Source organism: Lissotriton vulgaris, chromosome 1_1, assembly GCF_964263255.1.
Source record: "Lissotriton vulgaris chromosome 1_1, aLisVul1.2, whole genome shotgun sequence".
NCBI classification, from domain to species: domain Eukaryota; kingdom Metazoa; phylum Chordata; class Amphibia; order Caudata; family Salamandridae; genus Lissotriton; species Lissotriton vulgaris.
Window position 1 is genome coordinate 95,147,757 of NC_141685.1, and position 72,089 is coordinate 95,219,845.

General features: G+C 46.3%; 1 long non-coding RNA gene across 1 annotated transcript; it reads left to right on the forward strand.

Moving 5' to 3' along the window:
• Nucleotides 1–31,629: 31,629 nt before the first annotated feature.
• Nucleotides 31,630–38,197, forward strand: LOC147737538 (uncharacterized). Its single transcript, XR_015299461.1, has 4 exons — nt 31,630–31,761; nt 32,001–32,102; nt 32,187–32,259; nt 38,049–38,197. It is a non-coding gene; the product is annotated as an uncharacterized LOC147737538 (long non-coding RNA).
• The last annotated feature ends 33,892 nt before the right edge of the window (nt 38,198–72,089 follow it).

Consider the following 72,089-nt stretch of genomic DNA (forward strand, 5'->3'; position numbering starts at 1 on the left):
CAAAAACGGAATTCAAGTCAATCTTCTCATCACACAGACTTTTCAGGTGAAAAAAATGTCAACGTTTGCTGAGGCCTTCAAAAGAGTGACCCAACTCCACCAATGAGGGTCAATGGGCATTGTTGATACAAAATAATCATTGATCGATGCAGACAACAACAACAAACATGAATCCCGTACAGCAGGCTTGAGACCCTCCCAGCATCAGACATTCTTTGTATCTCATGGCCTCACTTGGGGTTTCATACGGGGTCTGTGCACCCTGCTGTGGATCATGACTTCACCTGGGGTTTCATATGGGGCCTGTTCTCCCTGCTGTGCTCCGGCATCCTCCGCCGGCCCAGCTGAGACTGAGGCCAGGACTGAACCATGAGCGTGGGGTTAACTGCGCATGCGCTGAGGACAGACACGGCCTCCCGCCACGGAGCACGAGGCGCCTCGCGCCACAGCACATGCTGAGATTTATGTGCAATAGTCCTCGGGTTGGCTCCTCTATGTGGAGGGGGGTAACTGTCTTTCCTCTGCGCAGGCGCACTGAAACTGAGATATCTGTCCAGGGCAGTTCACAGGGCACAGGCTGCATTCCGTGCAAGGTCCTATCTCGGCGATAGGAAGTAGTGTTTTCGCCCCGCACGTGTGCAGCTGTGATGCGCGGTGCTGCGCGTGCGCAGCCTGAGATGCCATGTTTGTTTGCACGTGTAGATGGGGTCATGCCCTGAATCAGTTGCGCTTAACCCGGAATAACAACAACCACCGAAGAGAGACTGAAGTCAGAGGTATCCGAGGAGCAAAGGTTTGATTCAAACCAGAAAACGCTCGGAGACACATGTCAAGTCAAGTCAAGTCAAAGAATTTATATAGCGCACTACATACCCAGAGGGTCTCAAGGCGCTTAGGAAGGGGAGGAGGATTATTTGTCAAATATCCACGTTTTAAGTTGCTTTCTGAATGCTAGGTGGTTCTGGGTAAGGCGAAGGTAAGTAGGGAGTGAGTTCCATGTTTTAGCAGCCAGGTATGAGAAGGATCTGCCTCCCATGGTGGTCTTGTTGATGCGAGGTACAGTGGCGAGGGCTTGGCTGGAAGAACGTAGTTGGCGGGAGGGGTGTAGAAGGACAGTCGTGAGTTGAGGCATTCTGGTCCGATGTCGTAGAGTGATTTGTGTGCGTGGGTTAGCAGTCGGAAAGTGATTCTCTTATTGACGGGTAGCCAGTGGAGGTCTTTCAGGTGACCAGAGATGTGTTCGTTGCGCGGGATGTCTAATATGATCCTGGCTGAGGCGTTTTGGATTCGTTGGAGTTTCTTCTGGAGTTTAGCGGTAGTACCTGCGTAGAGGGTGTTTCTGTAGTCCAGTCGGCTCGTTACCAGAGCATGGGTGACTGTTTTCCTGGTTTCGGTGGGGATCCAGCGAAATGTTTTTTTGAGCATGCGAAGAATGTTGAAGCAGGATGAGGATACGGCGCTGACTTGTCTGTTCATTGAGAGTGAAGAATCCAGGATGACGCCTAGGTTCCGTGCGTGGTCTGTCGGGATGGGTGCTTTTCCAAGGGCTTCCGGCCACCAAGAGTCGTCCCATGCAGAGGGGGATGTACCTAATATGAGGACTTCTGTTTTATCTGAGTTCAGTTTCAGACGGCTGTGTTTCATCCATTCGGCAACTTCTTTCATTCCTTCGTGTAGGTTAGTTTTGGCGGTGCTGGGGTCATTGGTGAGAGAAAGGATTAGTTGAGTGTCATCCGCGTAAGAGATGATGTTGAGGTTGTGTTGGCGGGCGATGGTCGCGAGGGGGCTCATGTATACGTTGAAGAGGGTGGGGCTGAGTGAGGATCCTTGTGGTATGCCACAGATGACTTCAGTGGCCTCGGACTTGAATGGTGGAAGGCGGACTCTCTGGGTTCTTCCGGTGAGGAACGAGGTGATCCATTCAAGTGCTTTTCCTTGTATTCCGATGTTACTGAGGCGTTGTAAAAGGGTGCTGTGGCAGACTGTGTCGAAGGCTGCAGAGAGGTCGAGGAGGATGAGGGCGACTGTGTCTCCATTGTCCAGTAGAGTTCGAATGTCGTCTGTTGCTGCGATGAGGGCGGTCTCAGTGCTGTGTTTAGCTCGGAAGCCAGATTGTGAGGAGTCGAGGGATTTGTTGGCTTCGAGGAAAGCGGTGAGCTGGTTGTTGACAGCTTTCTCGATTACTTTGGCCGGGAATGGAAGGAGCGAGATGGGGCGGTAATTTTTGAGTTCGGTGGGGTCCGCTGTGGGTTTTTTCAGAAGGGCGGTGAGTTCAGCGTGTTTCCAGCTCTCCGGGAAGGTTGCGGAGTTGAAGGAGCAGTTGATGACGTCTCGGAGGTGCGGTGCTATGACGGAGTCTGCTTTGTTGAAGATGTGGTGAGGACATGGGTCTGTGGGGGATCCTGAGTGGATGGAGTTCATCAGGCGGATGGTGTCCTCAGTGGAGATTGGGTTCCAGTCGTTAAGGGTGTTCACGGGGGGAGAATGTTCAGCATATGGTTGGGCGGGTTGGTCTCCGGGTTGGTTGTCGAAGCTGTTGTGGATGTCTGCAATCTTGTTGTGGAAGAATGAGGCTAGGGAGTCGCAGAGGGCTTGAGAGGGGGTGATGTCGTTGGAGTTGGCCGAGGGATTGGAAAATTCCTTGACGATGTTGAAAAGTTCCTTGCTGTTGTGGGCGTTGTTGTCAAGTCGATCCTTGAATGCTGTTTTCTTGGCCTTTCGGATTAGTTGGTGGTGTGTGCGGGTGGCGTTTTTGAAGGCGTCCTTGGTGCTAGTGGTTGGGTCTTTTTTCCAGGCCTTTTCAAGGGAGCGGCAGAGTTTCTTGGACTTCTTAAGATCATCGTTGAACCATGAGGCCTTCTTGTTGCCAGGTTTGCTTTGACGTTTTTTCAGTGGTGCTAAGGTGTCGGCGGTGTTGGATAACCATAGGGTGAAGTTAGCGGCGGCTTGGTCTGGGTTAGAAGAGTGGGCTGGGGTGTTTAGAAGGAGCGATGAGGAGATCTGGTCGATGGTGATTTTGTTCCAGTTTCTTTGCAGAGTTGGTTGGAGGTGGTTGATGGGTTTTGGCTTGTTGTAGGTGAAGTGAACGCAGCTGTGGTCAGTCCAGAGGAGATCCGTAGTGTGGCTGAAGGAGACATGATTGCTGGAGGTGAAGATGGGGTCGAGTGTGTGACCTGCGATGTGGGTGGGGGAAGTGACCAGTTGTTTAAGTCCGAGGTTGGCGAGGTTGTCCAAGAGGGTGGTGGTGTTGCGGTCGTTGATCTTTTCAAGGTGAAAGTTGAGGTCTCCCAGAAGGATGTAGTCTTTGGAGGGGAGCGCGTAGACAGAGGCCGCAAGGAGCATCTGGGCAGGAGGGTTATTAATAATAGGATTGCAGCATTTGTGGCCGTGAGCTCAGCCTGGTGACAGAAAGGATGCTCTGCAGCCACAGTGTGCGTCACAAGTTTACAAGTCAATGGGTTTAAAGCAGAGATTCAGGGCATGCATTCATTTCATTTGATGTAAGCACCGTGAAGAAATGGTGCTTTGTGTTTATTAGCAGGTAAACATGCCTACTTTCTACAGAGGAATAGTATTTGTATCGGTTCACATGCTTCTTTCATAGTGTCATACGCAGGGCTTTAAGTGGGACGGGTCTCTATCTAGCAGTACCAGCCTTCACTCTTTATGTCAATTCAAAGAGACTCCTTATAGTTCTTTCACAGTCTCATCATTTCAGAAATGATGCTGTGTGTTTATTAGCAGGTAAACATGCCTACTTTCTACAGAGGAATAGTATTTGTATCTGTTCACATGCTTCTTTCATACTGTCATACTCAGGGCTTTAAGTGGGACGGGTCTCTATCTAGCAGGACCACCCTTCACTATTTATGTCAATTCAAAGAGACTCCTTATAGTTCTTTCACAGTCTCATCATTTCAGAAATGATGCTTTGTGTTTATTAGCAGGTAAACATGCGTACTTTCTACAGAAGAATAGTATTTGTATCTGTTCACATGCTTCTTTCATATTGTCATACTCAGGGCTTTAAGTGGGACGGGTCTCTATCTAGCAGGACCACCCTTCACTATTTATGTCAATTCAAAGAGACTCCTTATAGTTCTTTCACAGTCTCATCATTTCAGAAATGATGCTTTGTGTTTATTAGCAGGTAAACATGCGTACTTTCTACAGAAGAATAGTATTTGTATCTGTTCACACGCTTCTTTCATATTGTCCTATGCGGGGCTTTAAGTGGGACGGGTCTCTATCTAGCAGTGCCACCCTTCACTATGTATGTAAATTCAAAGAGTCGCCTTACAGTTCTTTCACAGTCTCATCATTTCAGAAGTGAAGCATTTTCAATATTCTAAACAACGAAGCCATAGTCGTTGCTTTTTTATCTGATGCAACTAGGGTGACTCACTAGCATGGGTGCATATTCACGACACTGAGAGTAAACATTCAGGGCAATGGGCTGCATGTACAGTGGTTTCCAGACTCTGAACTGTTTCATACATTTGCGACTTAAGAAAAGAAAGTGCATTCAAATCGATCCGTACAGTCCTCGCAGCGCCATAGTGCACTCTCAATGATCTGGGAAAGTGAAGCATGCCAGAAATGAATTACGTCACACAAGACATACAGCAGACACTTAGCAGTTTCCCATTCTTCTGTTCGTGGTCTCTTCTTTGTAACTTACACCACTGATAACTAGTATTCTTCCCTGCATAGAACTGCACACGTTACCTTTAATTATTTACCTTTCTCAAACAAGTCATAACGCTTTTTCAAAGTTCATTTAAATTATATTGCAGAACTGCTCACCCAAAACTTTAAAAAAAAATTACTAATCAGATAGGAGAAACCTAATGCATTTACCAATGCTTGTTTACATGGTACTATAGTTAATTAGATATTCAACATACATTAACAAGCATTGGCATAGCCAATAGGTCTCGCCTTTGGGACCTTGATGTTGTTGCACCAAGGATATTTTGCTGCATAACTAAATTGTTATAAGGTCCCAAAAGCGAGATCTATTGGCTATGTCAAGGCTTGTTTTGCATTTGTCACCTCGAGTGGGCCAGGTATGCCCAGACGTGGGTCCCACACTATCCATGCCACTGGAGTCAAGCTATCCTGGCTGATGAGGGCTGAAAGGCCGAAACCGGTCCTAGAATGCTTGTTTCCAGTTCAGGGAGGGCCTGGCCTGTCAGTTCGGGCTGGACTGTTCCCATTGGGTGCAGGGTCAAGATTGATTAGCACATGGCTGGGTACAAACTGGAATGGTCCAATTAAAAATATCAGTGTGTTTTTAGGTCTCGCTGAGTCAGCGCGCATGCATTGCTCGGAGAGACTTTAGTAAGTGAGTTTTGAAAATGCTACAGAGTGGCTACAGCCTTGCGTTCACGCGAGCGTGCACACGCTGCAGCCGCCATCTGTCTCCTCAGTCACGGGTCATTAAGTAGGTTGTTCCTTTCTTTCATGGCTCAGTAAGCCTTACAGCATGCTCCTCCACCCCCTCCCACGCAGCCCTCGTCCTCTGTTCAGACCCCCTTCGCTGCCTAGCCTTTCGTCACAACCAACACATAAACACACAACACACACACCCACATACCCACACACACAGCCACACAAACACACAACCACACACACCCACAACAACACCCACAACCACACAACCACAACCACAAACACACAACCACACACAACCATACACACACTCAAACACATAACCACACACACAACCACACACACACACAACCATACCCACACACAACCACACACACAACCTTACGTAACGACAACCACACACACAACCACACTCACACACACAACCACACACACACACAACCACACCCATAACCACACCCACAACCACACACACAACCACACACAACCACATGAACAACCACACACACACACAACCACATCCACACACAACCACACCCACAACCTTACACAATCACAACCATGCACACACACACAACTACAGACACACAACCACAGCCACACCCAACCACACTCACACCCACACACACAACCACACACACAACCACAACCACACCCACTCACACAACCACAAATACACACACACAACCACATACAACCACATCCACACACAACCACACTCAACCACACACACCCAACCACACCCACACACAACCACACACAACCACAAATACACACACAACCACACACACACACAAAACAACATACACAACCACACACAACCACACCCAACCACAGTGGTGCTGTAGTGTGGTGCTGGAGAGTGGTGCTGTAGAGTGGTGCTGCACAGTGGTGCTGCAGGGGGTGCTGCAGAGTGGTGGTTTATATTGGTGTTGTAAAGGGGTACTGTAGAGTGGTGCTGCAGAGTGGTGCTGCAGAGTGGTGGTTTATATTGGTGTTGTAAAGGGGTACTGTAGAGTGGTGCTGCAGAGTGGTGCTGCAGTGTGGTGGTTTATATTGGTGTTGTAAAGGGGTACTGTAGAGTGGTGCTGCAGAGTGGTGCTGCAGAGTGGTGGTTTATATTGGTGTTGTAAAGGGGTACTGTAGAGTGGTGCTGCAGAGTGGTGCTGCAGAGTGGTGGTTTATATTGGTGTTGTAAAGGGGTACTGTAGAGTGGTGCTGCAGAGTGGTGCTGCAGTGTGGTGCTGTACAGTGGTGCTGCAGAGCAGTGGTTTAGATTTTTGCTGTAGTGTGGTGCTGCAGAGTGGTGCTGCAGAATGGTGCTGCAGAGTGGTGGTTTACATTGGTGCTGTAAAGGGGCACTGTAAAGTGGTGCTGTAGAGTGGTGCTGTAGGATGGTGCTGTACAGTGGTGCTGCAGAGTGGTGCTGTACAGTGGTGCTGCAGAGTGCTGCTGTACAGTGGCTGAGGAGCTTGAAGGTGATCCTCTTGTTGACCAGGAGCCAGTGCAGGTTTCTCAGGTGGGCGGTGATGTGGCTGTTGCGAGGGAGTCCGAGGATGAGGCGTGCAGAGGCGTTTTGTCGGCATTGGAGTCTCTTCTGGAGTGTGGCCGTGGTTCCTGCGTAGTGGGCGTTGCCATAGTCCAGCTTGCTGCTGACGATTGCTTGGGTGACCGTCCTTCTGGTTTTGGTGGGGATCCATCTGTAGATCTTTCAGAGCATACCGAGGGTGTTGAAGCAGGAAGAGGAAACAGCATTAACTTGCTGGGCCATAGAGAGTGTGGAGTCCACAATGAACTCCAGGTTGCAGGTGATGTTGGTGGGTATCAGGGCAACTCCCAGCATAGCCGGCCACCAGGAGTCGTCCCATGCGGAGCGGGTGGATCTGAGGATGAGGACCTCCTGTCTTGTCCGAGTTCAGTTTCAGCCGGCTAGTCTTCATCAAGTCTGCAACAGCCTTCATTCCCTTTTGGAGGTTGGATTTAGTGGTGGCCAGGTCCTTGGTGAGGGAGAGGATCTGCTGGGTATCGTCGGTGTACGAGATGATGTTGAGGTGGTGTGCTCGGATGATGTTGGCGAGCGGTGCCATGTAGATATTGAAAAGGGTAGGGCTGAGGGATGATCCTTGGGGTACGCCGCAGGTGATCGTGGTGGCTTTGGATCTGAAAGGGGGAGGCGGACTCTCTGGGTTCTGCCGGTGAGTATAAGCACATTGAACAAAATAAATAGTTCCACCACCTTTCTAAAAGAATGTACATATGCCAGCAAATAAAAACTGTATCAGGCATTTTCCTACGATGCTTTACTGTGTGTGTGTGTGTGTGTGTGTTTGTCTCTGTCTCCTATTCCCTGGAGGGAGAGTTTGTAGCTCCCCATTGTAGAAGAGTCGGTCGAGAAGGAGCTCACTGCATTGAATAATTTCTTGGTATACACTTTTTATTAGTATTGCAGGAAATCACAATGATTGATTGTCTCTTTTGTATTCTTCTTTCCCACAGGGTCTTCCACTTCAGTCCCTTAGGTGAGCCTCGGCCGCCGTCATCCCTTGGACAGAAGGAAAAGGCTCAGGTAAGTGTTTTTGCTTTATGGTTTAGTCAAGCGAGGATGTGAGGAATAAATAATAGCTCTGCATAAATGTGAAGGGAGGGGCTAGAGGTTGGAATAACCAAAAGAAAAAGAGTAGCTGATGATTTCTGCTTTTGTCTTTCTTTTCCGTCTCACTTATTTCCTTTACCCTGGGTCCCTTTCACCCCTCTGCCTCTCCGCCCGTCCCTCTCTGACTCAGCCCCTTTCCAAAAGCCCCGTAGACGCCCATGCACCTGGAAGAGCAAAGTCCCTCCGGGGCCGTGGCGTGGTGACAAGTTCAAATTTCGAGATGGCATTGACTGATCGGAAGTCTATACAAAAACGGGGACACTTACTGTTTGTGAAGAGGCCACCGACTGCACAGCGCACTTTCTGCTACGACCTGTGAGGCTCCCTGTTGACGACTCGCCGCACCCGCTTCGCGGGCGCCGCTTCGCGGGCGCCGCTTCGCAGGGGAGCCCCAGTCTCAGCTGCTGTCTGCGTGCACAAGTGAGGACCTCGGCGGAAAGGCGGTAAGGGGCGTGAGGCACCAGCGGGGCTGCGAGTGTGCAGGGACTTCATCTCCCAGAAGTCCCTGCGAGACCACGGAAGAGCTTCCGGTCCGCTCTCCCTGCTGGCCCGCCCCCCGTCCATCCAGACTCATCAAAAGTGCACCGGCAATCCCTGTCCAGTGGGACACTTACTGTTTGTGAAGAGGCCACCGACTGCACAGCGCACTTTCTGCTACGACCTGTGAGGCTCCCTGTTGACGACTCGCCGCACCCGCTTCGCGGGCGCCGCTTCGCAGGGGAGCCCCAGTCTCAGCTGCTGTCTGCGTGCACAAGTGAGGACCTCGGCGGTAAGGGGCGTGAGGCACCAGCGGGGCTGCGAGTGTGCAGGGACTTCATCTCCCAGAAGTCCCTGCGAGACCACGGAAGAGCTTCCGGTCCGCTCTCCCTGCTGGCCCGCCCCCCGCCCATCCAGACTCATCAAAAGTGCACCGGCAATCCCTGTCCAGTGGGACACTTACTGTTTGTGAAGAGGCCACCGACTGCACAGCGCACTTTCTGCTACGACCTGTGAGGCTCCCTGTTGACGACTCGCCGCACCCGCTTCGTGAGCGCCGCTTCGCAGGGGAGCCCCAGTCTCAGCTGCTGTCTGCGTGCACAAGTGAGGACCTCGGCGGAAAGGCGGTAAGGGGCGTGAGGCACCAGCGGGGCTGCAAGTGTGCAGGGACTTCATCTCCCAGAAGTCCCTGCGAGACCACGGAAGAGCTTCCGGTCCGCTCTCCCTGCTGGCCCGCCCCCCGCCCATCCAGACTCATCAAAAGTGCACCGGCAATCCCTGTCCAGTGGGACACTTACTGTTTGTGAAGAGGCCACCGACTGCACAGCGCACTTTCTGCTACGACCTGTGAGGCTCCCTGTTGACGACTCGCCGCTTCGCAGGGGAGCTCCAGTCTCAGCTGCTGTCTGCGTGCACAAGTGAGGACCTCGGCGGAAAGGCGGTAAGGGGCGTGAGGCACCAGCGGGGCTGCGAGTGTGCAGGGACTTCATCTCCCAGAAGTCCCTGCGAGACCACGGAAGAGCTTCCGGTCCGCTCTCCCTGCTGGCCCGCCCCCCGCCCAAACCGCCAACTACTTAATAGCGTTTCACTCCCGCAGCGCGGGACGCAGCCCGGGCGAAGACTGGGCAAAGACAGGGCCGTTCGAGGCCGTTAGAGTACGGAAGAGTCCGGTCCGGCCCCCCCCTCTAACAGCTACACCCCGGCCTCCCCAACACAGGTATTCACAATCATTCCGATCCCCCTGACAATCCATCAAAGTAGTAATCCTTTATCTAGCTGATCATTCACTGCAATATGAATACTAGATCCACAAGACAGAAAAAAACAAAAAAGATTGGTATAGGCGATCAACTACTAGGTCCCATGGACGATTTTCTGTCCAAAGCTAATACTTTTATAGACCAGAGTATTAGTCTAATTGAGGGTAGAGTCTCCACCGACCTGGCGATCGCACGTCGTTCATCAATGGGACTAATTGCAAAAGCCAAAACTCCAGAAATACAGTCAACCTCAACCCTAACGGCGGCGACTACGAATAGACTTAGTCTACCCAACAACGTTGATCTGTCAGCATCCCAAATATCCGTAACCCTCTCAGAATCTGACCTGGAGAATACCCCTGATATATTTCCCGATCCAACACCTGAAGAAACCAGACAAATGAGAGGAACACGGGAGGGGGCGGTAAAAAAAAGGACTGCAAAGAGTAATTCAAATCACACCACAACCTCTTTAACGTCTAAGCCATCGACAACAGTCATTACCGCAAATGAGTTGATGATTCCCAACCACCCCGCTCCCCCACCCAACAACGTGGTAACAATCCACCATGTACCGCGTGACCTCTGTGATACTTTAATGCCTGATTCAACATCCACATCAAACATTGGCAGACAAAGAGAATCAGCAAGATTAATCACAGAGGTAGCCTTCCTTCTAAATTCTCATATTCGCCCTCTAGAAACAAGACTCAGTAATATAGAGAGGCAGTTAGTAAAAATCATTGGTTTCTTACAACCCGCACCTCCCCAATCCCATACCAAGCCTCCGTCAAACCCAGAGCCTTGCCTTCCTACCTCTAAGAAAACCGTCACTGTACCCCCCCCAAAGTCTAAAAAACAAATCACATTAAACCTTCCGGCAAATAATCCCATTCCACAAAATGTAGCTCCCACGCCCCTGGTTATTCCCTCACAAGCTAGTTCCCAACCAACATCAACCGCAAACCCTATTCCCCCGAAAACTCCTGCTCCAAAAACACCTACAACAACAAGTACCAAGCCACCTCAAATAAAAAATACCCCGAGGGGGACAACTGATCAATCACCCACCTTTAACCTACCACCTGAGGCCACTCCCTACGTGGTGGTTATGACGGGGGTTCCCGAACTCACAGGTGACGGAACCGAACCAAACTGGTCGTTAAAGAATAAGGTCCAGTTTTGGCTGAATACAAACCGTCCCGTCCCGCCACCTTGGAAAAGTAAAATAGCCTCAGTTTCTCGGACCCGTGGGTGGGATATAGAAAAAAAACAATACGAGGAGACTGTATAGTCATCACATTTGAGGATCCCACCATAGCTGAATATATATGCTCCTGGGAATGTAACAACTTTCCCGGGGGTATTGTAACAAGACCCTTGTCTTACTTCTACCCGAAAAGGTATAATAACAGTAGCCACCAACGTAAGTTTGATAACATCTGGAAGAAGCCAATTCCCCAACCTTGGGAGCTAGAATCAGCTGCCACTAATACCATAATGCGACCCACCGAACCTACCAACTTTCGGTATCCACCTAATCGGAGTTACCATCAAAGAGAAGTCCCCTGGCAGACCGTGGGTCCCCAAAACAGTTTTCGAAGTTGGGAGCATTGGGAGAGACCACCCTACCAAGCGCTTGGTCCTAACTACGAACCCACTAGTAATGGACAACACTGGTTAGGTTTTCCGACCACGAACAGGTTTAGCGGCCTGGAAATGGTCGATTGACAAACAGCTAAACCCCCAGAACCCTTGCTAAATACGGCAGCATCCTCATATCTAAATTCTACGCCCATCCCATCCATACCACATAAGCATAAGGATGCACATGACTGCGGACCCACTCAATTTCCCATGGTTTTCTGGAACGTTGCCGGCCTCCGTAATAAGATCGAGGACGGATCGGCAGCGGTTTTTCTGAAGGGCTTTCAATTTATCTTTCTCCAGGAAACATGGTCAATGGCAGCACTCCACCTGCTGGGATACAGAACTTTCACTTCTCCTGCCCTTCCTAGCACTTCAGGCAGACCAAAGGGGGGTCTGGCAACTTACATGGCAAATACTATTGTAGATTTAAAGATCATTAAGACAGACCTCCTTCCGAATTTTCAGATTCTTACTTTCTCTGCAGGGAAAAAAATCCGTGTTACAGCAGTAAACACATACAATAACCTGGATCTAGAAAATTTTGTGAATGTTCTCGACCAAATTCAAAACAAAATAACGGAACACATTCACTACAAACAGAAAGGGGATACCTCTCTCATAATTTGGGGCGGTGATTTCAATCTTCACCCCTGCACCATTATCGATAACTGTGGAATAGTAGATGACTCTGACAGTCCTTTAATGCACTTTATCCATTCAGATGCAGGATCCGCCATGAACAAAGTAATTGCAGACTTGGACCTGCAAATTATGAATCCCACACTACAATCAACTGATATGCTAGAGCCTACCTACAGAGGAAGGGGCTACGAAACAACAGTGGATTATATACTAGTTACAGAAGCCCTAAAACCGCAACTCGGACCATTTAAAATCTTAGAAAATTGCCTCAGCGATCACTCAGCGCTAAGTCTAAACCTCCAAATACATCTCTCGAACTCTCCGATGGTAACCATAGCCAACACCTTATCTCAGAATAGGCTCGAGCTGAACAAGACCAATGGCTTTACTATCAAATGGGAGAAAGTGGATCCCAATATTCTAACGAGAAAACTAGTTACTCTTGCGTACAAAAACATTTTGGTCTGTTTAGATCCTCAAGCAGAGGCTAATCAAATACTGGAAAACTTCAAGGCCATCATAGAACTTGTCAAAAGCCTATTAACCAGAACTCTCAAACAAAACAATAGAAAGACCACAGGCTGGTTTAGTCGAGACTGCACGAAAGCACAGTCTAATCTGAGGAAAGCTCTTAGGGAACCCAACAGAGATGCAAGAAAGATCCAAAAACTTAGAAGAGAATACTCTACTATTAGAAAGACGAGGAAAAAAGACCTAAAAACATCCTTGTGGAAGGCCTTACACGAGAGTGCACTCTCGAAGAACTCCCAGGCTTTCTGGAAACTAGTCAAATCGCCTTTTCTATCTAGCACAACTGGACCAAAAATAGACGTGGCCATAGACGAGGCTACATGGATGAGCCATTTTTCGAAAATCTTTCAAACTGTATCTAATAGAGGTTTGCATCAGCCTAGCTGCAACCCAGTCACTTTCCCAATACACCTGGAAGTTGACCTTCAAGATTTCGAAAAAGCGTTATCCTTAAGTAGACCAGGAAAAGCCCCTGGCCCTGACGGGGTTCCCGTCGATTTATTTAAATTTCTTCCCGACTTGTGGATTCCAATAATCACGAGGGTCTGTTTCGCAACCATGGAACTCGGACTGCTGGACTCATGGTCATCGTCAATAATGGTCCCCATTTTTAAGAAGGGGGATAGGCAAGATGTCAAGTGCTACCGCCCAATCTCCCTTCTTGACTCTCTGGGCAAAGTAGTGGGCAGAGTCCTCCTTGGTAAGCTGCAACAGTGGGTGGCTGACGAAAACATCCTCTCAGACCTACAGTTCGGCTTCAGGGAGGGCTTTGGAACCATCGAGCAAGCTTTAAACCTCTCTTTGCTCATTTCTAAGTACACATTGGCAAAATCAGGTTCTATTTTTATGACATATGTGGATCTCTCCTCCGCATTTGACTGTGTCTCACATACCAAGCTCTGGTCATTGCTAAGCAAGATGGGAGTAGACCCTCCTCTCCTAGACTTCTTAAGAGAACTCTACAGCGGGGCCACAGCGAGAGTGAGGTTCGGGACAGGAGGAGAACTGACAGCACCATTCAGGGTAGAGCGGGGAGTGAGGCAAGGCTGCGTCCTCGCCCCCTTTCTTTTTTCTTTATACACCAACGGTCTGGAGGAGTGTATGTTGAAGGGGGGAAGAGACCTCCCGAAAGTAAAAGATCGCCCAATCCCCGCCCTGCTCTACGCGGACGATGCTGTCATTTTAGCCCGAACTCCAATTGAACTACAGAAATCTTTAACCAAATATGCAGACTTCATGGCAGCTCTGGATCTGCATATTAATGTTAAAAAAACCTTCACCATGGTAGTCGTGGCTCAAAAAAACCCGCAAAATCCATCTTTTTAAAAGACCAAAAAATTGAGAGAACCTCGCAATACCCCTACTTGGGTATCATGATTGATGATGCCCAAAATTGGAAGCCGGCGGTAGAAGCGAGGAGGCACCTTTTTAAAAGAGCGAACATGGCCCTAATAAAATTCTCCAGCAAACTTGGGAAAAAACCCCCAGTGGAACTGTTGCAAATATATGCGGCGAAGTGCCAATCCACAGCTTTATATGGTGCAGGAATCTGGGGTCATACAAACACCGTCCCAATCCAAAAAGAGGAAAACATCTTCACGAGATTCCTTCTCTCAACACCACGAGGCACTTCCATCTATGCCTCGCACATAGAATTGGGAATCCCATTTATCGAAGACTTGATAAAAATCCAACCTCTAATGCTTTGGAGAAGAGTCTGGTTATCTGATGAAAATAACCTGACAAAAAATATTATACAAGACATCATGGAGTTGGACCATGCTAAAAAAATTCCCTGGATTTCTTACATTAGAAATTTTCTACAAGATCTGGGATTTGAGAAATACTATTATAATCCAGAACTAATGAAAGAAATCTCTAAAAAAGATCTAAAACAGGTAGCATTGAGTCACTTGGATTCCCTGAGACTAACAACGCTGACTACAAAAAAATCTGTCATGCATGCAATTACCATTCAGCAGACCATGAAAATTCAGCCATATCTCACCCTAGGGATTTCCACCTACGAGATGATGCTTCTAACAAGGTTCAGGTTGAACTTATTTTTCAGACTGGTGACCTTCCCTGAAAAGAATAATTGGAGTACTGATATGGCATTGTGTCCCTGTGACGAACACTCTCAACAGTCCACTATCCATACAGTACTCTTCTGTAAGTTCTATCAACCGCACCGAAAAATTTGGCTCATTCCCCTATTAAAAAAATGGGGCCATAGACAATGCCGCCCAGCGATGTTATCTCTTCAATTTTTGGACTCAGAATGTACGGTATATCATGTATTGAATTTTTTAAAATGCATCATGAGACACAGAAACAATCTGTAAAACTGTAAACTTCCAGCTTTTGCCATGTTTTCCAAATTGCCTAAAAAGTTTTTGTCCGAGCTAAGAATTCAAATGTATAAATTCACTTTTTAAAAAATTTTTTTTAAAGTATTTTAAATTGTTATCTTTTATGGCTTTTCGAATTGTAAAAACCGAATAAAGATTATTATTATTATTATACAAAAACGGATGGAACCATCCGGTTTCAGAACTATGACAATGGGGGAGGACCAGTTACTGCTGGAAGGTTTTATGACTCCTAGTTGTAACATGCTCTCTATTGTGGCAGGAACCGCGTCCCGCCTAGCGCATGGTATTCTGTAGAGGCGTTGTTTTATTACTTAATTTGGTGGGGTAACAATGGCATGCTCGACGATTGTTGTTTTTACCAGGAGGTCGGAAAAGATGGAGGAGAAGGACTCTAATAGGGTCTGAAGAGACACTTTTTGTTCCTCTGTTAGATGTTCGTTTATGAGCAAATGAGTCAATGTTGAAGGAATGGGTTTTTAGTCTGACAAAACGTATAGGGTGTCTTTGGGCAGGGGTCCCAACCATTTCTTTAGTAGATTTATGTGGATATCTGGGTTTTGGTTGAGGAAAGGTGTAACCGGTAAGTAGTGAGGCCTATCCTTTCAACAACTACAACCTTTTTTGGCGTATAGAGGAAGGTAGGAGTAGGAGCACCTAGTCATGGACTTATAACTGCTGTCACCTCTTTCCTTAATTGCAAGACATCTGCTAGCTTCTTTGAGCTTTTTCTAGGTTGTCGTGAGCAAAATCTCGCCGTTTCTGTATGCGGTTTCTTAGGCTTTGGGTGTATTCTAGAAGATGTTGTGTGTCTTTGTGTTTCTCTTGTTCCCAGTCTTCTCTTGTAATTTCTAGCAAGGTTTGTGGCTGTCTCCCATAAAGAAGTACAAAGGGAGAACAACCCAAGCTTTTCTAAACCTGGCTTCAAATAACAAAGAGGGCGAGTGGCAACAACATGTCCCATTCTTTCCCTTCGGTGGTTAGCATTTTCTTCATGGTTAGCTTGAAGGTGGCATTATATCACTTGCACAGACCCTCTGTCTAAGGGTAATAAGCTGATGTTCTTATTTGGGTAATTTTCAAGGTTTTACAGACTTGTTTCATCAAACGAGAAACAAAGGGGGTACCCTGGTCTGTTAAAATCTCTGTGGGAAATCCTACCCTCGAAAACAGTTCTAGTAACTTTTCACTGATGTTTTTTTCGTGCTTGGTGTTCGTAGGGGAAATGCTTCTGGGTATCGAGTTGCGTAATAGACAATAATCAGTATGTAGATATATATTTTCGATTTTGGGAGAGGACCCAGTAAATCCATACTTATCCTCTAAAAGGCGTCATCGATGATTGGTAGAGGTTGTAAGGGAACGGCAGAGGGTTTTTGGGTCCTTCTTCTGACATATTTCACACTCCCTGCAGTATTTATCTACATTGGCGAATATCCCTGGCCAATAAAAAATATCTCAACACAGTCTGGGTTGTTTTTTCAGGCACACTGTGACCTGCTAGAATGTGTGACTGGGCAAAAAATAATATTTGATAGCGAAATCTCTTGAGAACCACTAACTGTGGGGGATTGTCTTGTTTTCCTATCCTGTATATAAAATTTTTTTGAGGATGAATGAGGGGAATGAGGACGGTATCACTGGGTTCTGAGCTTGTTGCCAGGCATTCTGGCGGGTGGGGTCTTTGAATTGAGCATACTGAAATGACTGGTCCGAAAGCCAAGGGGCTTGTGTGAGCAGCGTACAAGGGGGTGTAGAAGTCTCCCTCAGTGTGCTTTTGAGCAACAAGATGAATTCTGGATAGTCTGTGTCCAAACTGAGTTGTTCGGGTAGGTTGTCCAATACTCCTACCCTAACCAGTAGAGTACTGTTATTGGGTAACTTGATGGGGATTTCGGCTATTGGATAGGTTCTGATGTCTCCATGAACGCACGGCTGAGTGTCTTTTTCTCCGTGCCAGTGCTTAATTTGTGCCGCTGCTTTCAGGTTCTAAGCACAAGCACCTATTTCTCAGGGCCGGATCTATAGAATTGAGAGTCATGGGTATGCTCCAAAGCCTGAGGAGTGTTGCAGGTGCTGACTTTTTCATGGTGAAGCTTCGTTCATTGTTTGAGGCTCGATCGGAGTCGGTCAGCTGCAGAGCAAGTAATGAAGGGGTGAGGGAGGCTGTGGTTGGAGGCAGCTTCAAGGCTCTGCAGGGACAGGGCAGGCCTCAATACAGATGGAACAGGCACAAATCGACTTCCGGGGCACTCCTGGCAGCATGAGAGCTGGTTGCTTGTCCCTATCCAATCCCCCAGGTCTGGCCACAAAGGAATCCTCTGGAAGAGAGAATGAATAGTTGAGTTCGATGAGAGGACGTGGAGCAAGCAGAGGAAGTGGCAGAGGGAACCGTTGGGAATCCCCTAAAAACTTCTGGCAAGAGAGCACTGGGTAAAAGGTCAGTCCAGTTGGAGGTGAGAGATTTAAGACAAGTAATGTTAGTACCAGAAGTGGATACACTCTAAGAACAAAAAAATATCTGATGATCAGTCTTCCTTGTAAAATAGGGTCCATTTTAAATACAGTTTCAGTTTTTTCCAAGGTGACACATTGAAACTTCTTTGCTAACAAAAGTGCAGATTGCTGCTGGGGCTTATTTATGGTAGGAATATAAACAACTGTGATTAGCAGGAAGTCAAATGCCATATTTTGTGTACGCATTAGGAAAAAATGTTGCAAAGAGGCAGGGATGGAAAGAGTGCTGGGGAGCTAGGGGGGTGTGTTTTCTTGAGCAAAAGGGATAAAAAAGTCCTCTTGCCAGATCTTAACTAATAAAGAAGTAGTCTCTTCCAAGAGCCTGGTGTTCACCCAAAAGATCTGTTTCTGAATTTTATAAAAGGAAAAAGGCGCGCACAGACCAGTCCAAGCCCAGCGTTTCTAACTGCCACCCCCAGCTAGTCATTCCAGTCATTCTCCGAAGGATCGCGGTCATTTATATATATTCCCACTTTCCGATAAGACAACATTGTATGAAATAGATTCAACTATGCTATTGTATAATCTATTCTAGCACTATGATCCCCTGCTTGAAAAGTCCATGCTTTTGGCAAATCTTGAGGAAATCGCCCATTTTGCCATCTTAGACCTATGGTTTCTAATTCTTATACAAGAGTCTTGCCGATGTTTTCATTCTTTTGTTCCCTCATACCCATTGTTGATGAAAAACTTGGAATTGACCATAAGGAATTTTACCATTGTATTTCAACATCTCTATCGTAAGACCGTAGCATATTCATGTTATAACCACCGGTAATAATAATCCAAGGTTGGGTGTCATTGTCCAATTGCTGCAATATCATAATTATCAAATTGGTCGCCATTGTTCTTCGTAATTATATACGTTGATTACTACAAGAGATGTAATTATATTTTGTTCCTTGTATCGTATTTTGACAATTAGATCATCCTTTTGACTTGGGACGTCCATTTCACTTTCCATTTTTAGCTCAGTTGATATAAAAATAGGCAAACCCCCTCAAGGTCTGCCATAGTTACTTGTTCTCTTAGCTAATGAGTAATAACCCTATACCCTTCCAATCTAAAAAGAACTAAAGCCCAAGTCTCTTGTAAACAAATGATTTGAAAACAGCACAAAGTAGCGAGTTGGTTATTCTGAATCTTTGCTTGAACCCCATTTACATTCCACGAACATAATCTGACCCTTTTATTCATAATTGTTGGCCCCCTTAAAGGAACTTCAGATTGTAGATGTCAATCCTGCCTGACATTATGGAGGGCTACTGTTAGCCAACCTAATTTGACAGTGTTATGTTATGTTATGTTATGTTATTAATGGGTCTTATATAGCGCAACGGCTACTCCAAAGGAGTGTCCCAGCGCTTTGTGCTCCAGACCCAGAAAGGATACTAAAGAAGAACATAACAGTAAACAAGAAAACAAGGAAGAGGGGAACAGAACTCTACATAGCAAATAACCAAGTCTTCAGACCCTTCCTAAAAGCTAACAGATTGGATGTGGAACGTAAGGACAATGGTAGGGAGTTCCATAACTGAGGGGCCAGAAATCTGAAGGATCGCCCTCCCAGGCGTGCCCTCTTTATGCGGGGAACTACAGCAAATGCTAGAGACTCCGATCTTAAGGATCGAGTCGGCCGATAAAATTCCAGCCTCTTCTGTAGGTATTTTGCACCTGTAGCGTGCAGTGCTTTATGGGCTAATGTCAAGGCCTTGAACATTATCCTCGACCGTATAGGGAGCCAATGGAGGGATTGCAGCAAGTTAGAGGCACTGGCTCGGCGGTGCAGGCCGAATATAGCTCGCGCTGCAGCATTCTGGGTCACCTGCATGCGCTGTAAAAGGTATTCTGGGAGACCCAGATATAGAATGTTGGCATAATCCAATCTGGATCCGATGAGAGCCTGAACAGTTCAAATAATAGGTCTACTTTTTTTACCTCTAATAATTTTAAAAGATGCCCGTTGGTCATACCCGTGGGTTTTTTAATATTGAGTATTTCTTATTATTATCGGTTCTAATTGGTTATGATTTTGTAATTTTGTTTAAACGAAAGGGATAGGATAGGAAAGTTGCAGGGGAGTTGTTATTTGTATTCCCCAGTCCTGAAAGAGATTATGTTCTTGCATAATAAGGCTGGCGGCAGTAGAAGATGTCCAAATTACTAATGTTGATTTGCGATTATTATTCTTGATGTGTGGAATTCAATTGATTCTATGTCAGTACATTTAATTTTCTTTAATGAGGGTACTGCATTACACAATTTTAATATGTTCCCACGAGTCATGATATCATTATTACCCCTAGATTTATATTCCGGCGTAGAAATTACCTGTACCACTCCTTCTTTTTGATCTGGGTTATTTAATTTAATTTGTTGCAGGCTATTTTCACCTTGAGCATGCTCAGTTAACCTTCCATTATGATTATTAACAGTTTGAGACCATGATTGTCGATGTTTATGTAATTGCTTCATTTCGGTTCCCAGATCTTGTGGTAATTTAATATCCTTCCAGGTTTTTAACAAATCTCTATTCATTTCATCCCCTCTGGTACTCTCACTCTTTGCTCTATTTGTTTCCAATTGTGATGGCTTATTTTCCACCTGTTTATTACATTCCCCCACTTGCAGCATTTCTAAGGACTGAATTTTCCCATACTCTCTCATTTTTATACTATCAGCTTGCTTGTTTAGGCATTTATTTTTCATAACTGCTTGTACCTCCGATAGATCTTTATTAAATAGAGGGTAAAAGGGTTTTGTTAGAGACATTTGTTTACCCTCACCTTCAAAATATGATATTTGGTCATGGTTGTTTCCAGTGTTCAATCTCACTATATCTGATGCATTTGTATTTTTTTCATACTTTTAGAAGCTTTATTTCTTGCTTTCCATTGTTTTTTCCTCTGACATTTTGATGGTTAAACTTCCGGAGCTGCGTCTGTCATTGTTGATTGTGTCAAGCATAGGTTTATCACTTCTTGATCTTTTGTTTTATCATCTATTTTATCTTTAACAACAACAGTATTGTCTTTACATTTTATTGTATCTTTAGAGGGGCAGTCGATCTTGATGGATTGAATTCCCACATTAGGAAAATTCCCTTTTGCATCGTCAATTATTGTTTTTAAAATATCCGGAATGGTAGCCAGTTTGTTAATTAGTGGGGCACAACTACACTCTGCATATGTAGATATTGGCTGAGATTGTGCCCTTACTATTAGATTATTTTGTGTTGTTATCTTCTGCTCAGTTCCGGCAACAGAGGATGCCGTAGCACTCAAGAGATCTATTTGGACCTCCTTTTTGTTGGACTTGTATGTTAAAGCTTCCAGAGTTAATTGCGAGGTTTTGAAGAATAAATCCCAAATTGCTCCTGCGTTCCCACTTCCTGGTACCTGAGTACCTGGGCTATGGTGTTGCCCATTTATGAATGATAGGTCCTTATAGTCCTCTTTTTGTGGTCCTTGAAAATCATGTCCCTCGTCACAAGAATTAATGAATTGTGGACTACTCTTCAAAACGTCTTTTTGATACGGAGTACTCCAACGCTGCAGAGTTTCTGGGTTGCTGTTGTATTTGTCCTTATTAATTTGAGATCCTTTATTTTGATTACATTTCGGCTGGTCCTGTTTTTTAACTGAATTTATTTTAGACAGAGTAAGATCCGATTTCAGTGGGGTATTGGCTTCCCTTATGATTTTCACCCCACCATTTAGTTCATTTGGAGCTTCTTGCTCTCGTTGATTTATTTGTCCCAAATTAGATGGTTCCTCTATCCCGTTAGCTGTTCTGATTTTTACTTGCACTTCTATTGACATTGGATGCCTAGTTGGTAGTAATTGCTGAGCATCTCTCATTGTTAGATTTGTGCATTTTGCGTCCTCTTGTTGTGAACGACCAGTAAGAGGAATAGTTAACATCTCTAGGTCCGTTATTTGACCCCAATGGTTGACTTGGTCCTTAGTTGAATTTGACATTAGTTCGACTTCTGCTTCAGACTCAGGGTGGCCTGGTTCACTTACTCCTTGCTTAGGGGATATAATATGTTTTCTACTCAGTGGTTTAATCGGAGTTTGAAGATCACATGGGTTAGTTAGCAATGTTAGCATAGCACCAGTTGGATCTTTCATAAAATCAAACTTTGACGGCGACTTTCCCAGTTTCCCAAATGTATGGACCTTAGATGATTTAAAGGACTGTATGTCACCTGCCTGTTTTATTTTAAACATATCTAATATTAGTGTTTGTTGTATTTTTCTTTTCCTTTTGATAGGAGGGAAAGGTGGCCGATACTTTCCTGAGCTCATAATACACCCTCTAAGGAGAAGAAGCCTTGCTTCTTTCAGAGAATCAAACGGGCTAGTGACAAGATCAAACGGTGCTTTGATTGGACAAAAACACCTCCTAACACCTCCAAGGAAAACACCCCCAAAGCACACCTCAGTACAGAATCCACTGGTGCTCCTGGTTACTTATTTAATGAACTAACTAATTAATCAATTGATTAATATCCGGGCTCCGGGTAGGGCTGTAGTCTAGGCCTGCAGAGTAATTAAGGGGTCGAGGGGTGCTTCAATAGGATCAAACTCTATTGTCACTTTCCCCTTTGCATAATTTCTCAGATTTTGTATTACAGACTTATTACAGACTGAAATGGCTCAGTGACTTACGGACCGATCAACCTTAACTACTCGCCTCATGCCACACACCTCTTGCCACTCACCACTCACTGTTCATTGCTTGTTTGTTGCTATTCATCGCTGTCAAGAGTACAATGGAGAATGCTGGCAATCGATCAGGAGCAGGAGCGGGATCCAGAGCCAGTCCACCTACAGACGGCAGATGTAGGCACTTCCCTCCACTCCTCTGCTCAGCTCTGCTCTCCTCAATGATTGGTGTATACGTAAAATCAGACGGCCGTTCCCTGAGTTCTGAGGAATGATGGAAGCGTGCGATGTCGGACCATAGATGCGTCCATTCCTCATCGGAAATAGGACGGCGAATTAAGTCTTCCCACATAGACATATACCCGGGCGTGGGGAAAGCACTGTTTTAAGGAGGAAGCTATAGGTAAATGAGATCATCCCTTTCATGTTAGCAGTCTTGGTGGAAAGGCCTCAAATTTTGTGAGAGTCGGAGTAGCAGCCTCCCGTATCTGAGGTGTGAGGGCCCAGTGCATTCATTGGATATACTGATATCTTTCCGTGTTCTTCAATACAAAGTCCCTTTGACATTGATCAAAAGTAAGGGGATCAAAATCATGTAACAAATGTATTAGAGCTAAGCAGCCTCCCCTTCTCCAGGCATCAAAGGGCCATCATGTTGGGCCGGGGGGAAAGCTGGATTGAAATGGATTGGAGTGAATGGGGATGGAAAAGAAGTCCACCTGTCGTCGCCCGAAATTGAGTCCCATATTTCAAGTGTGGTGCATGTGGGGCAGCTAAGGTCACCTTGGCAGCCGCCTGGAAGAGAAGGGGGGCTCCAGCTATATCCCTATGGCACTCTCGTCTTTGGAGACTGCTTAGCCTAGAACGTATGGCTGATATTTTCAGGGATAATGATAAGAATTTCGAATTTAAATGGGGTCCCCTTGTCTCCTTCCTCTCCCAGGGCCGTCCGTCTGCGGTGTGTCCCTCCACCATCAGAGCCTGCCATCTCTTCCAGTTTTGATCACAATCCCAGTGTCGACCAACCTCACGTTAGTATGAACACGCCGCCACCATGGGTGGGGTGAGAAGTGTTTTTTTTTTTTTACATTTTCAAAAACCTTTATTGTGTCAAGACAGTTTCATACAGGCAGTAAAATTGTACAGCTAATCAATTGATTTTAGCATTGGTGACATAAAGCCCAATAAGCAGAGTACAGTACAAAGGTACATGTCATGATTATTTAGGGACTACTTCAGGTACAATAAAGGGTAGCCAGTGGTATCATCACACATCAGCTGTACGTGTGTAACTGTCATGCCGTGCTATTGCATGCCGAGCCCTTTCGTGTACATGTGTAGTTAGGGACTGACCTCTGGGGAGGGGATCTGTAAAAGGAGGTTCACATATGTTCCCACGGAATTCGTTCCATTTACCCCATATTCTAGTCCATTTCTTGGGACAGCCCCTGTGCGTGTAAACTGCCCTCTCAGACACCATTGTGTACGTGTAGGTGTTATCGCGGAGCCCCAGTATTTTGCTATGTTTCGCTTCACGATTGTCGCCCCCAATGTAGCCCAGTTCTGTAAGGCTAGGTTTAAGTCGGTGGGCTGCCAGATATTGAGGAGGAAACACCTGGGATCACAGGGAACTTCTGCTCCTCCCACCTCTGAAATTATCGCTAATACTCTTGACCAATAGCGGTTTATGATAGGGCATTCCCATATTATATGGTAAAATGTTCCAATACCTCCACACCCTCTGAGGCAAAGGTGATCTGGTGTGTGTCCCAGCTTAAATATCGTGGTGCGAGGATAATATGTTCGGTGGAATTTTTTCAGTTGAATGAGTTTAAGTGGGGATGAGATCGCTGCCTCTCGGGCTGATGCTAGGGCGTCCATCCAATCAGATTCCTCGATATCTCCCAATTCAGTCTCCCATTTTCCCTTTAGTGCTATCAGGGGGTCTGGTTGATTATTGATCAGTTTCTTGTATGTGTAGGAGGTTGCCTTTATTTCCATGTAGTCCATGAGGAGCCTATCCTCCAGAGGGGAGGATTCCACCAATTTGGTCTCTGGGGGAATTGCACTTTGTAATGCGTGTCGTATCTGTATGTAACAGAATCGGTCCGAGTCTGCAATCTTATACCTCGCTTGCAAGTTTTCAAATGATATTATCTCTCCTTTCGCCCATAGGTCGCCTATTTTAGATATACCAATTAGGTCCCATTCTTTGAATCCCTTTGTGTTCGCCAGTATGCCCAGTTTTCTCGTGTCCCAGAGGGGAGTGGCTTGTGTCAACACTCCCTTCCCATCCCAAGGCCCTCTGTGCGGTGAGCCATATTTTAGTCGTGTGTGCCCTTGGTCCTGTAAGTCCTTCCTGTTTTCCGTAGGTGTAAAGCGCCCTCATCAGTCGGTCTGCCGGCAGGAGGCTCCGGTTCAACCTGTATGCTGGTTCGTCCTGTGGGACGTGCAACCATTGATTTATCGTCACCATTTGTGATGCCCAGTAGTAGAGTTTAACATTCGGTAGAGCAATACCACTGTCATACCAACTCCGGACCAGTTTGTGTTGTGCTATCCGGGGGGGTTTACCATCCAACAATAGGGTTGTTACTTCCGCTTCAATGGATTTGAAATACTTAGGGGGGGGACAGGAAATGGGGTATTTTGTAGGGCATGTAGGAATCTCGGAAGGGCTATCATTTTAAATAGTGCAGCTCTACCCAGGAGCGTCACCGGGAGGGATCTCCAGTGTTTTACGTCCGCTTGGAGTCGTTCCAGGAGCCTCATTAAATTTTCTTCCATGAATATGGATTCTGATGGGGTGACATATATTCCTAAGTACTTGAAACCTCTGGTCACGATCTGCAGTTCGCATCCCGCCGGGATTTTGGGTGTAGGCCCGTGCAATACATAGAGTAACGATTTCGTCCAGTTAATAGTGTAGCCGGATACTTTCCCGTATGCAGTAAAAATGTCTAGTAGGAACACTAATGATCTCGCCGGGGATGTTAAATATACGAGCACGTCATCCGCATATAGCGAGATACGATCCTCCCAGTCCTCCTCTCATCTCATTTCATGAATGGAGACGTCCTGCCTGATCCATGCAGCAAGCGGTACCAGCACTAGGGCGAATAGCATCGGCAACAGCGGACATCCCTGCCTGGTACCCCTTCCTAGTTTGAATTCTCTTGATATTCTTCCGTTTGCTACTACTTGCGCGAGGGGTTCCGTATATAAAAGTTGTATCAATGCACAGAATTTCGGGCCAAGTCCCAGCTTCCGAAGTACCGCAAAGAGGAACGGCCATTCTACTAAATTGAAGACCAAAGTGGCGTCCGAGGAAAGGATGGCTGCATCTTTCTGTATCTCTGGTGTACGGGCTATAACGGCATGCACCCTCCGTAGATTAAGGGAGGTGTTACGTCCCGGCATGAACCCTGATTGGTCCGGGTGAAGCAAGTCCTTGAGGTGTGGCTGTAGTCGGAGTGCCAACGCTTTGGCCAGTATTTTGGCTTCCGCATTCATTAGCGATATTGGGTGGTAAGAGGCTGCCAAATGCGCAGGTTTGCCCGGTTTGTGCACTGCCACAATTGTGGCTATTCGCTGATCCCGTGGCAGCCTGCCATCCTCCAGGCAGTCATTGTACATGTTAAGTAAGTGAGGTGTGATCAGACCCGCCACTTTTTTGTACAGCTCTACTGGTAGCCCGTTTGGACCCATTGCTTTCCCTGTGTTGAGTGCCGCCAGTGCCCGCCCCAATTCTTCCAACGAGAGGTCAGCATCTAGGTCTTCCCTGGCTTCCGGGGAAAGCGTAGGCATCCTAATGTCTTGCAAGAAATGTGTATTGTCCTCTATTGTGGTTACCGCCTGCGGTGTGTATATTGTTTCAAAATGCGTAGCTAACTGTTCGTCAATGCGTTCGGGGTCTGTTGTGAGAGTACCGTCCTTTAGACAAATTTGTGCTATCCAAAGAGAAATATTCCACAGCGGATCAAACAACCAGCACCTCTATTTTCCAGCGTCTCTCAAAGTGTTCAGTTTTGTTGTGCTGACAACCTCCAGGACCTGCTGCGGTTCAGTCCCACTGGAATACCAGATAGAAACTCTTGAGAAGAATGGAGGCAGCACCAAGCACGAAGTAAACAGGACCAAAGTTGTATCAAAAAATATATTTTTATTTTTATTTTTTCATATTTTCAAAGTGCACAGGACAGCCAACGCGTTTCGCTCCCCAACCGTGGGAGCTTCGTCAGGGCTGAAAACAACGTGAAATGATACACATATATTAATGACATATACTCAAATTAAACAATTACAACAAAGAGACATACAAAATTAAAAGCATCAGATCAAGCTTCCGAGAGAAGAGATGACACAACACCTAAAAAGATCACAATAGCAATCCTATTTTCTGGAGAGCATGTTACCCAAATTTGAAATATCCATACAAAAAAGGTAGTGCAACATGGTAAATACAGTAATCACATTTGTTATGCGAAATAGTATACAACCATATATCAAGGGTTGAAAGAAAGATAAGTCAATAAAAAGAGTAAAAATCGAGCGGAGGTCAAGAAGGGGCGGGGAAAGATACTGGAATAGAAAAAAGGTAGGAAATGAAAATCCCTTTAGATGGAACTATGCAAAATAGGAAATGATCACCAATGCTAAAAAACACACAAACACGCGCCATATACTGGGCCCAATTGTTCGAGAATATATACAATATATTTCTCACCAAAGATACTGGTTAGTCTTGATGTGACACAATGAAGTTGACAAGAAAGCTGGCCAATGAAGTGGTAGAGATGCTGAAATAACAGAGGACAAGATATATAAAATATGAAAAATTTAAATAAGCAGAATAGGTGTACTGAAATTCCTATTCTCTCACCTAATACAAAGATCCCAATATTAGGAATAGAGATGTAAGCAAACGTCACGGGCCGTCAAGTTGATAACATCAGTTGCATGAAGGGTAGTATCTCAATTGAATCTAAAAAGATAATAAAATTAGAGAAGTGTCGTGAATATCGCGACTTGCAGATAGTATAGACCAAAACCGAAATATCAGCAACTGAGTTAGTACTGATCCTATTTTGTACATACAGTGACGGGGGGGGTTTGACGTGAGTGGTAAGATGGTGGAAGGAAAAGATAGTAAGGGGGGGGGGACAATTGTTGATATTATATCATGTCTAGATATAATGATGGACGTGAAGAGATGGCACTTAATTTGTTTGGACCCAACAATCCTAGGGTAACATCTGCCCCGGAACAACTTGGCAAAAAAAGTTTAAAGAGCCTTTTTCTAAAACTAGAGAGATTACGCAAATTGGAGTTAAGTAGATGGTGGGATGGGGTAACCCTGACACAATATCTTGAGAATGGAAAAGTCCCTAGGGGATTGAGGATCCTCATATTTCCCACCTTTGAGGACTTAAGTGAAAATATACTTAAAGAGTGGGAGAGTAATTTAGGGGGAGCCTCATCTATTATGATGAAAATTCTGGTCAAACACTCGCTAGAAAAGGGTGTAAGCTACAGGCGGATATTGAACAAATAGAGAAAGAGATTGGTGAGTTGGCGGAGAAGGATTTAATTGAGAACAATTTTGCTATCTTGAAAAAAGTAATGGATAATCACCAAGTCTACCTTAAGGACAAAACATTACGAAAAATCAAGAGAGATGACCGTGATTACAAGGACGGTCGTATTTATACCTTTGCCAAAAAATTTGATAATCTCTCTGTGGCCGAGGATAAAAAAAGAACTAGGGAAGAAAGGGATGATGGTGAGGATAACCAGTCAGTCAGTAACATCTCCATTTCCTCAACCAGCAGTGCTGCCTCTTCTATTACTATACCTGAGGTCCCTTTAGGCGAGGGCTCCTCGTCGTTCCAGAAGGAACTGGCAAAGTTGAGAATGTCAAGCCGCCTTCAACAAAAAAGGGAACAGTCAAAACTAGGAGGGGGGTAGGAGGTGGAAAAGCAGTAGGAAAGACCGACAAGCTTGTAAAAACAAAGAAATAGCTAATACTGCTGATTTGACAAATGTTACTGATGGTATACAAGAGTTGACATTTGTAAATTTATCTAATAAAATTCTGGATACTATTGAGATGCAAGTTTTGAGTAAAGGATTGAATTTTTGCCCTACCCAAACAGGAGATTTTGCTGATGTACACGTTGACTTGTTCAAATTCACTAGACTTTTAAAACTGAAGGATTTCTTTTCCAATAGAGCTGTGTGTAGTGCCACGCCAACAAACCGGATGACTGAGAGTGAACATACTGTTGCCTCGATCCGTGCTGTTCACTGCCTCATGACTATCGATGAGGAGGAACAGACTGATTTACCCGCTTTAATGACGGAACTTGGTATCGGCCAAGAAATCACCAACCCAAATTTATTCCAACATTTGGATATCACTCTAATATAGATGCCTTTCATAAAAAGGTCACAGAAGATTTGTATAAACTTGACACTTCCAACCAGTTATTTACTGGAACTAGAGCTAATATAACTCACTCTGAAAGAAAAGCCCTCAAAAACCTCAAGGATGACCCTACTATAGTCATACGAGAGGCCGACAAGGGCGGAAGTGTGGTAATTATGAATCGGGTAGACTATCTTAGTGAAATCAAACGTCAATTAGCAGATCGTCACAACTATAGGGAGATAAAAAGCAACCCGATACCACTTGTAGTTAATGCCATCAATGAAAGACTCTGTGAATGGAAAGATTCATGTCTACTTACGGAGGATGAATTTAAATTTCTACATGTTTCTTACCCTTCCTACCCTTGTATATACATCCTCCCTAAAATTCACAAGGGGGGAGAGGGGTTTCCACCTGGTAGACCCATTATCTCGGGGGTGGGCTCACCCACCGAAGGTCTTTCCCATTATGTGGACCTTAAGTTGCAGAAATATGTTCTAAGTCTTCCTTCCTATATTCGAGATAGCAAGGATGTCTTGATCAAACTCAATGATTTTGAGTGGTCGGATGACCTTAGTTTCGTGACACTGGATGTCACCAGTCTCTACACGTGTATTGACAGAGTGTATGGGAAGATAGCAGTCCAATCGTTTCTAGATAGAGAGGATGCCCAGCTCTATTCACAGAACGAAATGATTTTGCAGATGATAGACCTCATTCTGCTGAATAACTTTTTTCTCTTCGATGACCGCTGGTACCAACAGACCAGTGGTACCGCGATGGGTTCCAGGTTTGCTCCTTCCTACGCCTGCCTCTTCATGGGGTGGTACGAGAGGGAGCATGCCTGGGCCCGATGTGCCTCCCCTTGGACCAATCATATTGTGTTCTGGGGGAGGTACATCGATGATGTGATTTGTTTGTGGTCGGGAACTGCTGAGGAACTAACCAACTATCTTGTCTACCTTAATGATAATCCCTATAATGTGAAGTTCACCGTGTCATATAACATGAGCAGTATTAATTTTTTGGACATCACGTTCTATTTACAGAACGGTCGGGTCCACAGTAAACTCTATCGGAAGGAAACTTCCTGTAACTCCGTACTACATGCGTCTAGTGCGCATGCTAGTTCGGTAATCAGAAACATTCCGTTTGGCGAGCTCACAAGAGTGCGCAGAACTTGCAGTGAAGAAGATACATTCAAGGAAAATGTAAATGCCACCAAACTGAGATTCCTAAAACGAGGTTATGACCAACAGGTTATTGACAGAGCGGTACGTAGAATTGAGACTGTGGACAGGGAATCTACCCTTACAAATAAGAATGAAAGAGCTAAATTGGATAAAGGATCTAGCAGAGTGAGGTCTGTCACCCAGTAAACATCTCATAGTGACAAAATCTTTAACATATTCAGGAAGAATTGGCACCTGTTAACTGGAATTGAGGGCCTAAAAAACCATATAGGTGAAAAACCTCTGATCACTTACAGGAGGGGCATCTCTTTACGTAAAGAATTGTGCCCGAGCTATGTGACTACACCCCCCAATGAAAGAAATTGGCTAGCTCCTAAACCCGCAGGCTTCTTTACATGTGGAACCTGCAATGTTTGTGAGATGGGTAAGAATAAGACCACCACCTTCTCATATAATAACGACCGCAAGTTCAGAGTTAACCATTTCTGTAACTGCAATACCCCTTACACAGTTTATGTCCTAGGATGTCCCTGTGGTCGTATATATGTGGGCAGCAGTATACGACCATTGAAACTAAGAATCCAAGAGCATCGCAGGGCAATCATCAACAGGGACATCAGGCACCCAATAATGGAACATTACAATTTGGAACATGTTAATGATAACACCTTTTGGTTGACCGGTCAACTCTACGGATCCGGGGGTCTAACTCGTTTCTTTATTGTTTCATTATGTACTCGGTACTCCCCTTTTTTACTTTGCACCATTCAACATATTCTATTGCCGACCGAGATTGTCTTTACAATATAGTAGTAACCAGTCCACAAGGTTGCTTGCCCTTTTCCACCTGTTCGTTTTCCTTTTGATTCAGTTCTATTATGCCTTGGGTCAGTTTAAATTGTTTATGTAATCAGCCTGATACAACCCTCCAGTGGACCACTGACCAGTCCATCATGGCAGCCACTTCAGTGCGTCACTTTTGCCTTCTTTTCACCCTTCACAAAGGTTGTTTTTGCAATAACAATCTTATTTACTTGTTCGCCTTTACCTTAATTTTTTCGGGATTCTTCCCTGAATTTATGGCAAAACATTGCTCGGGTTTTATACCTGTTCACTTACATACTGTCTACACTACAACATTTGGGCATTCTTGACTAGTCCATCATGGCCGCCCCACTCGGATGTTCTGCTGTCCTTTTTCCAGCTCTTCACTCCATGCAGGGCTGGGTTACATGTCGCTACCTCTTGCAAACACTCAGGTGTTTGTAATTATGTACCATGTGACCGGCGCGCCGGTTTTTAAAAACCGGATCCGATCTGGCAGACCCTGTTCGATCGAATCCGTCACGGGCCATTGCTACAAGACGAAGCTTGGAGGTAAGTGCCAACTTCAAAATGCTTTTGATCAACCTCATTCTGCCAAGTCAGTTTCCTTTGGCACTTCCCGGTCGGCAGACTCTATGTGCCCGCTTTGAATGTCTTTTTAGCTTACTTTAAAAATCAATTTTTTCCTTTAATGTGATTGTGCACTTTGCACTTGTAATGACTTTTCCGTTGTGCGCTAATCTTTTAAGCCGGCAGCATTCGTATTTGGAATGCGTTCGCCTCTTAAAACACTTCCGATGTGTATTTGGTACATCGGAAGTATATTTTAATTTTCTGGTGTGTGCTGCCCCGGGGAAGCAGGGTAGTATTTACTTTGCATATATACATGTTACGCTGGGCGGCGTAATAATCTCACAGATGTTACCAATGGGCACTTGTAAGACACATGTTTTTAATATTAGATTGCTAGGGATTAATATTATAGTTTGTCTACTGTCAAAGGTAGACACACGTTTTTTTCACCTTGATTGTTCATGGGTGTAATTTATATGTCTTTGATTCTTATTTTCTACTGCAGCACGTGTGGTAGCAGCTTACTAAGGACTGCACATACGTCGCCCTACGTACAGTCTACTCTAAATACTAATGTGAGTTATTTCTGATATTCTTTTTTAATGAGACCCTCCCCTGCTCCCCTCCCCCTCCACCCCCCCCCTCTTACTATCTTTTCCTTCCACCATCTTACCGCTCACGTCAAACCCCCCCCTGTCACTGTATGTACAAAATAGGATCAGTACTAACTTAGTTGCTGATATTTCGGTTTTGGTCTATACTATCTGCAAGTCGCGATATTCACGACACTTCTCTAATTTTATTATCTTTTTAGATTCAATTGAGATACTACCCTTCATGCAACTGATGTTATCAACTTGACGGTCCGTGACGTTTGCTTACATCTCTATTCCTAATATTGGAATCTTTGTATTAGGTGAGAAGATTAGGAATTTCAGTACACCTATTCTGCTTATTTAAATTTTTCATATTTTATATATCTTGTCCTCTGTTATTTCAGCATCTCTACCACTTCATTGGCCAGCTTTCTTGTCAACTTCATTGTGTCACATCAAGACTAACCAGTATCTTTGGTGAGAAATATATTGTATATATTCTCGAACAATTGGGCCCAGTATATGGCGCGTGTTTGTGTGGTTTTTTAGCATTGGTGATCATTTCCTATTTTGCATAGTTCCATCTAAAGGGATTTTCATTTCCTACCTTTTTTCTATTCCACTATCTTTCCCCGCCCCTTCTTGACCTCCGCTCGATTTTTACTCTTTTTATTGACTTATCTTTCTTTTAACCCTTGATATATGGTTGTATACTATTTCGCATAACAAATGTGATTACTGTATTTACCATGTTGCACTACCTTTTTTGTATGGATATTTCAAATTTGGGTAACATGCTCTCCAGAAAATAGGATTGCTATTGTGATCTTTTTAGGTGTTGTGTCATCTCTTCTCTCGGAAGCTTGATCTGATGCTTTTAATTTTGTATGTCTCTTTTTTGTAATTGTTTAATTTGAGTATATGTCATTAATATATGTGTATCATTTCACGTTGTTTTCAGCCCTGACGAAGCACCCACGGTTGGGGAGCGAAACACGTTGGCTGTCCTGTGCACTTTGAAAATATGAAAAAATAAAAAAAATATATATTTTTTGATACAACTTTGGTCCTGTTTTACTTCGTGCTTGGTGCTGCCTCCATTCTTCTCCAAAATTTGTGCTATCCATCTACTTGCTTTTTCGCGTTTTTCTATCCATGCCAGCATTTTACCTGTTTTGTCTCCCAGTTCGTAAATTCTGTGGAAGGTATTGGTACTTTTGGCCTTTGCTGTTTCCCATGCATAATTCTTAAATTCTTGGCTAGCCAGCGCCACAGCGTGTGCCGTAACCTCAGTGGGGCCTGCGGCGTGAGCTTTCTCCGCTTGCTGGGTGGCCTCCTCTAGTTCTTCTATGGTTTCTCTTTGTGAGTGTTTGTGTCTCGTGATCGTCGAGATGGCCTGCCCTCTAATAACGGTTTTATATGCCTCCCATAGTGTGCTGGGGGATTGAACTGACTGAACATTTTCTGCAAAGTATTGTGTAGTGGATTTAACTAGGTCTCTTGCAATCTTGGCATTTTTCAGGAACCCAGGAAAAAGCGGATAGATCCTCCGTCTGCCAGGGATATAGGCGGTGTATATGAGTTGGACTGGAGAGTGATCTGATATGCCCCTCGGTAGATGCTCTACCTGTTTCACTTTCTCAGGCGTAATACCCAGTGTCAATATATAATCTATTCGGGAGAGGCTCCTGTGTGCCATGGAGAGAAATGTGTATTGACGCTCTGTTGGGTGCTTAAGTCGCCGAATGTCAGTCACTCCCATTGCGTGTATGAAATCTTGCAGGGCTTGATTGGAGCGGCTTGCTTCCCTGGACGGGTGGCGGTCGATGGTCGGATCCATTACTGTATTAAAGTCTCAACCCATGATCAGTTCTCCCTCTGGAAGGTCCAGCAGGAGCCTCCCGAGGTCCTGAAATGCTTGCTGGTGAAGTGTAGGGGGAACATAAACGGAGAGCACGTGATACAACCTACCTTCCCACTGCCCAGTTAGTACCGCAAATCGTCCCTGTGCATCAGTCCAAGTGTTCTTAATCATGAATGTGGAGCTCTTATGGACCAGGATTCCCACCCCTCTAGAGCCAGATGTGAACTCTGCGTGAGCTACCATTTTAAAGCCCCATCTATCTAGTGCCTTGCATGTTGTTCCTGTCAAATATGTTTCCAGGAGTAGAACAATCGAGGGCCCCTTTTGCTTCAGGTACTATAGGACCAGCCCTCGTTTAATCTTATGACCCAACCCAATCACGTTCCACGAAATTATGGACAAGGGAGGGCCCGGCTGAAGTGGTAACTGAGTGTTGGTCTCCTGCCCCTCATGTGGTGTCACGTCGTGCTTGATATGTATATCCTATGGTCAGTGACTACTGTTGATACCTGCTGTACATGACCTGCCCTGTGTGCGCATAGATTGTATAGTTGACACGTAAACTTGTTCCTTGAAATAACGTAACATATTAAACGTAAACACTGTAACAGTTGCTTCAAGAATCCTTGGCCCCTAATCCCAAACCCTGCCCTCCCCCCCATCGTTTCTGTGACTGTCCCCATCTCCAATTGCTCATTATGGCCCCCGATAAACAATTGTAGTCCCTGAAGAAAGTGGTCATTGTTCACCAGAGACCAAAACAAACCGAAACTTATCGCAACCAAAATCCCAACCCCCCACCCTGCCTCGCGGATACAGAACCATCCACCACCCCCAACTGAGCAGAGTGCTTACTTCCCAGAACAAAATGTAGTGTTCGTGAGGGTGAGACTACCGTGACTGTTATAGCCTCCTTCCCACCCATCAATGTCCATGCAGCGCTACCAACATCACGGTAGGTCCTACCTGTAGGAGTCTTCATAACTTGCCTGTGTATCACGTCCTTAATCGACCCATTGTAAGGAAGGTCAATGTAACAGTACCCATCACCCTGCGCTCACCGCCCAATCTCGGGCCGTGTCCATATCATAGTCTCCTACTGCGGTGTTGTGAAGCGTGGCAGCCTGTGAGGTCCTTAATCCTTAAAAAGCCAAGTCATAGCGTCGCTTCAGTGATGCAGTTTGTTGTGGGCTTCTGTCTTTTCCATTATCGGTTATTATGTCTTGCATCCCGGTTCCTGGGTTTCCCTGTCTGCCGCCAGCCCTCCAACCAATCTTGCGCATCTTTAGACGATTCAAAAAACCAGGTTTTTCCCTCCGCTTCAACACGCAGCTTCGCTGGGAAGAGCATTGAGTATTTGAATTCTCTAGAACAGAGTTCCCTTTTCACTTCCGTGAAATTTCGTCGTCATTGTGCCACCGCTGCCGTGTAGTCTGGATAGAAGGTGACCTCTGCATTGTCAATTTTGACTGGTGGAGCCATTCGAGCTGTCTGCAGGATGGCATCGCGGTCGCGAAAGTTGAAGATCCTCTCTAAGATTGGACGCAGTGGTGCCCCTGGTTTCGGTTTCCCCCCTGGCACCCAGTGGGCACGTTCTACTGAGAAATAATTTGACAGGCCCTTCGGTTGCAGCTTTGTTTGTTGTTTCCGGTACACCCACCAGGCGTACTTTGTTGCGCCGTGAGTGGCCTTCCTGTTCGTCAAGTATCGCCTTTAATAGCAGATTGTCATCTTCCAGTTTTTGTACTTTGTGTTTCAAGGCCGCTTTGTCGTCAGTTAGCCCCGATGTAGCTTTTTCCACCTCAATCAAACGGTCTGACAACTTGGAGAAGTCCGCCCTTATCAGGGAGATATCAGTGGAGAATGTGCCCATTGAAGTTTGCATTGTGTGCAATGCCGCCATGACGTCGTTCAGGGTGACCTGTTCGGCGTCACCATGCGGGTTGGTCGTCTGGGATGATGTGCGTGGCGCTTTGCTTTCGGGTGACCATTCTGGGGTTCTTTTACATAGGCATATTTTTCCAAGCGCGGAGGCTGTTGCACCTTGGGCCCCCTGCCCGTCATGGTACTTGATCGCAGTGGACACGCACCCAAAAATTCGTGGGAACAGGAGAAGAGCCCCGTTTGCCAACTGTTCCTCGATGTGTTGTACAGTGTGTTCCTTGGTGACTCCGGGAATGCGTGTGGGCCTGCGTTGCGCTGGGCTGGTCCGCTGTGTAGAACCAGCGGCCTGTGGTACCTCCAGCTCCTGTCTTTCAGCCGTGGAACTGCTCCCTATAGCCCCCGCTAAGCTCGTGAGACAACGCCGGGTGTCTTCGCACAGTGCTATCTAGGGTATGCCCCTTAAAATGCCTGCTGGTGTCACTGATTTGCAGCTAGTGCTGCGTGTGAGGCAGGTGAGCGGGCTGGTGTGCTCAGCGGCGGTAACAGAGAGGCCGGTGGTTCCAGGATTAAGCTGCCATTTTGTGCCGCCGTACTGCGGCGTCCCCAGTCCACAGTCCCTGCCCGGAAAAGGTCGGGTTTTCACTCAGAGCCCCCTCGCTGCCTCCTCCAGCAGTCGCCAGTACCTTGTAGTCCGAGGATGTCCTGTGCGCGCAGCCGCTTCCGTTTTGGTTTTCGCCGCCTTTATTCTGTGTCCAGGAGCAGTTCTTGTCGGGTCATCTGTATGCCGGGCCGCCGTGAAACTTTAGTCCCCGGCTTCCGTAGTGCTGTTAGGCCCCGGTTGCACTGTCTCGTAGCCGCTTGAGTTTTAGGAGTCTGGAGTAGCGGATTGCTTCACCGGGTCACCGCAAGATCTCCCGTTTTGTATACAGCCGTAGCAGCGCCTGCTGAAGTCAGGATTATTGTGCGGATTGTCTGGGAAGGTGCCCTGCAGTCACAGAGCTCTGCTAGAATGGAGCCATCTTTCTCGGCCGGTAGCCACGCCGGGAAGTGGTTTTTTATTAGTTTTTTTTCTTTGTTCCTTGTTAGATTCATAATTACTTATCCCATATTAGGATGAGTTTGTCCACGTTTTTTGGCTATTCCGCATACAACACCTCGGTGGAGCAACCTGGAGAAATTACCGTTACAGAAGGCCGTTGAGTTTTCTTTAGACCTATCTGATGGCTTAGCAAAGTTGCATGATCTTCTTTTTTTCCTTTTTTATCTCTCTCTCTAAGCTCCGGGGCACTTAGAAGCTGTATCCTTCATTTGGCTTATCTAATAAGAGGAAGAGCTGATTTATATTGATCAATGCACTTTGTCCACCTGTTATAATTCTGTTGAGGCTTTCTGATCCCCTGCGTGGGACCAAGTGATGATGTAATTTTTGCCTGTGGACTATGGAAAAAAAAAATTCAACACATTTTTGACATAAATCAGGTGGCAGGCCAAGGCTCCTCTGTGCTCCTCGGTGCCCTGCAGCAGCCGCCGCACGAGCAGCACCATCAGCGCCTTAGCACCGCGGTGCTGGCAGCGGCCGTTCCTGCCTCCATCGCAGATCTTTAGAACTTAAAGCGCCCGTATAACAGGACGCGGGTGAAGCGGGAACCGGTCACAAAACAAACCCTGGCAGTCGTCCCAGGCTCTGCTCCGCTTGCTCGTCAACTCCTCCTCGGCTCGGCCCCTCAGCTCTAATCGATACGCTCTGCACTCAACACCGAATCACAGGCCGACAACAACTGTGAACACCAACAGAGGGAAGAATAGTGTGTTTCCCCCAGTTAGTGAAAAAAAAACAGCATAAGTCTTGGCTGCTTCTGCTGCACCCAGAGTCTTATGCGTCTTTTCAGTCTAAGTTTTCTGTCTGGAAAAAGATTGTGTCCTGGTTTTCTGCACCCAGTAAATCCAGGTGCAGAAAAACCTAACAACTAATGATCAGGTGGAATAAAATGAACACATGAAAGTACGCCTTAATTTCATTGCCCTTGATTCACACTCTGGACCATAGTTGAGGGATAGGTCTAGGCATAGTCCTCGCAGCACACAATAGATTTGCTTGAGGCAGAGGCCAGAGCTCAAAAGTCAGGAAGCCAGATACAAGTAGGTGGTAACTCAGGGCAGGGGAAAACGCCTGTTGTCCGTGGAGGAGTCATTCCCTTCCCAGAAATCTGCATTACAAATTAATTAATAGTATATCTTTTTTTAATATCTGTTTGGTGCCAGTCCATATGACTTTCATATCTGCCTTTGGGATTCTATGTTGCAACTCCATAGGGTACATGTATCCTTTGTGAGCTTAATAAAATGTTGAAAATTCTACAAAACCTCACTCCTACATCCAAGTACTCTCATGCTACCATTCTACACTCTGCTCTGTCTGAAAAACAGCTCAGCATATTCAAAATTCTGCATTGATTTGGCTTGTAAATTATATTTTTGGAAATGTACATGTATTAACTATTTAATTTTAATACTATAGGTGATTGAAATTACTGACGAAGAAAGCAAGATTTAGCACTAAGCAACTGAGTGTCAGTGCCATAAGAAGGATTATTTTGAAAAACTGAAGGACATCCAGCATTCTACGTTTAAACAATTTCCAAAAATCTAAGTGTGGCGAGGAAAGTACTATACCTGTAAGTGAAGTCTCAATTTTGTATTTCATTAACCCAGAGAAAAGCCATATCTGTGCACACAGCATCAAAAATAATGTAGAAAGACCGCTTCAGCATCCTCATCTGAAATATTATCAGAAAGACAAATTGCCTCAGCATGACAGAATAACGTTCATCTAAAGCATCATGTAATTCCAGAGAGGAAGCACACACTGCATAAAAGAAAGTTATAACAAAAGGTATCTTCTGCATAACATCAAAGAAAAGACGCTGAAAGAAGACTCCGAAGCTGACACATTAACAACCAAAAGATTGGAAAATCACCTTTGTTCAACAACCGTTTTTAACCAGTTACGCAAGTTTGAGACTATCTGCCTCGGGATATAACACCTTGACCCACTCTGCTCACTCTTGCGAAAACCTTAAAAATTCACCACTTTATTGTGTTAATGACCATCTCAGAGTGTTTCCTTTTTATTGTGTACTGTTCTGTAATTCTATGTAAATCGCCTCAACATTATCTGTTGTGCAGGAGTGATATGTAAAACTGTTAAATATATAAATGGATTAAAGGAGCACCGTTGCGCTATAGCTAATGTAAATAAATCCTCATCCTCAGAACTACTAACCTTAACCTTACCCCAAACATAGAAAGGGTAGAAGGAACTGATGTTCTGCGACTAATGATCCACAATAGTACTCTAACGCCCTCAGTTACTGCCAGTACACCAGTGCAAAAAGGTACTTATCAGTTTAATCATTAAATATCAGACTAACACCTTATTACTGCATTGCTAAGAACCTATACAAATAAATTTGAGAAAAACTTCAGTCACAAATTAAGTTGCTGCCGGAGAGGCTATTACCTAAAGACTATTATCTGTTAGAAAATTTCAACAGGTGTTACAGGACTGCTTCCCGACATTTTTTGCTCAATTCAAGTGTTGAGAAGATTACACACAATTTGTTTTAGAGATAGTGCTGAACATTATCTAAACAAGCCTGACTCTAAAATTGAGGCAAAATAACCGAAGTTAGGGAAAAAAGTTACCTGTGCCCAAAAAGATACAGCCATAAATCTTATCTCTCAGAATTTGACAGAATGCACACAGGGGAAAACCACTCTCAGTGCAAAGTATGCCAAAAAAGTTTCAGGCGTAAATCTTATCTCACTGAGCATATGAGAATCCACACTGGGGAAAAACCTTTTCAGTGCTCTGAATGCCAGAAAAGGTTTAGTATCAAACCGAGTCTATATCGACATGAATTAACCCACTCTGTGGAAAAACGTTATCAGTGCTCTGAATGCCCAAAACATTTCAAACATAAATCACTTCTAACTGCACATGTGAGATTCCACACTGGGGAAAAACCTTATCAGTGCTCTGAATGCCAGAGATGTTTCAGTGACAAAATGAGACTCACTAAACATACAAGGACCCACACTTGGGTAAAACGTTATCGGTGCACTGAATGCGACAAATGTTTCAGTGAAAAAAAACATCTCACTGTGCATATAAGAACCCACACTAGGGAAAAACCTTATCAGTGCTCTGAATGCCAGATATGTTTCAGTCAAAAAAGTGGTCTCACTCAGCATATAAGAATCCACACTGGGGAAAAACCTTATCAGTGCCCTGAATGCCAGATATGTTTCAGTCAAAAAAGCAGTCTCACTGAGCATATAAGAATCCACACTGGGGAAAAACCTTATCAGTGCTCCGAATGCCAGATATGTTTCTGTGTAAAAAGCCGTCTCACTCGGCATATAAGAACCCACACTGGGGAAAAACCTTATCAGTGCTCCGAATGCCAAAAATGTTTCAGACAAAAATCTCATCTCACTGAACATGTGAAAATCCACACTGGAGAAAAAAAATTATCAGTGCTCTAAATGTCAGAAAAGATTCAGAGGTAGAGATGGTTACAAGCGCCATAAGAACACACACCATCAAAATAATCAGTTCTCCGAAAGCCAGAAAAGCATACATTTTAAACTCAATCTCACTCTACATGAGCAGACGCACACAGGGGAAAAACATTACCAATTTCTGTGAATGCCAGAAATTCCTATTTGATAGGCCCAGCCTCACTAACGATAAGCGACTCCATACTGATGAAAAACCTTATGAGTGCTCTGAATGCCAGAAAAGCTGCAGAAAAAATGCTATTTCACCATGAGAAACTCCACACTAGAGAAAATCCTTATGCCATAAAAGGTTGAATCTGAAAGACAGTGTTATGCTTTATGAGCGATCTCACTCTGGGGGAAAAACCTTATGAGTGCTCGAAATGCAAGCAATGTTTTGGGTACAAATTACTTCTCACTTGACATGAGCGAACTCACACGGGGGAAAAAGCCTATGTGTGTTCTGAATGTCAGATAAGGTTTAGTCTTGAATACAATGTCATTTCACATGAAAGAATTCACACTGGACTAAAGCCATATGCAGGAGGGGAAAGCCAGAAACGTTATACTCAGAAAGGAGATATCACTAAACATGAGAAATGCATCCACACCAGGTGAAAAGTAAGGCGTATCTTGAGTTGCAGAAAAGCTTCTAACAACCTGACTTTACATGAGAGAGCACATATTGTAGTTGCAATAGAATTCATCAAGAAACTCTTGCAGGATAACTAAGGCTGCCCGCATGCAACCTCCAAAAAAATTTCAGGCCTGGAAATATTTTTCATTGAAACAGAATCCACAATTTGAGTATCTGAAAGTTACAAAACTCTCAAGGTCTTTACTTTACACAGAGAAGTGTTAGTGCTTGCAAAAATCAACTAATTGCCCAAAAAATCACAATAATAATGTCTTAAATTTTACTCCACCCAAAAGGTTTCTACTCACCCTTGTTTCTTAACATATGACTGATATCTATTTTTTCATGATATTATTAAGCTTATGCAGAGTTCCTCAGTGAGGAGCTCCGCAAAGTGACAAAAAAACTCTGGCGGTCTACGCGGAGTTCCGCAAGCAGCGGAGTGCGTAAGGGTCATGCAGTTTGTGGTGATTTCATCCCATGTCGGAGGATCATTTGGCCCTTCAATTCCAGGAAGTTATGGATCTCTTTGTCAAATGCGTCCCTGTGCCAGAAGTAGGTCGGGGTTGCTACTCCCACTACTTCTTGGTACTCAAGAAGGACAAAGGCCTGCATCCTAGCTTAGTCCTCAGGGACATCAACCGCTTTCTCCGAAAGGAGAAGTTCAAGTTGTTAACCTTGGCTCAGGTCTTATCTGCCTTCGACCCTGGAGATTTGATGGTAGCGTTGGACTTGCAGGACACTTACTTTCACATCCCCGTCTTGCCTGCCCACCGGCATTACCTATGGCTCACGGTAGGCCACGCGCATTTTCAGTTTACCTCGCTCCCCTTTGACCTTACCAGCCCCCCCCCCTCCCCCGGGTGTTCAGGAAAGTGATGGCGGTAGTCGCAGCTCATCTGCGCAGATCAGGGGTTCCAGTCTTCCCCTATCTCGACGACTGGCTGTTGAAGGCTCCCACCTCCAGACTACGACAGACTTCCTGCATTTGCTGGGCTTCTCAGTTAACGTGCTGAAGTCGCACCTGATTCCATCCGATAAGCTCCTCTTCATCGGAGCGGTTCTGGACACAGCACAGTTTTGGGTCTATCCTCCCTAGCAGCAAGTCCAGTATATTGGGGCTATGATACCGATGTTTCAGCCTCCATCCCGGTGTTCTGTGAGAATGACCCTGATGCTGCTGGGCCTCATGGCCTCCTGCATCCTGCTGGTGCATCATGCCAGATGGCATATACGTGCTCTGCAGTGGGACCTGAAGTTCCAGTGGGCGCAGCACCAGGGGAATCTTTCCGATGACGTTCAGATTTCAGAGGGGACTGCAAGTCAGTTGCAGTGGTGGTTCACGAACCAGGATTGGGTCAACAGCAGATCCCTCTACCTTCCCTAACCTGAGTTCACAGTAGTGACGGATGCGTCACTCCTGGGTTGGGGCAGCCATATGGGAATGGTGGAGATCAAAGACCTCTGGTCTCTGGCGGAGTCCAGGCACCACATCAACCCGCTGGAGCTCCGGGCGATTCGTCTTGCACTGAAGGCATTCCTTCTTTCTGTGAAAGGAAGAGTGGTGCAGGTGTTCACGGACAACACCACCGCCATGTGGTACTGCAACAAACAGGGCAGGGTGGGGTCGTGGACCGTATGTCAAGAGGCTCTTCGCCTTTGGACATGGCTGGAACATCAGGGCATATCTCTGGTGGTTCAACACTTAACAGGTTCACTGAACGCAAGGACGGACAAACTCAGCCGCCAGTGCATGATGGATGAAAATGGCATCTTTACTGGAAGGTCGTGCTAGGTCTCTTTCAGTAGTGGGGAGAGCCTTGGTTAGATCTATTCGCCACCGAAGAGAACGCTCAATGTCAGCAGTTCTGCGTGTTAGAGTTTCCAAAGAGGCTCTCGCTCTGCGACCCTTTTCGTTGCGAGTGGAGTTGCGGCCTCCTGTACCACTTCTGCCAAGATTGCTGAAGAAGATCAAACACGATCAGTCCCAAGTTTGGTACCCCGAGCTCTTGAGCATGGCCTTCGATCCTATTGTTAACAGATTTCTGAAGTGCATTACTCATCTCTTTCCTCCTTCTTCTTTCGTAATACCCTAGTGGGAGTTGACCTCACTTATCTTATGTGTGCTCCCTTTGAGCGCCTACATAATTGTGCTCTTCGCCTCCTTAGAAGACTGCTTTTTTGCTTGCCATCACTTCTGCTTGCAGGATGAGTGAGCTTCAGGCTTATCTTCCAGACCTCCCTTTCTTGCTGTCCATCCAAACAAAGTAGTCCTCCGCGTAAGCCCTCTTTTCTGCCCAAAGTGATTGCCTCTTTCCACATAGTTCTGACCATCAGATTACCTACCTTCTTCCCACCTCTGCTGTGTTTTTGTCTGCCAGGCGCACAACATATAGACTGTTCACACACTTTCTGTAGTATGATTTGTTCTGGGCAGATAAACTCTAATCCCCACTCTACTTCTATCCTCGTGTTAGTGCAGCCCGATGTAAACAGTTATTGTAATGTATTTAGATTTACATAACACTTACTACCCCATACGAACTTTGAAGCGCTTTTTCGGCGAGTAGCACACTACTCTAGGATCCAAAAATGATTAGTGGTGCATTAGTATAGGGAAATATAAAATGTATATGAGAGCTGGACATGTTGGTCTGTTAGTTGGATTAAGAAAGATTGTGGGGGACAGAAGAGGGAAGGTTTTGCATTTATATAGCGCTTGCTACCCCTGATGAAGTGTGGAAGTGCTTTTCTGCGAGTAGCATGCTACTCCAGATCCCAAAAAGATGAACAGACAGATCAATTATGGTGGGGAGGTTGTTTTATTGTATACACACAACTGTACACAAATTAATAAAATTCCGTTGCAAAGTTGTATCCAAGAGGCAAGTATAATCTCTGATAATAATGTATACAATACTGATACGTTTTAAGTTGGCTTGCCATCAAGACTGATGCCCCGTAATGTTGATGCAAAGTCATCTGTGCTGGAGTATCTTAGACTCTTGTTGAATTGTAACATCCACCTTGTAGGTACTGCTATTTGTATCAGGTCCACGTTGTAGGCAGACACAAACCCCTAAATTGTGCACTATTTATATTAAGCATAATGTAAGTGAGCAGATGACTGTAAGCACTGTACAAGCTGTATTAGGTGCTTAGAAGTAGAGTGACATAGAGGGCAATAAGCACTCACTAAATCTTTTTTATTATTATTAACAGTCCTCATAAGACCATACAATTCAATACGATGTACAAATAGCCCATGAGGGAACAGTTCAGGCATCATCTGGGGATTACACATCCGAGAAACACAAGTGTCTTTCATGAATACAAATTGACTACTCCTCCAAGGACTGCACTGTATTATTGACACGGGCGAAAAGGCAAACAAGCAGTCAGAAGGCGCACTGATTGTATACCCCCCACCTGACAGGATGGTGACAGACCCCAACCACCTGCAGGGGAAACGTGCCACCTCACTTAATAGCTGCCAGACGCTTTACTATGTAAGCAGACTGGTGGTTTACAACTGCGCCTATGTTGGGGCACCACATGTTTTTTCCAGCATAATCTGGGGTACCCCCCCTGTGTGGGATGATAGCACCCACTGAAAACTGCACCGTTGTGTAGTCTGGGACAGTGCACCTTCCATGTAATTCTGAACTGGGCCTTTAAATACGGTACTATTTTGTGTGCCTATTTAATTCGGGTATACAAAGAATGTGATACTACTTGTATACTAGGGTAGGACAAGGAAGATTGAATTTCTATGGTGGCAGAAATGTTTTTGTCAAAGTGCTTTATGCCCTAAACACTCTCCCGTACCCTGAATATAATGAGATTACGTAGAATACACCTCTGCATGCCTAATGCTGCCATTTGCATTTCAAGACCAGTGATTAATGTGGCTTTATCAAGTTCAAAGCCATTAGGCGTTTCCGACCTGTCTGATACTTGCATATGGAAAAGATGGGTCATTTGAACCTAAAGATAGATAAACATATTCATTGGTCACGATTTATGTCTGCATCTAATATAAAACTGTAAATTAGGAGAGGTGATAAGTGAGAAGTTAAAGGCAGCCGCTAATCGAGCTGCATTTGTACATAGGCCTTCCTATATTATGATTTCTATTCCTGCTTCAGTCTTTAATTGTAATGAATACTTTAATAGCCAGGCATGAAGTCATCGTCGAGCTGTTTAGATAATCCACCTGTCTTGCCACTTCTTCCCCACTGCATCCTTAACCAGTGGCCTAGCCAGTGTGCCCTGGGCCCCAAGGCAAGAAAGGAAATGTGACCTCTGCCGTTTATTTGGGCTGTGGAAAACAGCAATAATCATTGTTCTGTCTGCCCCTCCGGCCTTTGTACTGTGACAAACAGCAGTTATCAGGGTTCAGTGGGTCTTTAAGGGATCTGGGACCTGGTGCCACTGCACCTGCTGCACCAATAGGAAGCTAAGCCCCTGCCCTTAACAGCTTCTATTCTAGCCCCACTGGAGAACCGAAACAGCCAAGTACTGATCTGGCCATATATGCAGGCATGCAGCCGCCTCTTCCATTGAAGGGATTTAAGTCGCATGAAAGCAGCATGCGGGAAACAACCATTATCTGAGGCAAAGTCAACCAAAACCTCTTCTGGTCCAACCTGAATCCATTTAAAACCAGGGACAAAAAAACGGTTCATCGTCTTCTCCTGCTTATCAAAAGGGTAAAACAGATTAATCTAACATTACAGTGTACCACATAAAAAATTGTGATTCTGTTTACAAATTAAAACTAGCATGCATAAAGAAAGGGGAGCCTTTAGCCAAAATAGCCATTTTCCCTACCCATACTTCTAACACATCTTTTACAAAAAATGCTAACTACATTGTCATCTGGAAATAGTCATTAGCGCCTACTCATAAGCAAATGACATTTAGAATTCTCTTTCACTTCAAGCTTTCAAAAGTAAATTGATATAAAAGCAGTATTGAATTTTTTTGACATTGTGTACATTATATGACACGCCATAGAAAAAAGGAGTTCTTTATATATACTAAACCTCCAGAAACATTTGATTAACCAGTTATAAAGTCACATCTAGCTTAGTTAGTTTATAGTCTTCTTTTTTTTTTTTCTTTTTTTTCGAAAACCTTTATTATACCTTCACATCTTTACACAGCATGTCGCCTACAACCCAAGAGGGCCGGCCGCTAATCTGGAGCGTCACATTGGAACGAGAGTCATAAATACAGACAGTGCAGGTTGTTGCAAAAGTCATATCAGTAAAGGCCGCCGGCGAAAGTAGTGAAGGACAAAAGCAAATGTTCCATGCAGGGTGAATGAGGTTCTCATTTTCCATTTTCTGAAACTAACTAAAAGAACAGTCGAACATTGGGAAATCACAGTGCGATCATTGACTATGTATATTGCTAGATCGATGCGAGAGTACACCTGGATTAAAACAACGTCATTTGCATCCATGAGTTAACATAGGGTGTAAAGGAAACATCGCCCCCCCCAATCCCTCCTGAAGGACCCCACCCCACAGCCAACCACCCTCACTCCAACCCGTCATCCTCATCCGAGTCCATTGGGTCATCTTCTGGCAGCGGGTCGCAGATGTCACCCCGGTAAGTGTTCCACGGGGACCATACCTTGTTCCACTTGCCAGGACAAGCTCGGATTAAGTATACCGCCCTTTCTGTAACCATCGTTCTGTCCATGTTAATGCACCACTGTGATGTTGTCGGGAGGTCCGCCACCCCCCAACGCTGCGCAATGTCTCGCTTTGCTACCATCATACCCAGTGTCACCCAAAGGCGGCCGTGCCGGGACAAATCTGTTGGTTCCCATACATTGAGGAGGCACCGTCGAGGCTCCGGTAGTACCGAGACCTCCAGCACCTGTGATACAGGGCGTAGGACCTGACGCCAGTAGTTGTGTATGCGTGGGCAATCCCAGAATGTATGGAAGAAGGTGCCCTCCTCCCCGCAGCCTCGCAAGCAAAAGGGATCAGGGGTCCGTTTGAATGCGGTGTAGTAGTGTTCTAGTGTAATATGTTCTATGGAGGACTTTGAGCTGGATTAGCCTCATCCTGGCCGATATGCCTGCTTCCTTGGGGGAAGCCAATGCCTCATTCCACTCATGTTCGTCAAGCGCGCCTAACTCTCGCTCCCATTTCTCCTTAAGGGATATCAGCGGATCCGGAGAGTTATTAAGGAGCTTCCGGTATGTGAGGGAGGTCGCCTTCTCTACCATATAGTCCGTCAGGAGGCGATCCTCAAGCGGGGAGGACTCAGGAAAAGTCGAACCAGCCGGGATGGCCGATAGTAGTGCATGGCGGATTTGTACATACCGGTATGTTTCGTGTGGTCCCAGATCATAAATCTCTTTCAAACGGGCGAAGGTGATGACATCCCCTCGCTCCCACATATCCCCCACCGTGGAGATTCCGATGTCATCCCATCGGGAGAACCCCTTACTGACCCGAAGATTGCCCAAGGCACGCGCGTCCCAGAGCGGAGTGAGTTTAGTGAGCGTGCCTTTCCACCCTAGCGCAGCGGTGGCTGCATGCCAAGTGGCCACAGTGAGCCTAGTGGGGCCCACCAGTGGTCTAAGTTTCCTCCGATCATAAAGCGGTGCCAGTATGTTATTGGCGCCTAACTGAGCCCTGTCCGCTTGGAACGCCGGGTCTGATTGCGATGCATGCAGCCACTGGTTAATGGGCCTGAGTTGTGCTGCCCAATAATATAGATGCAGGTTCGGGAGTGCAATGCCGCCCTCGTACCAGCACCTGCAGAGTTTGGCTTGGGCTATACGCGCAGGGCGGTTGCCCCACAACAATCCGGAGACTACTGCTGCGACCTTCCTGAAGTATCCCGTTGACACTGGGAATGGAGTGTTGTCTAGGATGTATAGTAAACGGGGTAAGGACTTCATTTTAAACAAGGCAGCTCTCCCCAGCATCGTTAACGGCAATCCTGCCCAGAAGCCTGCGTCTTGTTTGAGACGATCCACTGGTGGCAAGAGGTTCAGCCTCTCGTGTTCGGTAGGGTCACTCGTAATGTGGATGCCTAGATATTTGAATGAGGAACCGGCCAGCCGTAGAGGGCAGTCCGGGCCAAGCGTTGGGTGGACCCCTGTCAGGACATACAACTCTGACTTGTTCCAGTTGATGGTGTAGCCTGAAACTTCGCCGTGGTCGTTACAGAGATGCAAAAGAGCCGGTACGCCATGCTCGGGATCCGTTAGGTATACCAGCATGTCGTCTGCATACAGAGATAGGCGGTCCTCCCACCCCTCCCTCCATTTAATCCCCTTAAGTAAGGGGGTAGTTCTGATGCGGATAGCCAGAGGTTCTAGGGAGAGTGCAAAGAGAAGGGGGGAAAGAGGGCAGCCCTGCCGGGTGCCACGTCCAAGCGGAAAAGTGTGTGATATGTGGCCGTTCGCCACCACGTGTGCCACTGGTGCTGTGTAAAGTAATTTTATCCATGAGATGAAGTTTGGGCCAAATCCCATGCACAAAAGGACTTCAAAGAGGTAGGCCCACTCCACCAGATCAAAGGCCATTTTCGCGTCTAGCGCCAGTATAGCCGCAGTCTCGCCAATGCAGTCCGCCCTCGCCAGCACCCCGTGCACCCTTCTGAGATTGAGCGCGGTGTTTCTGTGGGGCATGAATCCCGACTGGTCCGGGTGGATAAGGTCGGGCAGGTGCGGCATTAGACGGTTAGCCAGGAGTTTTGCTAGGATTTTACTCTCCACATTAAGCAGAGAGATAGGGCGGTAGGATGAGCACTCCTCGGGGGGTTTACCGGGCTTAGGGATAGCCACAATTGTGGCCGTCCGCTGGTCCAACGGGAGCATCCCCTTATCTCGACATTCCACATACATTTTAAGCAAGTGCGGGCAAAGAGCGTCAGTACGTGCTTGGAACCACTCGACTGGAATGCCATTTGGCCCCAGTGCCTTGCCTGTTCGGAGGGCTCCGATGGCCACCCGTAGTTCATCTGCAGTAAACGGTGCCTCCAGATCAGCTATGGCCTCCGGCTGCAGCGTTGGGATGTCTATACTGCTTAGTGCGCATTGGGCCGCAATCGTGGTAACTTCCCGTTCAGGGGTGTATACTTTTTCAAAGTGGGACGCCAACGCCTCTACCACTCGATCGGGGTCGGTCAGAATCCTGCCCTCGTCATCCCTCACCTGCTGAATCCCTCTGGAGCTACCCCCTCTTTTGTCGAGCCAGGCCAACATCTTCCCTGCCTTGTCCCCCACATCGTACACCCGGTTCTGTGTGTCGGTGATATGTCCCTGTGTTGTGAGTCGTGCATGGTCTGCGTACAGTCGCTGTTCAAGTGCGAGGGTATGTGCTGTATCTTCCGTGGGATCGGCTTCATGGGCAGTAGTGGCCGCGCGTAGTCGGAGCTCGAGGGCCGAGTGTTCAGCTGTCTGTTCCCTTCTATGCGCCGTTATAGAGCCTATCGCCTGCCCCCGCAACACTGTTTTATAGGCCTCCCAGAGAACCTCAGCCGAGGCCACAGTTGGTTAATTTTCAGTGAAATAGTGTTCCGTGGCCTTCTGCAGGGCCTTCCTGACCTTCGGGACTTTAAGATAGGAGGCATGAATGGGGTATATGCGGCGGCGGGATCGTGTCTGTGAGGTGATAGTGAGAGTCAGTGGCGAATGGTCTGAGATGCCCCGAGGGTGTATATCCACTTCATCTACGCGCTGTAGTCCATCCCCTAAAGCCAGGAAGTAGTCAATGCGGGATAGACTATTGTGAACGGTGGAGTGGAACGTGTATTGTCGGACCATCGGGTGAACATGGCGCCAAACATCCACCAGCCCCAGTGCCTCTAGAAATCGCCGAAACCGGGAGGGACCCCCCGGAAGGGCGGTCGCCGGGAACTTGTCGAGCTGCGGATCTGCAGCTGCGTTGAAGTCCCCACCTATGAGCATGTCCCCCTCCGGGAGGGACAGTAAGAAGTCACCCAGGGCCGGTAGCATCACCGAGTGCAGCGAAGGCGGAATGTATACTGAAACTACTGTTAAGGGGCGTCCGTCCCACTGTCCCGCCACCGCTGCAAAGCAACCCTGTGTGTCGGTTCTAGTGCTAAGGGTAATGAAGTGGGAGGATTTTCTGATCAGTATGCCCGTGCCCCGTGAACCAGTAGAAAATTCGGAGTGGACTAACATTCTATATCCCCTTCTGTCCAAGGCCTTGGTAGCACTACCCACCAAGTGGGTCTCCTGCAGGAGTATCAGGTCTGGTTTGTAGCGTTTCACCTCGGACAGAACGAGGCCGCGTTTCACCTTATCACCCAGGCCTCGCACATTCCAGGCGAGAAGTCGGAGATTAGAGCCGCTTGCTTGCGTCTCATTCGCCCTCGCTGTATTGAGCTGCTCACCCGCCATCAATAGAGATTAGAAACAAATACAACCAGTATAGACTCCATCGCACCAGCAACATTACAATAGCAGTCAAAGTACATTGTACAATTCGAGATCGACTCTGTGAATTTCCCATGAAGAAGAACCAACCCCCCCCCCAACCCGCCCCACCCTGCCTCCCTGCCAAACGGACTTAAAACTGCCCGCCACCCCAACTCAGCAGAGCGCTTATCCCATGCCAAAAACAGAGTACTTGCACGTCAGGGGAGAGTGTCCCCCAAAGCAGGCTGTCCCTCTGCCGCCCTCGGGATGTCCAGGCCAGCGTCCAAGAACGACGTGAAAAGCAATCCTCATGGGAGTAAATCAGAGTCCATTCAGTCCATCACGTGCGGGTTTCATTCACCCCCAGCGGCCCCAGCGTGTTCCTGTGACGGCGATTCGCTCGCGCTTCCCCTAGCTGAAGATTGTGAGCCCGGCCGGTCGTCGTCTTCTGGCCTGTTGCGTCGGCGATGAGAAGTGCGTTCCACCGTGCGCCATCCCTCCAGCCATTCTCTTGCCGACTCAGCCGAGTCGAAGAACCAGACCTTCTTGTCGGCCACCACTCTCAAACGGGCCGGAAACAGCATGGAGTATGGCAATTCCTGTTCGCGAAGTGTTTTCTTTACCTCCAGGAACGTTCTCCTTCTGCGGGTGACCTCCGCCGTGTAGTCCGGGAAGAAGAATATCCGAGAGTTCTGGATGTGGATAGGTGGTGCCACTCTGGCCGCTTGGAGAATAGTGTTGCGGTCTCTAAAGTTGAAAAGTCTCGCCAGGATGGGACGCGGGGCAGCCCCCGGAGTAGGTGTCCCGCCGGGTACCCGGTGGGCACGCTCCACCGTAAAGAAATTGGAGAGCCCCTTCGGGGCCAGGCGGGTCTTTATGAGCTCCTCTACGTACAAGTCCATGGCCCCTTTCGTTTCCGATTCCGGGACCCCCAAAATGCGGACGTTGTTGCATCTGGAGCGTCCCTAATGGTCATCCAACTTGCTTTTTAAGAGTTTATTGTCTGCTTGTAGTCTTTCCACAGCCACCTGCAGGTCAGAGACATCCTCTATCAGTGATTTAGTCACCACTTCCACCTGTTTCACCCTTTCGCCCATCTTCTGGAGGTCGGCTCTTATGAGGGTCACCTCGGTAGCAGTCGAGCCCACTGTGGCCTGAACCTGTTCCAGAGCACGTAGGACATCATCCAGTGTGGCCTTTTTCGTCCCATCGTTGTCCGCGCCCTTGCCAAGGGATTTGCGCTGCTCAGGCTGAGAGAGCGTCTGGTTATCGTAGGCGAATTTGCCGAGTTTCGCCTGAGCGGCGGTCTGTCGTGGCCCTTTCCCCGCCATTTTGGCTCTGCGGCGAGACACAGTCTTTGGTGAAGTGGGCCGATCGCCCGTAGCCGATCGTGCCAAGGCGTCTGTTCAGGAGGTTCAGTTCGGGAATAGGCCAGTGGTCGCTGTTGATGTTAAGGTGCGGCCGGCAGCTGCGGATCCGATGCAGCCTCGGCAAGTCAGGGCAAGATGGCGGTTGTTGCGTAGTACGTTACGGGTCTTGGCCGAGTGTCGTGATGAGGCACTACTTTGCAGCGCCACTGGATAGGCCACGTTGAGGATGAAGTGTTTGTAGGGGGGGACCGCCGGTCCGGCGATTCGCTGGTGTTGAGTGCTGCCTTCAGCGGGTACTTCCGGTCGATCGTGCCGAGGAGGGTTGACTTCCGCTCAGCCAAGGGCTCAACTCGACACCGCGGCTGCCCTCGTGTCACTAGGCCCCTCGCCAGTGAAGGACTAAGATGAAGTTTCGTCCTGTTTCCGAGGTCTGAGTGCTTCCAGTTTTCTCCTGCGAACGCCGTTCGGTCGCCGCACCCAGGACACCCCTTCTGGAGCGATCAGTGAACGGATAGGCATGCGGATTGTTGCGGGAAGCCGCCTTGCTACGGGAGCCTCTCTAGGTTGCTGCCGCCATCATCGGCTGCTAGCCACGCCCCCTATAGTCTTCTTTTTAAGAGAAATTATTTCACATTGTTACTGGAGTTGCATGGCTAAACACTTATAAGGTCCCAAAGGCGAGACCTATTGGCTATGCCAATGCTTGTTATTGATTGAGTACAATGAGCAGCAGCACTTTTGATTAGGTCCCGAAGAAAGCCGCAAACACCTCTTTGGAGGGTTAATAGGCTGAAACATGTTGACCTCTTATTAACTTTCACTCTGCTGCCCCCAGTACCCTGAGCCCATTTTTGTGGTATTTCGTATACCATTCTCTATAACAAAACATGCCTGAACTCCTCCCTCTCAGTGAGGGGGCTGGACCCTGTACTGTAACTAGGTATAACGGTGGGAGGAGGTTCTGAATGAGGAAGCATGCCAACTATGGTGGGTGAGGGAAATCTTCCCTTTAAAGGAATATTTCATCTTACCTAGGTTTTCATTTGCAACAGTAATCCTCATAGAACCAAGGGTTTCTTGATTGTGGTGGAAATACATTTTTACCCCTTCATTGTACGTTTAAGCACAGACCATTGCTTGAAATGTTGTGATCAATGTAGGAAAAATACTCTGTGCACTGAGAAAATGTGTTAAAATAACGGAAAGTTGATAATTGCATTTAATACCTTCTCATACCTGGATTTATCTAGAAGAGAAGTCTGTTATTTCAATCAGATTTTTAATACCACAACGTATAAGAAATTAGGGGATCTTTATCTGATATCTTTATCAGTAAATTATCTGAAATTATTGCACATAAACTTTTGCAAGTATTATTTCTAAAGATAAAGGAAATTCTATATTTGTCTTTTCTAAACTAACCCCAGTGCGTATGACTACAATAACCACCTCTCTCAAATCAATATTGTGCTCGGTTTAGTGAGAAAGCTAAATGATCTAGGAGAAACCAGGACTGCGCGTCAGTATTTTTCTTAGGAAGCTTTAAGTTAGAGAGTGAAAACACTTTTTAGAATGCCCCAAAAATTGTGATAAAGATATTTCAATATGTTTGACAAAAAGAATAGGTACATTTCATGACAATATGGAAATGGGAAATAAAATAATAGAAACAAATATTTACACCACATGACAAAAACATTAGAGACTACATTTCAATAATATATAGGAAATACTGAGGTTCATGTATTAATAATCCATTTGTTATAAGTGGTTGCTTGTGGAGTCAGCACACTACTGTGTCTGTGATGGCTTTTAAATAAAGGCATTTTTAATGCACCCCATTTTTACTTTCAGATTCACAAATTTCCCCTTGGGTTACTACCTCCTGTTACTGTTTTTCATCCCACGTATGGTTTCAAAGCTTAATGCATACCTTAAGGATGTATTCCGTATTTAGAAGGGACACTATTAATATTTACGTGTATCAAGAGGGAGAGAGAGGACCAGATAGCTAGTCCAGATCCCCGGTTTATATGTCAATTAATCAAAAAGAGACTAGCTAAGGATGGGGTTGGCATGATATTTATATTATAAGGATCATGGTGACTCAGTTTTGTTTTGTCAATTGGTGGTGGCACCTGCTGGGTGTCTTTTAAAAGCCCTCACCCACCAACCTGCGGTGCGGTGAAGGGTGATAAGTTTGTGAGTTTAAAACGGCTTGGCGGGGGTCCCAGTACCCAGAGGGTGAAGACACTTTATTATCTGGGCCTCCGTCAGCGGTTAAAAATAAGGCTGTGGGACGTTAGAGGTGAGTTACGACCTCCCACGTCCTTTAGAGTGACACTCTATCACCCTTCACCGCACACACAGTGACATACCTGCTCCGCTGTAATCAGGCGTCGTAGCACACCCGGGACACGCTAGGTGTCACTGGGTGGGCCCGATGATGAAGCATGCCACCAACTAGGTTGGTGGGTGAGGGCTTTTAAAAGACACCCAGCAGGTGCCACCACCAATTGACAAAACAAAACTGAGTCACCATGATCCTTATAATATAAACTAGCAGCCCGTCCCGACCTTGTCCGGGAGCAATCAGGCTTCAGGGTCCCCGCCCGCCCCGGCCCCTGCCCGCCCCGACATTGTCCGTGGGTCCCCCGGAGTAGTAGACTGTCCCGACCTTGGCTTTAGGGCCCCCGCCCGCCCCGACATTGTCCGTGGGTCCCCCGGAGCCTTACCTCATCCGCCACACCTCCCCGCGCTCCTGAGTTCACCGGTCCGCCGCTCCTCGCTGCTCCTCCCCTCTCCTCCCCGCCTGTCCGCCGCTCCTCTCCGCTCCTCCCAGCCTGTCCGCCGCTCCTCACCGCTCCTCCCCGCCTGTCCACCACCCCTCCTTGAGCTCCTGGACGTCGCTCCTCCCCACGCTCCCGATGTCAGCACGCACGTCGCGGCTGGCGCTACTTCCATGGGACTACTTTTTTTTTCTCGTAAATTTTTTAAATAACGTATATTTTTTAAATTTATATAGCCTATGTCCATCGGCACACCCTGACAATTTCAACGATGTATCGGGTGTGTGGATTGGCGCTGTGGTTCCCGAGTTTACCCGCCTCAAAGGTTCAAAGTTCTTCCTTTATAATAGTAGTATAGATATCATGCCAACCCCATCCTTAGCTAGTCTCTTTTTGATTAATTGACACTATTAATATTCCCCTTCCAAATTCTTAATTGTTAAATGGGCTTAGTACATTTCAAAAAGCGGTTTAGCATTTGCAAACTCTGTGAATTACCGAACCAGTGGATTTTTGAACAATAAAACCCTTGGTACATGAGTCAATTGTTCTCAATTCCCTCCAAATTAAGTTTGCTAATAATGTTAGTTGAATGATAACCGGTGCATGTACCTATTTAGTGTTAGTGTTGCTTCAGATCAAATAAAAACCATCACTCATAACTCTTACACAATACTTAAAGACAGAATTTGTGACATCCAGCTTTAATGTTTTCTTAAATATATTTGCAAATGTTGTCACTTAAACAGGAAAGCATCTAAACCGGGCTCTGGACATAAAATAGGTTGTAATCATAATCTTTCGATAAATTTTTGAGTTCCAGGAACAATGTGTTATCTGTGTTTACTCTAAACCACTATAATAAACATTTTCAATGCTTTTATATTTGATCTGTTTGTACTGGTTTCTATTGCAGACAATAATCTAGATTTAGACCAAGGATCTATTCCACCCATGGCTTTTAAAACCTATTTATCATTGATCTCTTTTAGTGTTATCACAATTAAAACTGTAATAGAACTGATCTGAGAGATGGACCTTCAAAGTAAATTTTTTGAACAAACTATGGAGTTAAAATCTGAATAGATTAGATCCACAAGCATTGCCTCACCACTGTATTTTACATCAATAGATTACTAATCAGCACATGTTGTCTAAGTACAATTCACTCATCTTCAATTTTTCACGGAGCTCATGCTGTGTCTGTGTGAATTCTTTTAAAATATGACATTTAAATGTCCAAAAGTTTAAGAATTCTAGTTTCAAGCCTGGTCAAACCTTAATGAATGCTATACCTAAAAATGCCCTTCTGTTCCTACATTTTATTGTGCACCATGATTCAGAAATAGCATGTTTTTTATTTCGGATGTAAAATTTTAAACATATTTATTGTTGTTGCCATCTGAAACATGATCACTAATTGGGAAGATAACAACAAGTGGTCCGGTGATGCTTGCTGGAATGGAAAGTGTTTAATCAAAAGGTGGATTGAATTCAAGTTTAGGTGACAATTTTACAAAAGTGTATGGATTTTGTATATATTTAAAATTGTTGATCTCTAAAAAGGCTTAAATCAAAAAATCGAATTGAAATTCAAGTTTATCATTTTAATCCTATTGTTAGAAAAGATGTAATTTTGAACCCCATGAGGTGGTTTCTTTCCAGAAAGCATTCAGGTTGTAATCATGAGTCAAATAATGCTGAGAAGGTTAAAATATTCAAATTGAATTCTAATTACACATAAAATGTTCATTGTTCAATATATTTCTCTTAGTATTTTAATGTGAGGACTTTATTGCTTAAGGAAAATAATTAGTATTTATTTTTCTATATGTAGCAAGCATTACATTAATGAAACCACTGTATCCCACCTTCTTTCTTTCATTTCCTGTTCTTTAGGAACGTTTCTATTGTTGAACTTTAAAGACTGCCCGAAATTAAGAATTGTGCTGTTCCTAACTTTGCTAAGTTACAGTTTGTTGATTTTTATGTACAACTTTCGTCTCTTATGTGTATGGCAACTGATGTTCTGTTTTGCTTTAATAATCAGCTTATGTTTATTAGGTTTTATTATTCAATAAAATGTTTCAAACACAACAAATGGTAGTTGATATGTGTTTACAACTGCAGCATTTTTATTGTATGGGCACTTTCAAAGGGGCCAAAAAATATTGTCTGCGGGTTGACGGAGTACCACATTGGCATCAGCAGGCAGAGTTTTGGGCAGGTGATTGGGGGTAAATGTAAGGTTGGAGTAGGGGGAACAACGCATGTACATTGTGTGGACTGTGACTCCTTGAGTTATTGTGAGGGATACCATGCTACCCTGTAAATGAATCCCCTAGTGATTATTATCAACAAACTTTATTCGGTTTTATGAAAGAAAACCATAAAGGTCATACATAAAATGATAAAACATTTTCCAAGTTACAGATTGACAAATATAATATGTACAAGTTAATCAAAACACAAGATAAAAATTCATGAAGTACAGTACAGAAGTTAATCGCAGTTTGACCTAAGTCTAACAGCGAACCGTAAAAAGTAAAGCGTATGCAAAACAGTGTCATTAGAGAGCAGTTGTAAAAAGATAAGAGCTGGTCTTACCCTCCTAAAACCAGTTTTTTTGAGAATGGGAATAATAAATAACTTTCTAGGGACAGCATAAAAACTACAAAACATTATAAAGTGCATCATGTCCTGACTAGACTCACTGTTGCAGCTACAGGGCATGAGGCACTGGCCTCTGTGGAGGACGCGAGGGTGTGCCATGTGGTAATGGAAGAGGTTGAGCCAAAACCGGGTCATTGAAAATGATTATGGATGCTTTTAAGCCCTAGAAGATAAGGTTCGCTGGTTGGTACGGTTTTTAACACAATGTACATACGCACACTAGGCTTACACCGCTCATTTCCCTCTCTATCACAGTGGCTTATTCCTAAAAAACACTCTTTGACCAGAGAAAAGTCACTCTTACATCTGCGCTCAGGGTTAGCGAATAGTTCCTACCTACCCTGGAGAGGCCAACTCTTATATACTGGAGCCATCGGATGCGTGAGACACGGTCAAGTGAAAGGCATTCCCGTAGGATGTCTTTGCTAAGTGTATTTTCTTGCTTAGCCCAAATAGTAAGCCACAAAGCCAGGGGACGCAAAGCCAGTACATTTTAGAGGAAAGGCATTCTCAACTCTTTGTGCACGACATAAAACAAAGTGCTTTGTGGGACAGAAAGGGCCATTTGGAGGAAAGAGTTTCCAGTACTTTGCACTGCTCCTACCCCAATGTGGCCCAAAATCTCACTCCCATAACTAACCTTTGACATATATTTGTCTTCATATGTCTTCAAAAGAGCCCCTATTGGCTTCACTCCCCCTCTGCTGGTAAAGTTAAAAACAGCTGCAAAAGCTTTCCCTAGATCCCCTTTCTTCCAAGTAAGCAAAGGGCACCAACTCAAGGAATCGTCAAACACAACTCCCAAATAGGAGAAAACATTGGTCTTCGGTATTGATGAAAGTCAGAGTTTAATAGTGAACTGCTTAGCTTTACGAGGTCCCACCTGCATAATGAACGACTTGGCATGATGAAACAACAGATCCAAGTCCTCCATAAAAAGGGCAAAAGAATTCAGAAGAAGTTGTAGGCCCCTAGCTGTCCTCGCCAAGAGGATTCCGTTGTCCGCGTATAGGACTGGCAGGATATGCTTGCCTACCTGGGGACAAACCGCATTTGTGGCCAAAAGGGCTATCTCTAAGCAATTAATAGATAGGTTAAAAAGAAAGGGTGCTAAAATACACCCCTGATGCACCCCTCTCTTGATGTCAAGCTGACTGGTCACTTTCAGGTCCTTTGAATAGCGGACAACCGCAGTTTAATTACGGTGAATAAAATGAAATAAAAGGCGGATATGGCGAGTGGACCTCTTACGGTGCGAAAATCATAAGCATCGTTCATTCGGACATAATTGTCGATCTGGGATGGCATTTACTGATGCTTCCTGCTCTTAACCTATTGTCAACAAGCAGCGACATACACAGATAAGGAGGCTTCCGTTTGATATTCAGTACTGACGAATACACTACATCTTATACCCAGCCACCATAAGGCTGGGACGGAATTATAACCAGTCAGAAGGCTTATTGACAATCTTCGATATTTGGAAGCCCTGAAGAAGTCATGGGTATTCCCAGTACGACGAAACAAGTGTTGGCGTGAAGTATTCCAAGATACCACACATTAAAGACCTTTGGAACCATCTACTTTGTTATTATTACGATATAACTGTACATGCAAACTGTATATCAATATTTTATATTGGTGTGATAGAGATTTGTAGAAATTGCTAATGATCCATGATCATATCTGGGGTAATTTGGATGAATAACCCTACTCTAGGCACCCAATACCAATATATTATGGCAGAACTACCACCTGAATAACGTGAAGCGCCACAGCTATCCAGGACATAATCATCCTACTTTGTACATAGTGAATAAAATGATGTTACTGTCAATGCCAATGGAGGACATCAACTGCCACAGCTTGGACCTATTAACACAGTTGAATGCTGAGGACAGGTCCATGAAGGCTAGGTATATGGGGCTGGAACGATCCACAGTGTACTTGTTCAGAACCATGTACAGGTTTAAACAGTTCCACAGTGGAACGACCTGGGCGAATGCCGTTTTGGATATCGGATAAAATGTTGTTTTCCTCTACCCATGATACAAGTGTGTCAAGTACCATGCGGCCCACCACCTTCACCACAGAGTCCAGCAGAGAAATGGGCCTATAACAATAGGTACTGTCCCGTTATCCCTTTTTAAATGCCGAGACTATAATAGATAAAGCCAATCTGGACTGCAGTATTGATGACAGCTGTGAGGACAGGCACCCAGGTTTTGAAGCGGGCGATGTAGAGATCTGGTGGGATCCCATCTGGCGCGGGGCCTTGTTTTTAGATAGACCCAGAATACCGGCACTCACCTCTTGCGTGGTGAAAATAAGTTCCGACTTGCCTTCCACCCTTTCCTGCCCCTCAATTGGTGGGGTATCCGACTGGAAGATACCCTCAAAATTATGTACCCAATCGTCCTCTGTGATTTGGGCATCCAGTAAATTAGCATTATTTCCAGATAGAAATAGGCTGTTAATAATGCCCCAGAACTTTGAGCTATTACGCAGTGTACTAGCCTCCACTAAATTGATCCAGGCCTCCTCCTTCAGGACAGACTTGCGAGTTGCTAGAGCAGCCTTATATGCTCTTCATCGTCTTTTGACCGCCTCCCGGTCTCGGGGTTTAACACCCAAGGCCTGTCTCAGGTTCCTGGAAGCCTGGGAGCACGCCGAGTCAAACCATCGTGGACCTGGTTGCTAACAGGCCCGTAGAAAGTTCCTTATGACAGTAGACATGGATCCAAATGCACCCATGATGTCCGGAACACTTGCCTCATCGTCGAGACAGGTGGCAAACTCGCTGCGACACAGAATTAAAAGGGACTCGTGGAGTAGCTCTGGGAAAATACACCCCCACTTTACGCTCCTTCCCACTTCCACCTCTTTAAAGGGGACACTAGCCCCCCGCCCACCTTGGTGTGTCAGAGTGTTCGGGTCCAGCCAATTGAGACACAAATGGGGTTGTGGTCACTGCATTCACTCGCCTGCACAGAAAAACCGGTAACCAGAGAGTAAAAGGGGGTTTATACAAAGGTGAAATCAATAACGGCCTCACACCCTCTCCCAATAAAGGTGGGAGTAATATCTGTTTTCCCCAGAGGCAGCTTATTTATTACAGATGTTAGATCAAATTCAAGCAAGATGGAGTTAAGCTCAACACCCTTGGGAGTATGCTCCACGTGTAAGCCTGCTTGTCGTGCACAGCCCATAGCTTCCACTCCTTACATGATGTCCCTACACATGTGTTAAAATCCCCTGTTAAAAAAATGTAGTGATAACTCTGACCTTTCAAGATGCTATGCTGAAGTACAGACCCCAGCAGAGTTATATTTCCCTCATCCGGGTGTGTAACTCCAGCGTTGAAAAAGTTACCAGAGCAGCTTGCTCCTTCCACTGGGCAACAACATCACATCTAAATTGAGAGAGACATACAGTGAGGTATTGTAAGAAACTGGCTCTGTATACTGCACCAAAGTGAGGTACAGTGTGTTTAGAGTCCAAGGGTCTCCAGAGGTCGGCAGAGGTTAAAGTTAGATAGAACCCTACTCTCTAAAGTGGTAGCTTGGTCGAGCAGTGAGGCAGTATCAGAGGACAGTGTTAAGCATTTGATGTACACACTCAGTGAGAAAACAAATTCACACACTCAAGAACTGAACTCGAGGCCAATTGTTTTTGTATAAAAAAATATATTGTTTTATTTCTAGAACCAAGCAAACCTGGCACAGGTAAGCATAAAAATACTTTGCGGTAATCATTTACTTGTATGAACACAGTTCAAGTATGCAGTAGACATTGTACTTTGTTTGATTTACAAGGGAGAAGTAGTATGCAACACTTAGCAAATACAGTACATTGAAATGAATAGGCTTTTTCACGAAATTGCAGTTAATAACTTTTTGCTTTACTTTTCTAACTCAGTGCTGGATACCTGGATTCAGCACTGGGACATTTTCTAGAAACAGCTAAGTAATTACGTTTTGGTTATTCGCATGATATTTAAAGAATATTTCCAGTTTTCAAAACTCCACGCTTGGAAACTTTTTGGAGCAGTACATTGAAATGAAGGTAAGTTACTTTTCGTGTTACTTTTCTAACTCCGTGCTGGATACCTAGATTCCGTCCATCATCCCCTTTTGTATCGCTTTGTTCGCCCTAAGTTGGCAGGGTATGCTCAGACGTGAGTCCCTTGCTCACTTTGCCACTTGATTCAAGATAGCCTCGTTGATGAGGGTTATGAACCCGAAACCGGTTTGATTTGCTCAAACGCTCCGTCCATCATCCCCTTTTGGATCGCTTTCGATACCTAGATTCAGCACTGGGACATTCCCTTGAAACAGGTAAGTAAACATGTTTTGGTTATTTGTGCAATTAAAAAAAATATTTTTAGATTTCAAAACTCCACACTTCGAAACATTTTGGAGAAAAAGTATCCATGTTATCCAACGGAGGGAAAACAGGTTAACGGTTCTCAGGTAAGTAATTGACTGTCGGAGTTAAGTTTCTGGGGTTAGACTCAGGGGGTCTCCCAGGGTCAGTGATGCACTGTTGTTGCACCCTCAGCGGCACTAGGGCAGACGGGTGCAGAGTGTTGAGGCCCAATGTTATCCTATGGAGGATAGGGGGGCTTCATTTGGTGGCGGCTGCCAAGCAGGCCACAGGATTGTGGGAGCAAAGCTCCTAGGGTTTAGCTCAGGGCAAGTTGGGGACCAAAGGTGCACCCTCAGCGGCACTAGGGCGGCCGGGGGAAGGGGCTGTTTTGAGGTCGGTGCCCTGTTGATTTCAATGGAGATTCTCCGGGACAAAGAAACACTGCAGGCTTGTGGACGAGGATCTTCCAGGAGCGACCACCACTTCGAGTGGTAAGTTGGGATCTTGTAGGTTGGTTAGGCACCGCTGGGTTGGGCACACAAGGCCGTGGGGCGTTGGATGTAGGGGTGCTTTGGACGTCGTATTTTCCTACCCGCTCCGGTCACGGTAGAGGTAGTCCTCTGGATTGAGGCTACAGGCGGGTGTGGAGTGGGTTGGATTCTCGGTTTCTGGCTGGCACCAGAAGCTGCAGTTTAAATACGTCAGGTGTTCACACGAGAAACAGTCTTGAAAGTGAAGGCAGGCAGGTCCTCTGGGGTCTGTGAGGGTGCTGGCTGTTGAAAAGGCCGGGGTTTCGCAGGAGCAGGTTCAAGGGGAGACAGGGCTGGGGCCAAGTCAGTGGACTTCGCCCTCTTGTTAGCTCTGCACGGCTTTTCGTCCTTCTCTTCTTTTCTTGTTGTTGCTGGACCTGAGGAAGGAAGGTTCAGGGAGGCACTAAATACTAAATTTAGGGGTGTTAGAGGTAGGTAAAGGGCAGGGACCAATGGGTCCCTTCCCTGAGGTGGGTACACCCCCTATTCTGTCATTCTCCAGTGGGAGGAGGGCAGGAGCCTGTCCCTGGTTGGCTGGGTCCCCCCATCCTCAAGATGGTAGGGACTCGAGGTTGTGCTTCACCTAGCCTCCCCCACCTTAGGGGTGGAGTTGGCAGAGGTGGGCACACCTCTCTTCCGCATTTGTTTTTTCCGCCGGTTCTCCCGCCCAAAGTGGGGGGGTAGAACCACTGGGGACCCATTGCTGAAAGCGGCAAATGGTCTGGAGAGTCTCACAAAGGTGGCATGCCTTTGAAGCTTCCCCTTCGTGAACCCTGCCTATCCTGGGGGAGGAGGCTTGGCACCTCTTCCCAGGATGTGCATTGTTTCAGGCTCCCGAGAGCAGCAAGCTCTCGACCCAGGCATCCAGCAACATGTCTGGTGGTGGCAGCCTAAGCAGCCACTCAGTCAGGTCACTAGGAGTTGGTCGAGTTTCAGGGGCATCTCTAAGATGCCCTCTGTTGTGCATTTTACATTAAATACCACTCTGGCATCAGTGTGGGTTTAATGTGCTGAGAAGTTTGATACCAAACTTCCCAGTCTTCAGTGTAGCCATTATGGTGCTGTGGAGTTCGTAATGACAAGCTCCCAGCACCATATATTCTTAATGGCATCACTGCACTTACAATGTCCAGGAATAGACTTGGGCACTGTAGGAATATAGGGCTCATGCACCTGTACACTCACCACTGGCATAGGGCACCCAGCTAGAAAGGTGACTGATGTATGCCAGGGCAGTGGTTTGTGGGCATGGCACACAAGGATGTGTGCCATGTCGACTCTTCACTTTGTTCTGCACCAAGTTACTGCAACAGAAACCCACTGTTCGAGGCATATGACCTGCAGAATTCACACTTTGTGCATAGATCGTCATCTGGTGTTTGATTTGGATGCTTGCACCTTGTTGACTTTGAAGAAGTCTTTTGTAGTCACGAGATAGGTGACTCCTCCCTTGGACGATAGTGTGCATGGGCATCGACTCCATCCTCAGATTGTTTTTTTCGGCCATTGGGTTCGGATGTAACTTCTGCTCTCCGGTTCGGCACCATATCTCCAAACCTTTTCGACGCACAAACCATCATAAAATTCGACGGTATTGTTTCTTGATCGCGTGACTTTCGACGCGCTCCTCAAATATCCCATTCCGGTCATCGACACGGGCCGCTGGGCCTATCGACGCCATTCGGGCCTATGGCTCATGGAAAGGACCCCACATCGTGACCACCACAAGGTCTGTAATCTGGGTCTCTCGACTGAGCACGACGAGAATAATTGCCATACCTGCGCCTCCTTTCGATCCAAAAAGACCATCTGTGATTGCCGGGCCCGATGACACATCATTGCGCAGCAAGCAGCTCTGGTACCAGTGGACATTTTTGATGAAGGCCCGATGTCCCGGAGGAAGATTCGGAGGAACTGGAAATCGTGTCCGAAGCAGACGAATCCATCTCAGACCACCCCATCCCTCCAGATCAACGAGTGAGTACCACTGCCGCATCCCCAACCCCACCTGCAAAAAAGAAGGCCCTGGTCAAGACTTTGCCTGTTGACCGAAAACAATATTCAGAAGCCCCGCCCCCGGGCTGGCTCCAAAGACAAAGGACAAGTCTTCAGGCAGCTCGTGACCGAGCAAGCCGCATGTTAGTGTCCCACAGGATCCATCGCCACCGAAGTCGGGAGCACATCCTACTCCCAGAAAGAAATTAGCATCGACCACCCCGACGCCGAAAGAAAAGGCATTTGATCCGAAATGCACACATTCGGAACCGAAAAAGATTTCCGCCTCCACATCGAAGCCGAAGAATCCAAAAATACCTTCCAAGGCTCCGGAGCAGAAATCCAAACCTCGCTTGGACCCGAAAAGATCGGCACCAAAAGCGTCTACCGAAGAGGAAGAACTTTTTCGACCGGATCCTATCGATCCAAATAATAAAAACACTCCACATTCCTGCAGTGTCTGTTGAGGAACAAAACGGTGCTACTAAACCTATACAACCCTCTTCTCCTTTTCTTCCTACCAATCTTATCTCTCCTCCACAATCTCCTATACTTCCACCAAACTCACCATTACCACAGGTCGATGAGGATTTAGGGGATGGGGGAGGCAACAATGACCCTTTTACAGACCCTGATACCAACAGACGTACCACAGGACGACTGGGACGATTATGATGACCCGGTCGACCCTCCAGACCTCCCTGATCCCCAGGCATACCCAACAGGCATACCCAGGCATACCCAACAAAGCCATCTCCCCAGATGACAATATTGGTTTTAGTCAGTTGGTAAATAGGGCAGCTACATACCATGGTGTTTCAATGCATTTAGACACTTTTGAGCAGTCACTGAAGACTGTACAAACCCTGCCAATGTTAAAAGGTGTCATTAAACATTCTCCTGACATATTTAAAGACCCTGTTAGGGCTAGAATTCTCAATGTGAGAATTGACAAAAAATATAAACCTCCTCTCAATGATCCCGCCTACATCAAAGTCAACTCCCTTAAGATTCCCTGGTGGTAGCTAATGCTAGAAAACGGGCTAATTCTCAGACCTCTGGTGAGGCACCACCTCCGGCAAGAAGTATAAATTATTAGATGCTTCCGGCAAACGAGTTGCTGCTCAAGCAGCTAATCACTGGCGGATAGCCAACACACAAGCATTACTTGCTAGGTATGATAGGGCTCACTATGACCAACTAGAAACCCTATTGCAACATTTACCAGATCAATACAAGACCAAGGCCAATGATCTCATCCAAGAGGGTAAATTAATAACCAATGCATCAATCAAGTGTGCCCTTGATGCAGCAGACACCGCCTCTAGGGCCTTTAACACTAGCATGTTACTCAGACAGCATGCTTGGTTGCACATTTCTGGCTTCAAACAGGAGGTACAAACAACTATCCTCAACCAGGTGTTCAATCAGCAACACCTTTTTGGACCGGCTGTAGACACCAAAAAATTAAAAAGGACACGGAGACTGCTAAATCCATGGGAGCATTACAGTCTCCATCCACACGTGGTTCCTTTCGCAGCTCCTTCTACAGAGGATAATCCAAGAACATTGGTAGAGACACTACGTCCTCTTCATACAAAAACACCATAAAAACATATACCAGTAGGGGATATTTTAGAGGTGGATACAGGGAAAGTAACAACAAAGGGAGAGGTTGAGGTAACAACAACTCTCGCACCTCCCCCGCTAGTAAGCAGGGACTTCCCTCCAGCCCATTCCACTCCGGTATGAGGAAGACTATCACAGTTCCTACCTGTCTGGAATTCCATCACTATGGACAAGTGGGTAAGACATATTATCCAGTATGGCTACTGCCTAGAACTTTCTGCTACTCCCCTCAACTTACCACCCAAACAGCGTCCAATGTCCGGGGAACATCTAGCACACCTCAAACAAGAAGTTCTTTCACTGCTTCAAAAGCACGCAATAGAACCAGTTCCCATACAACATCAATGAACAGAGGTTTACTCCCTGTATTTCCTAATCCCCAAAAAAGACGGGACTCTAAGACCAATACTGGGCCCTAAACCTCTTAATTTCTACGTCCAATCAGATCATTTTCACATGATCACTCTTCAGCAGATCCTTCCACTGCTTTAAAGAGGCGACTTCCTTGCCACACTAGATCTCAAGGACTCCTACTTCCAAATTCCCATTCACCCTGCTCACAGGAAATACCTAAGATTCACAGTGGACGGCCAGCATTATCAGTTCAAGGTCCTTCCATTTGGGGTGACCACAGCACTCAGGGTGTTCACAAAGTGCCTTGCAGTAGTAGCTGCGCACTCAAGAAGGCAGCAAATCCACTCATTTCCATACCTCGACGACTGGCTCTTAAAAGCCAAGTCATACGTCAGTTTGTTCATCACACTTATCAAATGATCCAGCTATTACACGACTTAGGGATCACACTAAACTACACCAAGTCACACCTTCAACCCTCCTACGTACATAAGTATCTACGATCTACAATAGACACTTGCAAAGCTCTAGCATACCCCAATCCAGCCAGGATAGCCAGCATGCAAACCCTCATCACCAAGTTTCAGCCTCAACACTCTCTCTAAGCACAAGTGTTTATGCAGCTAATAGTGATGATGGCCTCTTGCATTTTCATTGAACCTCACGCAAGACTTCAGATGCGCCCTTTACAAGCATGTTTGGCATGTCAGTGGAATCAGGCTCTGGGACAATTTATAGATCTGATGTTGGTAGACAGCCAAACACATCGCTCTCTGCAGTGGTGGAACACACAAAACCTTTCCAAAGGACGGCGGTTCCTAGAGCCAGTTTTACAAATAGTGCTAACAGATGCACCACTCACCGGCTGGAGAGCCCATCTCCTAAATCACACAATTCAGGGCAAGTGGACCACTCAACAAGAAGCGCTCCACATCAATCACCTAGAACCACTGGCAATATTTCTAGTTCCAAGTACATCTCCTCAACAAGGCTGCCTTAGTCCGGATGGACAATATGACAGCAATGGACTACATACAAAAGCAAGGAGGAACACATTCTTTGCAGCTGTCTCACCTAGCGCAAAGTATATGGAGGTGGGCCATTACACAAAACATATATCTCCTGGCAGAACATCTTCCAGGAGTAAACAATCAGAAAGCGGATCTGGTAAGTCGTCAGACTTAACAAATACACAAATGGGAACTTCATCCACAAGTCCTTCAACCTTTCTTCCAAATGTGGGGCCAATCTGAGATAGATCTGTTCGCAACACACTCAAACGCAAAATGCCCCACCTTCGCTGCCAGGTTCCCAAACCCGTTGTCCAAGGGCAATGCAATATGGATGAACTGGTCAGGGAGATTTGCGTACGCTTTTCCGCCACTCCCACTCATCCCACTAGTAGTACGCAAGCTCAAACAGCCGTCTCTCAAGATGATCCTGGTTGCTCCCACATGGGCACGGCAACCATGGTTCACAACACTCCACGAACTCTCAATAGTTCCACACCAAAAACGACATCTGTCCCCAAAACTGCTGACGCAGAACCATGGAGAGATAAGGCACCCAGATCCAGCACAACTGAATCTAGCAATCTGGCTCCTGAAATCTTAGAGTTTGGTTACCTGAACCTCCCACGGACTGTATGAATATTATTAAAGAAGCCGAACGCCTGACTACTAGAGCTTGCTATGCAGCTAAATGGAAAAGATTTGTCATTTACTACAATAACAACAAAATTGACCCATTAGATGCTTCAATTCAGAACATTATTTGCTATTTACTACAAAGATGAAATTTTGCATACTCATCAATCAGATTACATCTACCTGCTCTTGCAGCCTACTTACAAAACGGGCAACATTTGTCATTGTTTACGGTACCTGCTATCAAAGCCTTCATGGAAGGCCTTAAAACAATAATTCCAACCAGACTGCCACCATCTCCAGTGTGGAACCTAAACATTGTTCTTACTAGGCTCATGGGTCCGCCGTTTGAGCCTTTACACAAATGTGAATTACAATTCCTTACATGGAAAGTAGCTTTCCTTGTCGCAATCACCTCTCTCAGGAGAGTAAGTGAGATTCCGGCTTTAACCGTACAAGAACCATTTTTACAAATACATCGCAACAAAGTGGTTCTTAGAACATTTCTTCCAAGGTGATTTCTCCATTCCATCTTAATCAATCAGTAGAGTTACCAGTATTTTTCCAAAACCCTGATTCTGTAGTGGAAAGAGGTCTTCACACCCTTGATGTCAAAAGAGCTTTACTTTATTACATAGACAGAACTAAACCCTTTAGGAAAACAAAACAACTGTTTGTGTCTTTCTCACCACCTCATAAAGGCAACTCAATTTTCAATGCTGGAATTGCCAGGTGGATAGTAAAATGCATTCAAATATGCTATCAGAAAGCAAAATGCATGTTAACAATTCCCCCTAGAGCGCACTCAACACGCCCACTAGGGACTTCCATGGCATTCTTAGGGAACATTCCCCTAGAAGACATTTGTAAGGCAGCAACATGTTCTACTACATACACCTTCACCAAACACTATTGTGTAGATGTACAGGCAAACACTTTTTCAAACCACTGCAACAGATACAGGCAACCACCGCTAGGGGAGACACGGCTGTACAATCTATGCACAGAGTGTGAATTCTGCGACTCATATTCCTCGAACGGAAAATGCTATTTACCAGTATGCATCTGTTCTTGGCATGTATAGCTGCAGAGATTCACACGCCCCCCACCTCCTCGTAACCTGTATCTGTTCCAGTGTTATCTTAGATACTTTCTCATGGACATCTCTGTTTCTTACAAACTCCATCATTTCCCTTCATGGCGAAAAACAATCTGAGGATGGAGTCGATGCCCATGCGCACTATCGTCCAAGGGAGGAGTCACCTATCTTGTGACTACAAAAGACTTCTTTCAAGACAACAACAAGGTGCAAGCATCCGAGCCCCACACCAGATGGCGATCTATGCACAGAGTGTGAATCTGCAGCTCTACATGCCACGAACAGATGCACACTGGTAAGTAGCATTTTCCTTCCTACAGGGAGTGGAGATTTGTATTTGTAGTTGAATTTATAGGGCGCGCAGCTCCCCACAAGGGGTCTCCCGACGCCAATAGAGAAATAATTACGCATCGTGATGCCAAGGACAGCTAGAGAAACAAAGGTGATAAGCCCCCTCTTGGCTCTCCCTGACCTGGATGGGGTAGCTGGAACAAAGAGGGTTTTATAGCCATCCAGTTGCTAATTATTGTCTCCAGCCCAAGTTTCCTGGAGGCATATCACATCAAAATTCTTAACAAGGGCCAACCATTCGGTGTTCCCAATCTTACTCTTCAGCCCACGATATTCCAAGAAAGAAATGTACACCCTCCATTCACACTCTATACCTGTTCCGGGGGCGATACATTTCCCTGGGATGCGGGTGCCACAGGGTCCGAGGGACCCTCACATCGTCAATCGCAATCTTCCTATGAGCTCATAGGAGTAAACCTATTTGCTGTGCTTACCACTATAATCCCCTCTGCACGACCCTTATGGCCCACCTCTTGGAGCCGCTTGCGCAGGGACTGTAGGCGGTAATAATTGGGTCTGTAGAAGTATCCCAGCGGGAGTGTCAAGATTGCTGAGTTCCAACACCTGTAGTTAGACTGGGCAACCGTGCTTAAGATTCGGTTTACCATGACTGGATTGGTAAAATTGATGATATTGCAGTCCCCAAGCCAGGATTTCTTGGCGCTACCAACCCACTGTGTCTGGCGCACCATGAGAATTTGGTTTTCCACCCTAAGCCCAGGGGCAATGTTTTAATTGAGCCAGTGCACCACCTTATTGTTGAGCTGGTAAAAGTCTTCCTTGGTCCCGGGGTTGAGGCATGGTACTCCAGCTAACACCACAACAAGCGTCGTGGACTCTGGTAGGAGATGAATAGAGCCCAAACTAGGATAATAGTTATTCTAGTTCCGGGGGCATGGCTTCCAGCACTTCCCACCTATCATCGCAACTGTACAATCCCCCACTTTGAAACCATGAGATTGCAGAGACTGAAAAGATACTGGGTTCTGGGTGCCCCCCGGCCCCCTCCGGTTGGCTGGACGGTGCTGGGGGTCAGTCCTGGGCAATAGGTGCAGTTGTATCTCCTACCATGTAACTAGGCTGCTTCGTGATAGACACTGCTCTGTCTCCTGCTTCTGTGCCACTACTACTGGGACTGGAAATGGTGGTTGAGATCGTAGGCCTTGTAAGAGGGATACTTGTGGAGAGAAGGACACGGTCCCTTTGCAAGTAGCTATCAGTGCAGACAGGTTGCTTTCCAGTGCAGAAAGTCGGAGTAGGATGGGGTCCAATTTAGTTCCAAATGCTGACAGCAAGGCTGCTTTGAGCATGTCTAACGAAATTGCATCCAGGTTAGGCACTTCTGGTTGCATGTCAGGACAAATTATCCAGTATTAGGAAGCACATAGAGCAGAAGATTGTAGAGCTGGAATTGTTTAACATAGCCCATGAAAAAAACTCAGGTCTTCCCCCTTACTACATTTTATAGTAACACAATAGAGAGGCTGGGCTCGTTTGTTATTATCAAGGAGCCTAGAACGCTGAAACTGAACCTTGTCAAATCGAGTAACCTCTGGTATACGGCTACGTGCAGAGGAAAGAGGAAGGCTTTAACTATAGCCCTGCGCAAGAAAGACTTGACATTAGTAAGAGGAGGCAGAAAGGAGTACTCAAGAGCCACAGTTTTAGCGAAGCGTGACTGGGAGGAACAGCACTGGCAGGAGCTTAAATCTGCCTCCCAGATGAAAGACCCAACCTTATTTTGGGAGTTAATTAATAAAGCCAATAGAAGGGGAGCTGATCCTATCCCGAACCACATTACAGAGCAACAATGGTACACCCATTTTCTCAACCTGTACTGTGGCGTACGAGAATCTCAGTCCCCACAAAGCGCTCCTGTAAGATCTGGATCAGAGAACTCTGTACCAGCAGAACCCTTTTCAAACAAGGAGGTACATGTGGTCATTAAGGGGATAGCCCCGGGAAAGGCTGCCGGCCCGATGGTCTTCCTGGAGATCTACTCTTATATGATCCTGTGCTTTGGGCCACATTTATTTCCCTTCTAATGAATCTTATTGCAAGGGGCCACGCCATCCCCGATTCGTGGAAGGGAGCTGAGGTGGTAACCATATATAAAAAAAGGTGCTAGGGGCGTGGCCAAGATGGCGGGGTGAGCGGACGCTTCCTCCCGTAGCTCCTCCGGCCCAGCTCAGCCCGAGCCCCGATTCCTGCGCTTCTCTCCCCCCGCGGCTGCACTGCGGGTGAGAGAATTGTGCCGGAGTTCGTGGGGCACATTTTGATGCCACTTCGACTTCTGTAGCCCCGGGGGAAGTCCCCGAAAAGTTTATTCGGGGATCGCTCCGAGGAGTGGAGCCCGGGTCGCCCCGAGGAGAAGAGCCTGGAGGCGGAGCATACGGCGGCGCTGTCCGCGCGCCTCGGCTGGGCCGAGTGCTGAAAAGCTGAAAGCCGGAGATCCCGAGGGAGCGGAATAGACGGACTCCGCGGAGTGTGGAGGCTCCCTAGCCGGTGCCCTGGTGGCAAGCGCCACTGCTGGGCGACGAACCCCGGCCCCGCGCCGGCGATCTTCCCCCTACCCTGGGTTTCGAGGGGTGACGCCTTGCGAACTCCGCGCCTGGAGGCACTGGATGGCGGAGTTCGAGCAGTGCCCGAGCCGGGCAAATCAACTGGTGGTGAAGGGAGACATCGGTTTCGCACTTTCCGGACCCGTTGCTGTTTGAGGTTCGCCCACGGACTTGCTGGCCCGGACTGCCTTCTTGGGTTCCACCCTCCCGCCATCTTGTCTTTGTGTGGCTGAGCCCAGTGACCCTAGCCCGCGCCCTTCTCACACGGAGGCCTCGGTTCGTCCTGGCACCGACTCATCTGCTGCCCTCCCTGGGAGTACGGGGCTGGAGGCCTCCGCTTTGGACGTTGCTGCCTGCCCTGCTGGCCCGGGGGTCGTCTTGCCCAGGCCCGGGCCGCCATTTTGTCGCCTGTGGCGCACTACCCTTGTCCCCGACGAGGGCCTCACATCTGGTGCCCGCGAGCGGTGGCGCTCGCCTACTGCAACTGACCCTGGGCTTCACCGGGGGCCAAGATGACTGGGAGACGTGGCGCGGCACGAGGAGATCGCACTTTGCCGGAAATGCTCGGCAGGTCCC